The sequence below is a fragment of the Sciurus vulgaris genome, assembly GCF_902686455.1.
Source record: "Sciurus vulgaris genome assembly, chromosome: 11".
NCBI lineage: Eukaryota > Metazoa > Chordata > Mammalia > Rodentia > Sciuridae > Sciurus > Sciurus vulgaris.
Window position 1 is genome coordinate 98,369,393 of NC_136472.1, and position 60,382 is coordinate 98,429,774.

A 60,382-nucleotide genomic window follows, 5' to 3' on the forward strand; every position below is an offset into this window, starting at 1 on the left:
AAAAAAAAAGATGCTAGTGTCCTTTGTAAGGCAGCCCAGGTGGTTGATACCCACAGCCTCTACCGTTCTTCTTAGCTCTTTCCTCCTTGTCAAGTACACCAATCCCACCAGCAACCCTTTATATATGGATATTCTTTGTTTTGTTCCACTGTGTTACTGCAGATTCTTAAATGAGCCCTTGAATCCTCCCAGGGCTATTTTGGTTTGTGGGTAGCTATGCTTGGTATTGCCTCCTCTGTCATTTGTGTGAAGTCACTAGCCAACAATTTCTGTATATTTTGTATATAGTTTTGGCACACAATTTCTTAAAAGGGGTTAGTTGAAACCCAAGAGGACCTCCTCCCCACCTGCAGATGTAATCTGTAACTCAAGACTCATCTGCCAAAAGCAAGACACACAAGGCCAAAGTGAAGTCAAAGCAAGGTGGGGAGGGAAGAATCATGAACAAAAAATACTAAGAGGTTAGGCTTATTTAAATCTTAGAATCAGAAAACTGGGTTTATTAATAAAGAGTATCTGCTATGGCTTGAATGCTTGTTCCCTCCGAAACTTACGTTGAAATTTAATTGCCAGTGTGACAGCATGGGAGGTAAGACCTTGCAGAGGTGTTTTTAGGTCATGAGGGCTCTGTCGGCATTATGGGACTGTTTTAGTCAGCTTTTTTGTCACTATGACCAAAAGACCTGACAAGAACAATTAGAGGAATAAATTTATTTTGGCTCACAGTTTTAGAGGTTTGGTCCATGGTTGGCCGACTCCATAGCTGTGGACCTAAGGTGAGGCAGAACATCATGGTGGAAGGGCATGGCAACTAAGAAGCAGAAAGACCTCCATTCACCAGTAAACCCCAAAGTCACACCGCCAGTATTTACTTCCTCCAGCCACATCCCACCTGACCAGTTACCACAGTTAATTCACATCAGTGGATTAATTCACTAATTAGGTTACAGTTCTCACAACCCAACCACTCTATCCCCAAACATTCCTGCAATGTTTCTCACATGAGCTTTTGGGGGATGCCTCATATCTAAGCCATAACAGGAACTAGCACTGTTATTTGGGAGTGGGTTTCATTCCTTCTTGATGTACACTCTTCACTACGTGATGATACACAAGACCCTTACCAGAAGCTGGCCCCTTAATCTTAAGACTTCCTATCTTTCAGAACCATTAGGCAATAAATTCTTAAATACTTTAAGGATAACCCTATGAAATAAGTACAGGGAAGACAGGAGTAACTTACCCATGGTCATATAACTAGTAGGCAGTAGAGTAAGATTTAACTAAGCAATCTGAGTTCAGAGTTTACCTATAGGAGGGTACTTTTTAAATATAAATAAGAAGATGGCACCTTTTTATTTTTGATCACCCTATAATATTTAAGTCACTCTGTAAAATGTCATACATTAATGTATCTGTAGCCAGTTTATCTTGGGAACAGTATGCTCTTAAAAATTCTACCCAGAATAAAATAGCACATTCATATGCAAATCCTCAAGCAGTGGTTCTCAAACTTTGATGCAGATCACAATCACCTAGTAAACTTATTAGATTACTGGGCTCCATCTACAGTTTCTGGTTCAACAGGACTGGATTGCAGTCTAAGAATTTGCATTTTTTAAAAAAGTTTCAGGTAAGGCTGCTGCTTGCCCAGGCAACCACATTTTCAAATACCATCTCTCTGTAGTATCAGCTTAGCACTTGCAATCTCCTTTGGGCTTTTCTATTAATTTCTCTTGAATTTAACAAAATGACCAACAACTAAAAACTTTAAACGGAGAACAAATTTTATTCTAAAAATAGATCTCAGTAACAATGAAATACCAAAAGCTGGTGATTATAAAAGGAAAAAAGGTAACAGGAATTAAAAAAAAAATTTCCAAGAATACAAATTTTATCACTGTAATATACTGCCAACTTTCTATCTGAATTATTCCTTTTATGGATCATCCAAGGAGGTTTTAGAGATCAAAGCATGGGCAAACAGCTTCTGCCCCACTGCTATTTAAACATTTAAGTAAATACATTTTAAAGGAATGCAAAGAAAGTCAAACATTTGCTTAAGTAAACAGAAGATAAATTTGCTTATTGAAATGTATTCCAAAGTAATATTGTTTTGTATCACTGATTTTTTCAATTTCTGCAGATTAAAAACAAAACAAAACAAAAAAACTTTACTGATACTGAAAGTACTGATATTTGAAGGTAACAAATTATACTGCTTACATACAGAGAAAGAACATAACTACACTTTCCAACCTAAAAAAGCAGAGTAAACTCTCAAGGCAAAGTTTAAACAGTATTTTAAAAGTGGTTTTCTATCCTCAAAGTGCTAAAGAAGTAAGTATTCAAGAAAAACTTCAGAGTGGTACTGAAATATCAAAAATGCAGGAGATAAAACAAGTTCAACTGAAAAGGCCCTCATCACTATAAAGTATTTAACTATAATATGTTGCAAAGATATGAATGCAGTGTTTTGCACAACCAATTAAGGCCTATTAATAACATACAACTTACCCATCAGCCCACAGTTCAAACTAATCTAACCATATGTTTCATAAAATTTCCTCCATATTGCATGTGTTGTATAGATGCAATAATATCCATATTTTGGATCATTTTTATCCATATCATCACATTAGTTGGCCAAAATGCACAGTAAGTAGACATGATTCTTGACATTGTCATTCTCTGCAAACCAAAAGCTCTTGACAAAAGTTACTTTTTATTCCAATTAAATACAGGTGCATGTTTATTAGGATATCTTAGATTTTTAGGCTTTCAGAAATTGATGTGATTTACTTTGGCCCTTTAAGATGGAAATATTATCTTAGTATTTAGTGACTAAATAACTTGTTAAAAGTTCACCCTGAGTTTGAGTGCTGGAATATAAAACTGTAAAACTAAAAACACTCCAAAATATAATGTGTAATTTTTTTTTTTTTTTTTTAAAAACACTGTGCTTTTTTCTCTACATTAACATAGTGCATCTGAAAATAACTCTCCTTAAACAGTGGAGTAAGAGTTGTTGTCTAGGGGAACACCCAAAAAAGGAAGCAGGAAATTTCCTGACTAAAATAAGAATTCACTCCAACAATGTACTTAAGTATAAAAATGTCATTTCCCCAGATCTGAGACACGTCAACAGTGTATGACAATGCAGCACTTTCATCCTGCAGGGTTAGTAGCCTGTGGAGAGCCCCACAATCCCTGGTTTTATACACACAGGATTAATTTACAGTTTTGACAATATAGGGTTCTAAATATTTTTTTGAAAGTAAAATTAAAAATGGGGCTTTATAAATGTTAAATGTTTTCACATTCCATTAAAAATTTCTAGGTATTGAAAGCAGCTCTACATTTCTTCAAAAATAGTTACTAAATATAAAATCGTGACTATGAAAAGCAATTTCCAGTGGTGACAATATTCTCACAGTAGCAAATAATCTAGGAGTTTTCCTATAAAGCTAGTCTTACAACTGAGTTTTTAAAAACATGTTAAACACTGCATTTGCCTAAATTACACAAAGAAAAAAGATTATCTTGAACTAACACTGAAAGCTCAAAAAGAAATTATTAAAAAAATACATGCTCTCCAATGCATCTCCAATAGAGTGTTTCAGGTTTTAGTTGAAGATTCTATTTTTTGGGGAATATGTATTGTTTCTAAATTAACTACTATGAAACAAAATGTTGATGCTTCCTTAAATTATGCTTTAGACCTGGTTTACTCAGTTGCATAATTTCTGCTGTGTGGCATCAGTAATTAGGATATCTCCAGCCCTGAAAAGCACTGAAGTTCTTTGTGTGAGCAACAAAGGCACTCAGGATCTCGAGTGCTGTGACAAGCTCCTTATTTGTACACCCAGATGGCAGCCTGCCCTTTAGTGATGTTGTCTTTCAATTACTGGTCCCATGTGACCAATGCCACAAAAAAATGTGATAGGACTCGTCTTACTATGTATTTGCTAAAAGTGAGAATGATCATTGTATAAATTATCTGTAAATTCCACATACTTAAATATCTAACCAAGTCCTTTTAAATCTATGCATATTTATGTAACATACTGTACATTATATGCATGACCCAATTATACTATTTTCAAGGAATATTGTTTTAAAGTAGTAAAAAAAAAAAAATGACTAGGGCTGCATCGACGTTTCTTCTTTTCTTGGTCCTTGTATTTTCTTAAATGATGGCATCGTGTTCATCACTGAAATATAGCAAAAGTTAAAATTATTTTGTTTTGTATTTGTACCAAAACTACAAATATGAAACCAGCATGGTGCCCATCTGTTATCCCATTGACTTGGGAGGCTGAGACAGGAGGGTCACAAGTTTGAGGCCAGTCTCAGCAATTTGGCAAGGTCCTAAATAACTTGGTGAAACCTTGTTTAAAAAATAAAAAGGTCTGGGGATGTAGCTCAGTGTACAGCACCTGTGCGTTCAATTCCTAATAACCCCCCTGCCCCACCAAAAAAACCCAAACCCTACAAATATGTGCATATTTGTAAAGAACGTAGCACTACAACAATTTTAAGCTTCACAAGCAAAACTGTCACTGCTTAGTATAAAGTTCTTGGTATCCAGTATACCATAGTAGTTAAGGTTTCGAACCAACTGCTCTCAAATCTCTAACCTTAAAGGCTGTATTACTTTTTTGCCAATTAGCTATCATAACCATCTTTAAGTTAAAAAGAGAATAACAACTTATAAGATGTTATGTTACAGGCTTTATATCCATATCTCAATCATCACAGTAACCCTATACAAAAGGCTTTTGTTTATGTACCAGGGATTGAACCCAGGGGCACTTTACCTCTGAGCCACATCCCCAGCCCATTTTTTATTTTGATACAGAGCCTTGCCAAGTTGCTGAGTTTGGCTTTGACCTTGTGATGCTCCTATCTTGGCCTCCTGAGCTGCTGAGATTACAGATAGCATCACCATGCCTGGCCTGTGAAAGGCATTTTATTCATTATCTCATTTTGCAGAGAATCAGGCACAAAGCAGTCATTCGTGTGAATGCTCTTCAGATCCTGAGCTTGTGACACTATGATGCCTTGTTTATATCACCTATAGAAAATCACCTGTCTAGTCAACAGAAAAGTCTGGGGTTAGGGAAGATGTGGAAATGAAGAGTTGCTATTCAATGGATATAAAGTTTGTTATGCAAGATAACTAAGTTGTAAAGATCCACTGTATAATACTGTAAACAATTCAATATTGTACACTTAAGAATATGTTGAGGGTTGATCTCATATTAAATATTCTTACCTCTACTTAAAACAAAACAAAAAAATAGCACACATAACTAAGTTTGTCTTCTTCAAGCCCTGTCTTTTAACCATTTCATTCTATAGTCTCTCCACGCAATTCCCTGCTCCCTGTAGTACTGAGGATCGAGCCTAGGGGTACTCTACCAATGAGCAATACCACCAGCCCTTTTTATTTGAGACAGGCTCTCACTAAGTTGTCCAAGTTGGCCTTAACCTGTGATCCTCCTGCCTTAGCCTTCCCAGTTGCTTGGATCACAGGTGTCATCACCATACTGGCTTCTCCATGCAACTCTTAAGAAACAAAAGGAACTAAAATTTAAAAAAAAATTTTTTTTAGTTGTCAATGGATCTTTATTTATTTATATGTGGTGCTGAGAATCAAACCCAGTGCCTCATGCATGCTAGGCAAGTTCTCTACCACTGAGTCACAACTCCAGCCCAGGAACTAAATTTTTCAATCAGTGTTATTATCCAATAAAGGACAGTTAGAAATGTTCATTAATGCTAGATATGAGTTCTCAGTTTCTTTAATGAGATGAATATTAAAGTCCTTACTTATGGAATGCCATTTTTTTTGTAACTTCAAAGGAACTACTGGCTTTAAAATGGATGTTTTTTTAAAATGTAGCACTACAATGCAACCAATTTAAATTATAACATAGTACTTTCTCATCCAATGGACTTTAAATTGTACCCTAATTTCAGAGATGTTAATATATGGAAATAAAACAAAGGTTGAAGTTACACTTGACTAAACATGTTATTTTCATCATCTGCTGATTTCCGTATGAAAATAAGAATCTTAAGTGAAACCTCTCAGGTCCATGCTTTTGCCTGCACAGTTTCCTTTTAATACAGGGATTTGGGACTCTGGCTTCTTCACCTAGAGCATACAGTATTACCTGGTCATATATAAGTGAGAAAAAATATTCCACAAAGGCTAAAATCATGTACTTTGTACTTAAAATAAAAAGCACAGTTTTGCTACTCAATCAAATAAATGTAAAACTGGTTAATTAACTATAATAAAAATGTGCCTACTGGTTATTTGGCCAAAGTTACCAAGAAAACAGACAACTTTTTAGAAATAGCGATTTTAAAAACTCATTTCAAATTTTAACACTAGTTTCCTTTATGCATTCCTGTATGTGTTGACCAACTTTAAAAAGACTGTTCCTGAATGCCTTCAACCTCAAAAAATATCACCTTGATTCTTTTTAAGTGAGTTTGATATGATGACTACGTAATTTTATTTAAATATTTTAAAACATTTAATATTTTAAGTAAGAGAATTTGCTGGATCCCATTTTCATTTACAATATGATATTCACTTAGAAGCTTATGTCAATGAACTGAAATTTTTAGAGACTTTCCATGTATTCATTTAGTATTTGCAATAGTAGATACTTTTTTTGGTACTGGGGACTGAACCAGGGGTGCTCTACCACTGAGCTCCATCCCTAGCTCTTTTTATTATGAGATAGGGCCTCCCTAAGTTGCCCAGGCTGGTCTCAAACTTGTAATCCTCCTGTCTCATTCTCCCAAGTAGCTGGGATTGCAGGGGTGAGCCACTGTATCGGGCAAAGTAATTCCTCTTTAATGTACCAAGAAGACTGATTTGCTTTTATATGAAACCATATCTGTTGTCAAAAATGAAGGATCACATGAAAATAGAAGGGAGCCTAGTAGAGGAAGGAGGCACGGGAGGAAGAAGACAGGGAGAGGAAGGAGGGGAGTAAAAGGCAAGGTACTGGGAAACAAAACTGACCAAATTCTGTTGTTCTCTTCTGTGCAAGTATGAATATGTAACAATGAACCTCATGATTGTGTGTTATTATAATGTACCAATAAAGACAATAAGGGGAAAAAAGGGAAGATAATTTCAATGACCTATTCCAATATTTCCCATAATGTATTCCACACAACACTAGTTCTAAGAGACATGTATGTCAGCTCCACCTGAACAAAAGATTTGTTCATTCAATAAATATTTCAGTGAAAAGTTGGAGGAGTATTTCATATTGTATTTCACTTTTGAAGTTACTAATGCACATGAGCACAGTAAAAGTTTAGGGGAGTTTTAAGTAAAGTACTTTACTCAGTCCAGCATTTCCCCAAATTTTTTGATGTGCATGCTCTGTGGGGGTGGGAATGCACATGTAAATGACAATTATTAACCTATAGAGAAAATTTTGGAAATGATCATCTATGATATTTATGTACATTATCAAAAGAATGAACTGGTTTCTTGTACCCATGCAATGGATGGATGTGTCTGTCCCAAATTCATATATTAAAACTCTAATCCCAATGTGTTATTTGTTGATGGGAAATTTGGGAGGAGATTAGGTCATGATGGTGGAGCCCTCATGAAAGAGATTAGTGCCCTTATAAGAACAGGTCAGATAGCACATGAGAGGATAAATAAGAAGTCAGCAGTCTGCATCTTAGAAGAGGGCCTCACCAGAACCCAAACTTGAGCTTCCAACCTCCAGAAATATAATAAATGTTGTTTAAGGCACCCAGTTTATGGTACTTTGTTATAGCAGCACAAACTAATTAAGACACTACATAAGACTCAAAAGACTTGGGGGTGTAGTAGATCAGTGGTAGACTATTTGCACCACGCAGGGGAAAAAAATGACCACTGCAGCAACAAAAGCTGGAAGATAATACTTCTAGAATCCTTAAGACCTACAGAAATATATAAAGTAAACATGGTTGTTGATTGGAACTTGTTAAAAGCTCATCTAGAAAGATAGAAGTGTATACTTTATGAAGTAGTATATTTTTTATAATAACCACTTAAATTATGAAGAAAAATGAGGCTGTTAGAGGAATTTCTTTAGTTTCTGTGTTATCACCAGTAAAAAATGTTTACCAAGAATGTTTTTTCAATCAAAAGATATAACACATATTAGGTCTACAAGCTGATGATACCTGATATGGGATTTTTTGGTGATTAGTGGTATCAATAAGTAAAAAGTGTTGGCTAAATTTTGGTTAAACAAAAATACATTTGGACACTAATACAATTATTTTCATAGGTGCATCTGCTTTCATTTACAAGTATAATTGCAGGCTTTATGTGAACAATTTACTTTGGGCAGAGAGGGGTAACGGAAATATAAATCTATCTTTGAGGTGTACATTGGCCTGACTAGCAATTTGTCATGATAATTAGAGATATGTAGAAATGGTCAATCAAAACTTACATGGTTCTATATCGGATGCCTCTTCTTGAATAATAGATTTTGCAACCAATGTAAAGAATAGATAAAACTCCCAGTGTTAATACAATACCACCAACAAAGCTGCCAGTGTCAAATTTTGATATTTTTCCATTTAAATGACTAGGTGCTGTGATAAGAAGAAAAAACAGAACAAGTATTAGTGCATTTTTTAGAACACCATAATTAACAATTAACTAAAACTTTTTGAATTTCTAATACTTAAGTGGGACCAAGGGACAATTTGGGTACAGGAAGTTCTACGTTTTTGCAGAATCAAATGATGGGATATTTAACAACTTATTTGCAGCACAGAAAACAACAGGTCTATTTTAATACATACGTGTTAATGATGTCACTAAACTATTATGAGCTGTGGTCATCGTGGATGTTGACATCTGGGATACGTTTTGTGAAATACTTGTTGCTTTGGGTGTAGACTTTGAAGTGCTGGAAGTTGTATTTGTTGAGGACCCTGGTGTTGCCATTTTAGAAGTTGTTACGGTTTTGAAGGTGACATCTGTCACATTGTTTGAGACCAAGGAAACTGAAGTTGGTGATGGTTTCACAGTGGTGCTGCTGTTAGATTCAGATGTAGAGTTGTAATGCACGTTTTGCATACTCTCTGCAAGAAAGTCAAGAAACATTACAACCGGTGCTATAATTTAGGGAAAAAAATCCCACTATACTGTTACTTTCATGGGTTAACACAGCACGAGATCTAACAAATACAGTAGCATGAAAGATCATTTTTAGTCCACTGATTTTATACTACACTGTTATAAAATATTTCAAACTAAGATACTCAAAAGAAACCAGGCCCAGATTTACATAAAGTTAGGAATTTTTGGTGAAGATTTAACAAGGTAAAACTCTGAAAACTGAGTTTCTTCAGTGCAAGGAGAATAATGACCTCTGTGTATGAACATCTTATCATTCTTCATACTACATTATAGGTTTTTAATGTATTTGCTAACTGGCTGACTACACTCATCAGTATATAAAAGGTTCTTAATGTCCCAAGTTTCTCTAGCACATCCATCCAGGAACATTTGAGGACAATCAGTTGCTGCATGTGTTTTACCCCAGAAGGACGGAGTGTGACTTACTTTTTGTAAGCATTAAAAACAACTTTAGTTAACACCTTACTGGATCATACCTGAAACCTGAGCTTTTATTTTTTTTGTATAAAATATAATTATGTATACAAAAAGGAATAGGTACTGATTATGTCAACAATCCTTAAATAAAATTCCTAACAATAAAAATTTATTTTATTTCTCACTTGGTAAAGTTTTCTTTTTGGGGGGAGGGAATATAAAATATGCCTTATGACCAAAAGCAACCCTTTCTGTGTTAACAAAATACATAAAGTGTCTTCTCTGAATGTCCATAATTTAACTATTTACAATTATAGCTACTTTGGTTATTATAATTTAGTAGATGCTATCTAAGAAGTGAAAACTTAATACAGGGCTGGGGTTGAGGCTCAGTGGTAGAGTGCTTGCCTAGCATGTATGAAGCAGTGGGTTCGATGGTCAGCACCACCTATAAATATATATATATATATATATATGGTCCATCAACAACTAAAAAATTTAAAAACCCATCTTTGTTCCTTTAATATGATGCAATTTACTTCTGTATCTGTTTCCTATTTATCAAAAGTTTGTTTTCAGGTTTATTGGTTTCCTATGTTGCCTATATACATCCATTTTACTCTCTGTAGATGTTCAAAGACGGGTTTGCTGAGGGCGAGGACGAATGATGCCTACCCTACTTAGCCTTACCCAGTGCGCTTACTCAGGCATCGGAGATCGAGCTCCAAAGGCACGGATCTAATTTTATTTAGGGTTGCACAGGACATATACAGACACATTATCCAATCAGGTTAACACACTTGTTAAAGCATAACAGAGTCAGCCTATAGGTGAACTATATGTTGAGGGTCCAGTAGTGTAAACAAACCAAGCATGCCTAAGCAATTCTGCTCAGCAACAGATCTGAGACAAAGGACTGGGGGAATGGCAAGCTCCAGCACACAGCATGAAGCAAGGCAGCACGGGCAAGCTCACATCACAGCTTTCTGTGATGCATGTCAGAAGGAAGCCTCCCCTCAGCTCAAACTCAGCCTCAACAGCTACAAAGACCTTCATTCCATGGCAAGTCTTTACCATTACCTCAGTTTTTCTGTTCAGACTGTTTGGCTTACTTAGACCATGGTGTCAGTGACTGCTGTCAGATAAGCTTGAGAAATGTTCCCTACAACTCTCTATGTCCAAATAGAAAAAGTGGAAAAAAAATTAACCACCCCGCCTGCCTTCTTTCCTTTGATCAGTACCAATGCCCCCAGGTTTCCTGCACCATTGCAGCTGTCATGGACTAAAAGTCATTCATACATTCATTTATTATCATCCTGTCTTCCACAGCTATTTCAGAGTTATTCTTGAAAGATTTCAGTATTCATTTTCAACCTAATAGCACAGACCGGTTTCAATAATGTGGCTTATCTGCATATCAGGCTGTACCACTCATATTCCTACTATATTCTCTCAACTTTGGGTCTCTTCCTTTGAACAGTATCTACTTTTTTAAAAAAAGACCAAGGGATGAATACCTTTTTACCACCTAAGCAAATTAGTTATTAAGTATCTAACCGTACTTGAACTATTTTTATCATTCAATTCTGAATTCTCTAAAAAGATACACTTTAATATTAATCACATTTTAAACTGCTGAATGAGTTCTACTGGGTTGAAATTAAATACAGCAAAGACCAGAATTTATAGCCTATCATTAAACTCAATGATCTTTTGCAAAGTAAAACAAAAAACACAATGCTACTTTTGGATTCAACACATACAGACTACCCTCTCCTTCTGCATAAGACATTTCTAAAAGAGGCTTGTACAAAGTCACATGCACAAAAAATGGGAAGTTGTAATACGTTATCTCTTCATGTAGAAAATCAAAATGAGCTAAAGAAACAATAAGTAGCTGAAATTTTCTACAAATTGAAGAACACTTCAAAAGAAGTTTAGTTAAACTGCATTTCAAGATGTTTACATGTGCTGGGGAGATAGCTCAGTTGGTAGAGTGCTTGCCTTGCAAGCACAAGGCCCTTGGTTCGATCCCCAGCACCCGGAAAAAAAAAAAAAAAAAAAAAAAAAAAGAATTAGAATGCCAGCTCTTCATCCTTCTTTCTCAAGATGTTTACATGTGTAAACTGAAATGGAAGGCTGCTCTCTTCAAGATTAGAACTCAGAGAACCAGGTGTGGTGGTGCATGCCTATAACCCCAGTGACCCAGAAGGCTGAGGGAGGAGGATCACAAGTTCAAAGGTAGTCTCAGCAAGACCCCATCTCAAAATAAAAAGGACTGGGGATGTTGCTCAGTCTTTCCCTGGGTTTGATTGCCAGTCAAAAAAAAAAAAAAAAGATTGGAACTCATACCTGGTGACCCAACTCCCTTGTTTTGAAATATCAAAGATATGTTTTCCTCTGCAAATGATAACCATCTCAAGTCTGGTTTCTTCCCTCTCTTAATAGTTCAAAGGCTAGTACCTCTAGGAAGCAGCAAAGTTAATACTGCACAGAGAAGTCAGCAGAATAGGCCACCTGCACAGAACTTGCTAAGGGGAAGCCCTATCTGACTCTGTCTTAACCACTCCTCTAGCCTCTGATGAGCTGAAGTTGGAAAGGTCCAAGGAAGGTATGATGCTGAAGGATGTCCACTGCCACCTCTGCATGTGGACGAAGAAGAGAAGGATGCTACTTTTCTGGTCACATCAAGCTGGAAAGGCTTCAAACAAATTACCTGAAAAGCCGGGTAAGTACCTCCTGCCATAGACTAGGATCTGACTGAAGTCTAAAGGAGAGATGCTTTGGCTGAGCTGTTATCTACCAACTGACATCAAAGGTTCTCAATCCCCATGAACCAACCAGACCCTTCAAAGATAGCTGGCATATGGCTACCTTAAAAGATGGCTTCCCGAGAGCATAGTCTAGAAGGGTGGAGATAACCAGCAGAGGGCGGGAGCACTAAAAGCAAGCGTCTGATGGGGTTTATCAAGGGCCAGCAGGAGACTGTGCTGCACTGAGGAAGCTGGGGCTCAGCAGGACAATTCCCCAGGAGCCTGCCAAGAACCACGTAACTGTCACCCAGAGGGCACCTTTGTCAGAACATCCCAGCCATAAACCAAATGGCACTTTTCCCTTGTGCCTCTCTAGGCCTGATCCTGTTAAGGTCATGAACAAAAGAAGCTAGGGGAAGAACAAGGAAGGCGCTCAACAATGTCAATTTTCCCAATGGAGGCTAGGCTTCTAAATCTGAAGCAGGCCTGGGTTGACAAAGGAGAGTTCCAATTTCAAATCACTGCAGAGTTCATTATTCGGATATTATTCTGGATGGGAACTGCACCCTAATAAACAGAACTTACTAACAAAATGGATGTGTGATCTATAACACTTCAGCTAATGCAGGTGGAAGATGAACCTACTAGGAAAAGGGTGTATATAAACAAAGCTGTCCACACTCAGTTCTAAAGGTTGAACTGCGTACCCCAATTCAGATACTGAAGTCCTAATCCCTAGTACCTCAGAATAAGACCTTGGGCAGGTGTCTTTTCAGAGATCAAGTTAAATCATTAGGGTAGGCTGTAATCTATTATGGTGTTCTAATAAAAAAGGAAAAATTTGCACAAATGCTCACACATGGAGAACACTATTTGAACATGAAGGCTGAGATCAATCAGCCTTATGCTTCTTTTATAAGCTAAGAAACTCCAAAGACTGCCAGCAAACCAATGGAAACTGGCACACATCACGGAACAGATTCTCTCTCAGCCCTCAGAAGGAAGCAACCCTATTGATACCCTGGATCTCCCATTCTAGCCTCCAGAACGGTGGGACAATACATTTGTTATTTAAGTCACCCAGTTTGTGGAACCACTCAGTCCTAGCAAACTGATATACTCAGCTTCAAAGCTTTTAGTCACAACAAAATTTGTCTCTGTGCAACTACACAACAGGCACCAGTGGTTGAGCTGATACTTTTACAGATCTCTGAAACTAATCACCGAGATGAAGCAGTAAATGCTTGTCAAATCAGTCTCAAAACTCGCTAAATAAAATGTGAGATCTACAAAGACTTAGGCACTAGAACAGAGATCCTGTGCCTAATAGAGAAAAAGTAGGCCCAGCTGAGTGTGGTGGTATACACCTATAATCTCAGTGCCTGGGAGGCTGAGGCAGGAACATTGCGAGTTCAAAGCCAGCCTCAGTAACTTAGTGAAGCACTGAGCAACCCAGCAAGACCCCATCTCTAAAAGAAAATACAAAAAAGGGTTGGGGATGTGGCTCAGTGGTTAAGCACCCCTGGTTTCAATCCTCAGAACCAAAAAAAAAAAAAAAAAAAAAAGGCCCAAATCCTCATCATGTCAGTTTAGGACCAGACTTCCTTAACAAGACTCCTAAAGTGCAAGAAGTGCAAGAAGTAAAATCAAGAATCAATAAATGGGATGGATTCAAACCAAAAAGTTTCTTCTCAGCAAAGGAAGCAATAATGTGAAGAGAGAGCCCACAGAATGGGACAAAATCTTTACCACACACACCTCAGACAGAGCGCTAATCTCCAGGATATACAGAGAACTCAAAAAACTTACACACACACACATACACACTAAGGAACCCAACAGACACTTCACAGACGAAACCCAATCAATCAACAAACATAAGAAAAAAATGTTCACCAGCTCTAGCAATTAGAGAAATGCAAATCAAAACTAAGATTTCATCTCACTCCAGTCAGAATGGCAATGATCAAGAATACAAACAAAAGTATTGGTGAGGATGTGGGAAAAAAGGTCCACTCATACACTGCTGGTGGGAATGCAAATTGGTGCAACTACTCTAAAAAGCAGTATGGAGATTCCTCAGAAAACTTGTAAAGGAACCACCATTTGATCCAGTTATCCCACTCCTTGGTTTATACCAAAAGGACTTAAAATCAGCATTACTGTAGTCAGTGATGCAGCCACATCAATGTTTACAGCAGCTTAATTCACAATAGTGAGACTAAGGAACCAACCTAGATGCCCTTCAACAGATGAATGAATAAAGAAAATGTGATAAATATACATAATGAAATATTACTCAGTCTTAAAGAAGACATTTGCAGTAAATGGATGGAACTAGAGAATATCATGCTAAGTGAAATAAGCCAATCCCAAAAAACCAAAGGCCGTATGTTTTCTCTGATAAGTAGATGCTGATCCATAAGGGGGTGGGGTGGAGAATAAAAGACCTTTGGATTGTGCAGAGGGGAGTGAGGGGACAGGAGGGGTGTGGGGACGGGAATGACGGTGGAATGAGATGGACATTATTACCCTATGTACAAGTATGATTACACTCTTGGTGTCACTCTTTACCACGTACAGTCAGAGGAATGAGAAGTTGCACTCCATTTGTGTATGATGTGTCAAAATGCATTCTATTGTCATATATAACTAATCTGAACAAACTGAAAAATTAAAAATTGTAATAAATAAAATGTGAGATCTACAGATTTCAATCGGAGATATAAGCATTTCCTGATCTTAATTCCTGGTTTCAATGAACATTACAGGAAAAAATGAAGCTTCAGGGTATATAAAGAGCACCCATGCACCTTCCCTCCCAGCATATGAAGAACATAGATATAATGTTTTGGAACTACTGGAAAAAAAAAAAAAATCAGGCAGTCCAATTGGTTCCCTATACCTATTTTGTGATGAAACTACTCCATAAGCTCAGTGTTTCTATGATAAAGGGTCTCCATTTACTGAGCTCTTCTCTTTACCAGGCCTGGGGATGTCTTCCAGGCACAGTGGGTATGAGATTAAGTTCTGAATCAGTTAAGCTATTTACTTGTTGGGGTATCTTAGATAAGTTACTTAACCTCTCTAGATTCACTATTCTTATGAATATATATTATACAGGTACACCAAGGGGCTGGGAGAATTAATGGAAATTAATGTTCATCTATCACTTAATAACATGCCTGCCCTGGAAGTGCTCAGTGATTTTTTTTTTTAAAACCGTTAGTTTCACTAACTATAACCCTTAAAGAGCTTTACTGTAAAGTTTCTGATGGAAAGCTGAAGAGTAGGCACTGTCAGATCTCACATTTCCCATGGTTACCATAATTACCATCTGAATATACTCCAGGTTTTTTTGTTTGCTTTTCTTTATCTTTTTGTTGTGTGAGGGAGGGATGGAACCCAGGGTCTCAGGTCTCTAGCTCCAAACAAGCCCAAGGGCTCTACCAAGGAGGGACTTCCCCAGTCTGTCCTAGGCCTTAGCTATTAACATAACCCAGCCACCTTTTTATTGCAGCAAGTTCAGGACATTATGTAGCAGTTTACTTTTTCCTAGGACCAAATAAAAGTCTTCAAAGTCTGGATAATTTATTTCAACTATCTTGGTATAACTCTTCTGTGTTGAAATAATTTTCCTTATTTCTGTAACTCTGAGTCCAAAAATATCTCAGTGACACTTTTTTTCCTTTAACCTAAATATTACAGAGTTAAGGGTAACAGTTTGTATTTCTGGGCATGAAATACACATTTAAACCAAGCTGAAAATACGCATTTAATTAAAAAAAAATCTGTTTTTTTAAAAATGCGTAGCTCTTCATTTCCTATTACAGTTGTTAAAAAAATAGAGTTATTTCAGACAGGGACCATAAGTTTCTGGTGTCACAGTGTTATTTTGAGGAGTCTGTGAGTCTAAACATGATTTGCAGCTTTAGTTAATTAAGTAACTTCTCAGGGTTCCGGGAATTTTTTTTTAAATCTTTCCCACAGAACATTTTATAAACTTACTCCATTAAATAAATACCAGTATAATCCCAGAAAACAGTCATTATTTAGAAAGCAAAGAGGACTTCTTTACTCAGTGAACAGACTCATTCTAAAAATTCTTCTGAACTCATATTACTTGAGGGTTGAAAATGCGCATAACTGAAAATCTAGACTTAAAGCAATCTACCTTAAAAGAAACCTACAAAAATCTACATTAAAAAGAAAAATTCAAGAGTCTCAGCATCCTAAAGAAGTGTTCGCTTTCTGAAAATACAATATGAATTCCTAAATTCCTAAACTGAAAAACTAAAATTCTAAGCAGGAAAAACAACTACATATATAACACATGTATACATACTCGTATATCATATATATATCACACATATGTATATGATCACAGAAAAAAATTAAGGTATCTTAAATAAGTTATCATACACCTATAGTGTTTTCAGTTCCACATTTTACACTATCATTTGCTGTATTTAAAATTGTATTAACAAGCGGGGTGACTGCTCTGACAGGAACTGAAAGAGGCATTTTCAATACAAAGAATTACTTGTCTTAAAGACAAGAAAAGAATTGAGGATGTCTATTAGAAGTAGAGTACTTGCCTAGCAAGCACAGGGTCCTGGATTTGATACACGGTGCTGCCATAAAACATCATCATCAACAACAAACAACAGCAAGATACAGTCCAGGGCAGTACGGAAAGAAGCTGAGCAGAGGGTAAGAAAGTAGCCTGGCTTCTCAGTGCCCTAGGACTGCCAGAGAAGGCAGTTTTGGTTGGAGTTGTGTAGCTTCTGTCCAGGCATTAGTGTACTTGTTATAGGTCCCGTCATTCTACTCCAGAACCACAGACTTCACCCAAGATTGGTAACCTCAGCTAATGACAGAAGAGTTATGACTCACAGTGACAAAGGCATCAAACAAGACTCTTACTATTTCCCATTTCTGCTCAAAATCCCCCAGTCCTCTCTGGCCAACCTCACTCTCTGCTATCCCAACATACTCCTGTTAAGACTGGTAGCTCAGTTTTCTACCTTTCTAAACATTTGTTTAGTACCTAACTGCATGCCGAGAACTGTGCTAGGAGGCTCTGTGGATGCAGAAAAGATCCTTACCTGCAAAGTTCATGTTCTAGTGAGGAAGACAAAGGCACAACAGTTACTGGCCAGGAGCCAGTTCAATTTTCATCTTTCCTAGGCATCTCCATCTCTCTTCTATTTTTAATTTTTTTGAACTCAACTGTATTTTTACTATTAGTTTAAAAATTAACATATGTGGTATAACATGAGTTAATTTGGTTTTTATCCCTAGTTCCTGGCACAAAGCTCCTAAAATCACTGAAATTTCCTGAGTGCTAAGTCTTTTGTTATTCATAACGCACCCTTGTGATCACACCTGGATTTATGCCAATAAAGTGACTTAGGGTAGGGATGGACCCCAGAGAGCCTCAAGATGGGGCTCCTCCCCCAAAAGGGTAAACAGCTGGGAAATTAAGTTCTATAAAACTCTTCAGTTGACATATTCCTCATATGTCAACTTGTAGGTGTTGGTGAGATAGGAATTTGGGAATAAAAGGAGAGATGCAGAGTCTCAGAGGAAGCACCCTTGACCCAAGTCCTTGTAACATGAGGGTAATGCCAAGTACAGGGAAAACTGGCTGAGATTGTGTAGCTTCACCCTGACTTCACCTCTAATAGTCCAACCCTTAACAATCAGTCCTCTACAAATATTAACAAGTTGCTGTCTCTCCCCCTTGAGATCACCCCCATTCTCCCTTGGATATGTATCTACTTTCCTAAATAAACCTGTTGTCGTCTTTGGTGCAAGGTGATATTCTTTTCCATCAGGTATGCCAGGAACCCTACTGGTCCTAAGTTCCTCCTCCTCTCTGGAACTCCTCCGACCCTTTTTCACGGAACATCTCTTCTCCCATGACACTGGGAAGGTGTATGCATGAAGAGACCACAGAAACTGCAGCTCCTTCAGCCCCATACCTTGCCCTACACATCTCTTCCAACTTGGTTGCTCCTGATTTTCATGCTTTAAAACAAACAAATAAATGTAAGTAAAGTGTTTCCCTTGTTCTGTGAGCGATTCTAGTAAATTAACTAACTAGAAGAGGGGGTTGTGGGGATTCTTAATTTTACAGCTAATCAGTACAATAGCCAGACTTGCAATTGGCATCTGAAGTGCAGGCTGTCTTGTGGGGTTGAATACTAAATTCATGGGACCTGACACTAACTTTAGGTAAGTAGTGTTAGAAGTGACTAACTGTATTGTAGGATACTCAGATTTTGGGGGAGGGCCCTGTCTTCTCGTGTCTTTTCAATGGTATTAGGTGGCTATTGACCTAAGTATTGCAACTTATGTTTTCATTTTATTCTACCAAAGTGCCAAGCGCAGTTTTGGGAAAACTCATCTTTTCTAGTATATGCTCCAAACTGTGCAAGGTACTAGAGATGACACCCAAGAGGTATCTAAACCCTTCCATGACAGACAAGGTTCCAGTCTCTCTGTATGGTCTAATCTTCTGTTACTCCTTTCTGTCCCAGCAGGATGATCTGGTTCTTTTCATGGTTTTGTTGCTTCTTTATGTTACTTCCTCTGCCAGGATAGCTTCCCATCCATTCTCAGCTATACTCATGCTCAAGGCCGAGCCCAGAAATTATATGGACGGTACATTAAAATAAGTGGACTAAATAGTCAACTTAAAAGACAAAAGATTATTAAACTGAACTAAAAAAAATAAAAAACCATTTAATTTTAAATAGAAAAATACAGAAAAGAAGGAAAGCAGTTAAAATATAGAAAATGTACCTTGTAACTACTAACCAGGAAAAATAGTGATGAGGCTCTATCCATATCTCATGCAGTAGTCTTTGAGGCAAAAACCATTAGAATTTTTTAAAAAGAATATTTTGTAATCTGACAAGCTTCATTTTATATATAAAATGAGAACCATATTAAAAAAATTCACAGATCCAATAGGGAAAAACCAGATAATTCTAGAGTTTGAATTCTGTCAATGGCTTAAAAGGAAAATAATAAACAAACCAAAATAAGATAGTAATAATAAGAATTTCAGGAAGAATTTAGAAGTTCTAAACAACATTAACTCACTTGACTTAACTGATAATATAGAATATCGAACCTAACAAGTTCAGAATTTACAAACTTTAGGGGTGTATGGTACATTTACCAGAAATAAACCCGAACTTCATGATAAATTTCAAGTCTCAATAAATTTCAAGGATGGAAAGAAAATGTTATTTTTGACCACAGTGAATTTTAGCTAAAACCAACAGCAAAAATCAACGAATTCCCAAAGGATTATAAAATAAGCAACAGCTTCACAACTATAGGTGCAGTAAAAAAGTACAACATAAAACTATTTTGGAAAGAAATCTATGATATAACTTGCTGGATACAACTCAAGCCATGTTTAAAACAGAAGTTGTAGCTTAAATGCATATACTAGAAAGGGAAAATGAAAAAAAAAAAATGGTGGTAGGAGGCAGTGCCAGAGATTAAAAGTAGGTCCATGTGCTTGTTAGCCAAGTGCTCTCTACTACTGAGCTATATTCCCTGCCCAGAAAATTAATAATTTCTCATGTAAAGATAAACTCAGAAAACATACCTCTTCCTGAAATTCTTACCAGGTCTTTTGATCATAGCAGCAAAAAAGCTAAAATGCCCAAATGTCCTATGAACCTCCTATAAGCTCCCATGCTTCCAAAGGTTCCACCATCTCCCAACAGTGCCATCCCAGGGACCAAGTCTTTCACGCACGAACCTTTGAGGGACATTCAATATTCAGCTTCAAGTAACCAAGAGAAATATTTAGTATCCATCAACTTGGGGTAAAACTTTCATTTGAAAGAACTAGGTCTGTAGGAAATGAGCATGCATTTTTAGATGGGCTCCGGTATAAACCTAAAGAATCTATCATTTAGGCATAGTAGAAGGGTGCCCTTTAAAACAAAACAAAACAAAACAAAACAAAACAAAACAAAGAACCACCACCACTGCAGAAATGAAATGGTTAAGTTAAAAAGAATGAGTCCCTCCATTTGGAGAACTGTGGACTTGGGACATCTTTCCTGAAGATCTAATGGGTTTAAGCTTATACAACTTGGAATCCATAATTTATTAGTTTTCTATTGCTATGCAAGTAATTACCACAAACTTAGTGTCTTAAAACATCACCGATTATTAGCACAGTTGTGTAGGACAGAGATGCAGATGGACTAAGTGGGTTTCTGTTTACAATTTCAAAAGGCTGGAATGAATGTGCCAGCTGTGCTGAGCTCTCATCAGAAAACTGGGAAAAAATCAGCTTCAAAGCTGGTTCAGCTTGCTGGCAGTATCTGGGTTTTGAGTCTGTAGGTCTGGGGTCTCCACTGTCTTGCTTTCAGGTGGGGTTGCTCTATGCTCCTAAAGGGCACTAGCTTTAGTGTCCTTTCCTTCACATTCAAAGCCAGCAAGAGGGGCTGGAGTTGTGGCTCAGTGATAGAGCGCTTGCCTGTCATGTGTGAAGCCCTGGGCCCTCAGTACTACATATAAATAAATTAATTAAATAAAGGTCCATTGATTAAAACAAACAACAAATAAATAAAACAAAAAACCAGCAAGAGCTAACTGAGTTCTCAAATCCTATTTTTCTTTCTGCCACCAGCCAGAGAGAGTTCTTTGCTTTTAAAGAGCTCATATGATTATGTTAGGTCCCTACACATGATCTCTTTACTGAAGGTCAACTGAGCTACAACCCCAGACCAGCATTCTTTAAACTACTTTGTAATTCAGTATATTGAACACCAGCACTTTCTACCCTTGAAGATGTGAATATCAGTGAACTCAATGGGTGTCACCTAAAATAATGAGGAATAGGTTTACTCATCTAAAAGGTATATTCAGATCTGAAGAAATACCTCGTTTTGGAGAGCGATGGCCTAGCATGCGCAAGGACCAGGGTTCGAATCCCTGGCCCCTCAGGCGGGGAAAAATAAAACAAAAGGTATATTCAGTTTATTTATGAACAAAAATTACAGGTGTGGATTAGAAGCATTTATTATTATTTCAATGTTTAAGCCTTGAAATATTAATGTTGGGAATATACCTTAAACCACTGAGAATTTTTATTTTCCATTCTAGTTACATGCTTAAGTCAAATTTCTTTCCGAAGAAACTTAGAAAATATGTTGAAATATAATGGAAAGGATGATTCTTATGTAGAAATACACAAATACATATATATATATGTGTGTGTGTGAGTATATATATATATATATATATATACACAAAAATGTGCACTAGGACATTTTGTCATATAATCTGTTTACCCCTCTAAACTCTTTCCCAACCCTCTCCAGCCTGCATTCTGTCCTAGGAGGTGCAGTTGGGATTGGGTTAGGTTTGGCCAAAAGGAAAGTATCATTGTCAATGCTTTATATTCCTTCCTTATTAGCTTTAATAAGAAAACTGAAAGGGGAGTAAATGTCTTTCATTGTTTAAGTACTGTTCTGACGTAAAAGGTGAATCCTGTGTGCTCTATAGGTATCTGTCTCACCAGTATTTAGTGAAAACTTAGTGCACATTCTGCTAATACAGTTTAAATGTTTTATAAACATTAGCAATTTTCGTAATAGCCCTAGGAAGCAGATGTTATTGTTGCCACCACTCTACAGATGAAACTAAGACAGCAGAAGCTGAATAACTTGTCAAGAATCGCAAATTAGGTAAGGGAAGGAGATAAAATTTGAACTTAGAAGGTTTGGCTCAAAAGTCCCTATACTTAATCACTACTTAGCCGCCAATCACAAAAGTCATAGTGTTGCAAAGTCAAAAACTCTGGATGGGATGGGTGAATGACTGTCATTACTCCAACGATACAAATATTGAATAGATTTTAGGTAGCAAAAAATAATATAACATGATCAGAATTACTCCAAGTATTTCATAAACTTCACTTGGGTATGTACCAAATACTCTTGATGTTCCATATTCTATAAATCTGCATACAAGAAATGTTATCAGTCTGACTCTATCATAATATCCACATAAAGCAGTGACAATTTCTCCTACCTTTACATACCATTCCATAATCACAGCATGAGTCTCACACAGCATGTGAGAAAACATGGATGAAGTATCTTTAAAATAACATTATTAGAGCATTATTTGCAACTTTGAGTTGTGCAGGTGGTGCTGTCACTCAGTTACTGGAGATTTAAGGCCTCAACATGGAGAATAAGCATGTGAAATGTGCAGCTGCCACATAAGAATTTGGTCATTAACAAGCTCAACACACCACAACAAAGAGATATTCAGTCAGCAAAAAAACTGTCTGCTCAAATGTCAGCACAAAAGAAATCCCTAGAGATGACAACTGTACAGTTTAGTATTCACTACTAAATGATTTTAATTTATTGTGTAAAGTCACTAGATAATTTTATTTAATATCAAACTTCTTTCCTGCAAACTTCTTTCAAAGGGAAAAAAATAAACATGCTTAATTTTAGAAATGGTATGAGATTCAAGATGGCAGTAATCTGTGGAAGCAGGAAAATACTGAACATCTGCTATTACTATGTTAGGTGTTTCATAATTTTTTAAAAATTTCACGATTTGTATAACAGTACTGGGAAATGGGTTCGCTCCCCACAATTTACAAAGGAGAAAATTGATCTACAAAGTAATCACTCCCAATTGCTGTTGGATGTGATGGTAAAGACAGCTTAGCAGAGACCTTTGGACTCCTCAAGGCTGGTGCTCTTGATACTAGTTCTGTCATTGTTTACTGATGAAAATCCCTTGAATTCCAGAGTCTACTTTATTTGGTATTAACTGCAGGTATCGATTGATTTTCCATTCACTATCTTCACTGACCCAGAATCACCACCAATAAAGGAAAGTACACAATCACAAATGTTGAAGGCAAAATAAAAACTTTTCAGATTTTTAAAAATTTCAATTAAAAAAAAAAAAAGAGTCTCAGTTTTTTGTTTGTGGTGCTGGGAATCGAATCCTGGGCCTCATGCAGGTTAAATGTTTTCTACCACTGAGCTACACCCTCAGCCCCCTCTTGTAATTTTTATTAAACAGTACTGAAGGCATTCAAAAAGGTACAAATAAACAAACATCTGTTCTCTTATCATCCTAATTAAGGAATAAAACTCTGCCAACTAAGAAATCCCCAAAGATAAGTCACTCCTCTACTGAATTCCTTTTAGAATAACTACTCTCCTAAACTTAGGGTTTATGAATCTCATACATTTCTTCATAGTTTTATTTCACAGTATTTCTAAGCAATATATTAGTTTCATAGTTTAAATTTTATGTTACTAGCATGCAAAATACATTGTTATTTGCTTTTTCAACAGAATTCAAAGTATTTAAACTTTTTTTTTTTTAATTCTAATTGCTATGTTTTGAGATAGTTTCAACAGAAACTAACTCCAATACCCTTCTGAACAATCTACCCAGATCACAGCTGAAAGGCAGAATGTAGGTCTGTACACATTCAGGTGCTTCAGTTTTAAGAGATAACGTATTACCTAGTTCCTCAGAACCCAACAATACTGACCTAATAATCCTACTTTTAGGAATCTTGTTAAATTCTGGTTTAAGTTGTTAAAGGTATATATGTACGTCCACTGTAGCACTATTTAGAAAGGTGAAATAATCACTAATGGGGACACTGTTAAGGAAATCACAGTTTATATCCTATATACCATGTGAAAATCAATGAGGTAGAGCTATACACTCTTTAATGGTTAAGTATGTCCTCAAATTCTTTGATATTCTTTCCTTCAAAAGGTGAAGCCTAATTCTACAACCCTTGTAGGTAGCCCTAATTTAGAGACTGTCTTCTAACAAAGAGAATATGGCAGATGTGATGCTACATGACTTCTAAACTAGGCTGTAAAAAAGAACAGCTTCGACCAGATCTCTCCTAAACCACACATGTTTAGGGAAGCCTGCCACTGAGCTGTGAAAAGACTCAAGCAGTCCTATGAAAATATCTTGTGGAGAAGAACTGAAGCCTCCTGCCAATAGCCAGCCATGTGAGTCACTTGAGAAGCAAATCTGCTAGCCCAGTTGTGCCGTCATGACTGCACCCCAACTCCGCCTAGTTAAGCCACTATCAAACTCTTGTTGCCTGAGGATGATGAGATATTTTAAACCTCTAAGTTTTAGAGTTCTGCTATTTAGCAATAGACAACTAATAATGTTCTAACATAAAATCAAAAAATAAAACAAAACCCAGTAATTCATAGTTCAGTCAAAAACGCAAGGTATAGAACATTAGGAATGGGGATGCAAGGGAATCACAGATGAAGCATCAACTACACCAATATTTGTATATTCACTTCAGTTAACAAGGATTACTTCCAGGAAGATACTGAGAGAAGAAGGGGAAGAAGGAACAGGATACTTGCTTTGTTTTAGATACTTTTGCATTACTGGAAAGATTAAGTTCATCTATTATTCGGTTTGCACGATTTTGTAAAGGCCTATAAAAATGTAAGAAAAAAAAACTGAAAAGTTAAAACAGATTTAAAAATTCTCATCTCTTATGAAAGAAAATTAATTTTAGACACATTGCTAATAAGTTCTATTATGTGGCTTCCTAGTTGACTGCTGATTAAAAGCAGCAAAATGAGAGAGGAGTGGGCTATTAGAGGGAGGCATAATGCCAATACAAAGACACGACAGTTGAGTGTTTCAGAAAAAAAGGAAACAAAAGCTAAAGTAAGCCATCTGAAGTCACTCACGTGTAGAAACAAAAACCCCTTCATATCTAGAAGCCTTGGAGGATGTAACTGCCTACCAAAGCTATGATTATAAAAACAATATTTATAAAGCAATGAAAAGTTTATAAAGTATTTCACATGCAGAATTTTCTCCTACAATAAACCTGAGTTCTATTAGAGAAGTATTTTTACCATCATTTAATAGACTGAAAATAAACTCAGGAAGCAAGAGGAACAAGGGAACAAAAGACCCTGAGTTCCATTCTAAGAGCTCAAAGATTATAGATGTTGTCCTCAAGACACACAGCTAGGAGGAGATTGCCTCCAAACCATCCAGCTCTGCACTGATACCATGCTCACTAAGCAACCTTTTTGACACAGTCTTGGTGAAAAACAAAAATCTGTTTTCATCATGGATTTCTGGAAAACACTAGAGGCAGAAAAATCTTTTAAAATTCAGAAGAGGGAATAAAGAATATCCTAATTTGTAACCATTAATTCTTAACATGGCAGGATACATTGTTATGTCTCATTATCTGTCAATCACTTGAGATTATCAAGCAGCAGTCACCCTACACTAGAAAGAAACAGACTTGTGTCAACCAGTTCTGTGCTTCAATTCTGGTACAATCATTTTCTGTGTAACTTTCCCCTCATCTCTCAAATTAGGAAAATAAGTCATATGGTTATCGTTTGGAAAGTAGAAAACCAGGACGCAATACCTTGCACAATACATGGCAAGGGCATTGTGTTCAAGGAATAATTACCATTGTTATTATCAGCACCATTTTACAACAGGGTACATGAAAATAAAGATGGCCTGGACTTTTGGAGTACAGACTGTCTTCCAATGATATATCTTAATTTTTCTCACTCTACTTCTGAAAGTCATGTCCACTCAGACCTAGTTCAAATGCTATTCTAAGGTTTTTCCAACCTGAAAGTAATCTCTTCCTCTTCTGAGTGTTCACTCACATTATTTTCACCTTTATTACTGTGCGTATAGTGGTCTTTCATTATAGCTATTTTTGTTATTTTCTTGATTTTTTTTTTTTTTTTTTTGTGGTGCAGAGATTGTCGATTAAATTTCAAGGATCCCCAAACAGTGGCATCTTTGCCCAGTTAAGTCTCTATAGCTTCCACAGTACCTGTGACATTGTCCTAGATCATTCTGAACACAGAAGGTACAAAATGAACATTTGCTGAGGGGCTATTACAAATGAATATTAGACGCTTATAAAGCACAATTAACAAACACTGATGAGGTCAGCTGGATTTTTGTAGCTTTGTTTAAGAGACTAAGTAACTACAGTACCCTAATCAGAACTCTTGACTTTTTCACTACTAACCACTGTATTTGGGTCATCCCTAACAATGACAGGTAATATATATAGCAATACAGCACTTATTATGTGCCAGGCATAGTTATAAGTACTTTACTTATGTTAACAAATTTAGTCCTCAGAACCCTATAAAGTAGCATTAGAAGGAAACTGAGGCATGGAATTTAAGATTACACCATAATTCATTTTTTCCCCTTAAATATATATATATAAAAAAAGGAGGGCTGGGGGATGCAGTTTCAGTGGTAGAGCATTTGCTTAAGAGCACGAAACGCTGTGGGTTCAATTCCAACCTCAGGAAAAAAAAGTAAAAAAGAAGGAAAGCTAATAAAAATTAAAATCATTCAAAATAGGAAACAGTTTTTAAAAGCTATAAGAACCAAAGAGAATTGGTTAACCACTGAAACACTCTGTGTAGTTTGCAAAGTATATTCTGACACTTCCATAAATTTTTACAAACTCCCGTGGGTTAGAATCCATTGCATGCTTTATTTTCCATTTTCTCCCTATTCACATTTTAACAGGTATTGTTTAATGAACAAAAGTAAAAGAGGCTTCTACTATGTATCCTTTACAAGCAATTTTAACTAATCTACTGAAACAGTTTTAGTTACTTACCTCTAACTAGTATAAAAGTCAAGCAAAATGAGCTTCCCATTTGTGGGCACTGGATTTTCATAGGAACTTACCCTGCCTGAGGTCAACTGCCTTGAGGTTAACTAGTAGATTTCCAAAGCACATGTAATATGATATTTTTAAAACAAAATAAAAGTTTAACTCAAACTCTTTAGTAGAAAATTAAGATCAATTTCTTTATAATAATTAACCCTTGCTTAAGGTAACTGTATGACTTATTTATTTATTTTTTTGCTATGCTGGGGATTGAACTCAGGGCCTCCTGCATGCTGATCAAGCTCCCTACCATTGGGCTAAACCCCCAAACCTAAGTTTTAGCTTTTTCAAGAAATTTATAAAATTACCTTTGACCTCGAAATGGCAAAACCCAAAAGGTTTCAATCAAATAAGATGTGCAATGACTTTTAGCGTGCCTTTTGTTGTGCCAAAGGAAAATTAATTACAAGGAAATGAAGATAAAGACTGAATGAATATGTAGCACAATGTTTAAAAATGTTTTTCCTGGAAAAATGGAAGCTGAGAAAGCTGCTCTAGTGATCATCTCCCCACAGGAACACCAAGTTGAACAGCTATTCACATACCCATCTACTTTCATAAGAACTAAGGAAATAAGTTGCTATCATTTCAAGATAGTTTGTTATATTTAAAAGATGTTTTTTTACCAGCCTCATACTACCACAAACAGACAAACCAAAAATAATGAGGAATCAAAACACACTACTACAGTAAGTTACTTAACCATAAAGGAAAACTGAGAGGGGAGTGAAAGAAAGGAGCTAAGTCAAAACTAAAAAACAAGTTACAAAATAGCTGTGGTACTTAAATAATTACTTTGAATGTAAATGGATTCATTTCTTCAGTTAAAGAGAGAGTGACTGAATTTAAGTACATTCCTTACAAGAAATTCACTTCATCTATAAGGACATACACAGACTAAAAGTAAAGATTCCATAAAAATGGAATTTACGAAAAAGCAAGAGCAACCATACTTATGTCAGATAAAATAGACTTTCAATCAGAAGCAGTAAAAAGTAACAAGAAAGGTCATTATAGGGCTAAATTCAGTAAGAGGAAATAACGGTTCTAAGTATTTATACACCCATTACTGGAGTACCTGAATATATAGAGCAAATATTAACACACCTAAACAGAAAGACAGACTCCAAAACAATAACAGTTGTGGACTTTAACACCACTTTCAGTAATGAACAGATCTACACAGAAACTCAACTAGAGAGTTAAATTGCACCCTAAACCAAGTAGACCTTTACAGACACCTACAGAATATTCAACCTAACAGCTGCTGAAGGCACATTTTCTTCCTTGCCATGTGGAAAGTCCTCTAGGGTAGACCATGAGAAACTGTAAAATTATTTCAACAAATCTTTAATAACTGAAATCATAACGAGCATCTTTTCTGACCGCAGAACAATTACGACTAGAAATCAATTAAAAAAAAAAAAACAGACCTGCGGAAACTACAAATAAATCGAAACTGAACAACTTACTTTTGAATAATCAAGTGTACCAAGGAAGAAAACAAGAAGGAAATTTTGAAACTTCTTGAAACAAATTAAAATGGTGACACAACATATTGAAACCTATGGAGACAACAAAAGCAGTACTGAGAGGGAAGTTTGTTAATGCTCGTATACAAAAACTAGGAAGATCTCAAATGACAAGCTGTTATTGCATCTTGAGGCACTAGAAAATTATAAACAAGCCAAACCCCAAATTAGTAGGAGGGAGGAAATAATAAAGATTAGAGCAGGAAGAAAAGAAGACTTAAAAAAATACAAAAGATTGGTGAAATAGCTGATTCTTTCAAAACATAAAACAGACAAACCCTTGACTAGACTAAGAAAAGGAGAGAGAACTCAAAATCAGAGATGAAAAGGGAAAATTACAATTGACACCACAACAATACAAAAGATTAACTATATGCAGACGAATAATTTAAAAGAAATGAACAAATTCCTAGTTACATACACCTTCCCAAGTCTGAATAATGCAGTAATCCCAGCTATCCTGGAGGCTTGACACAGGAGGATCACAATTCCAGGACAGTCTGAGCAATTAAGCAAAACCCTGTTTCAAAAAATAAAAAGGACTGGGGATGTAGCTCAGTGGAAATAAAGCACCTCTGGTTTCAATCCCTAGTACTGGGGGTAGGGAGAGTGAATCAGGAAGAGATAGAATACCTGAACAGACCAATAACAAATAATCTGATCAAATCTGTAATAAAAAGCCTCCCATCAAAGAAAGGTCCAGGAGCAGATAGTTTCACTGCTGAGTTGTACCAAACATATGAAGAAGAACTCATACCAATTCTTCTTTAATTATTCCAAAAAACAGAAAAGATTTCATCCCCACACCTTCTCTATGAGGCCAGCTTTATTCTGATACCCAAACCAAATGAGGACACAATAATAACAACAAAACTACAGGTCAGTATCTTTGATGAACACATATGTAAAAATCCTTAAAAAAATTACAGCAAACTTAATCCAATAGCACATTAAAAAGCTTATTTATCATGGTCAAGTAGAATTCATCCGAGGGATGCAAGGATGGTTCAATATATGCAAATTAATAAATGTGATATACATCAACAGAATGAAGGACAAAAACCCTCTGGTCAACTCAATAAATGCAGAAAAGGCATTTGACAAAATTCAACAGTGCTTCTTGATAAAAACCACCAAATAAACCTTGTTTGGAAGGATGTACCTCATCATAACAAAGGTCATTTGTAATAAGCCAACAGCTAACACCATATTGAATGAGAAAAGTTCAAAGTTTTCTAAGATCTAGAATGAGACAAACATACTCATTTTCATCAATTTTATTCAACATGGTGCTGGAATAACTAGCTAGAGCAATCAGGCAAGAGAAAAAGATAAAGGGCAGCCACATTAGAAAAGAACAGTCAAATATCACAGCTTATAGATGACATGGATATGTATCCTATCTCCCCCAAAACCCACTGAAAACGATTAGAACAAATGAATTCAGCAAAGCTTCAGGATACCAATCAGCACACAAAAATCAATAGTATTGCTATAAGAATGATTAGAATAAATGAATTCAGTAAAGCTGAATACCAGTTAACACAAAAATCAGTACTGCTGCTAAAAGTGAATAATGAATTATCAGAAATACAAATCAAGAAAGCAATCTCATTTACAATAGCTATAACACTAACACACACACACAAAAAAAAAAAAAAAAAAAACAAAAAAACAAAAACACACACAAAAAAACAAAACCCACCTGGGAATAAGTTTAACCAAAGAGGTGAAAGATCTCAGCAATGAAATTATAAAGCACTGATGAAAGAAACTCAAGAAGACACAAAAATGTGAAAAGACATCCATGTTCATAGGTTGGAAAAAGCAATTTGTTTATGTTCCGACTACCTCTCACAATTCAAAAATTCAATGCAATCCCCATCAATACACCCATGACATTCTTCAGAACTAGAAAAAATAATCCTAAAACAACAACCAAAAAAACCCCTCTAAATAGCCAGAGACACATTGAGCAAAAAGAACAAAGCAGGAGGTATAACACCATATGACTTTAAAGATTTGATAATCAGAACAACATGGCAGCCATGTGTACTGTTATATAGTACAGCTATTTAAGAAGCTGAGGCAGGAGGATCACAAGTTTAAGGCCAGTCTCAGCAACTTAGCAAAAACCTGTCTCTCTCTCACTCACACACACACACACACACACACACACACACACACAGACAGGGCGGTCTGGGATGTAGTTCAGTTGTAGAACAATTGCCTAACATGCATGAGACCCTGGGTTCTCTCCTCAGGACAACCCATACAAAAAAATCAACATGGTATTGGCATAAAAACAGAAAGATCAATGGAATAGGTGACAAAGCATAGAAATCAACCCACACATCTATAGCCAACTGATTTCCAACAAAGGTGCTAGTAAGAACACACACTGGAGAAAAGACAATCTTTCCAATAAATGATGCAGGGCAAGTTGGATATCAACACGTACAAGAACGTAAATAGATCCCTATCTCCCATCAGTTAAAAGTATCAATCCAAAATAGATTTGCTTAAATGTAAAACATGAAACTATGAAGCTACAGGGGCAGGGGGAACAACACAGGACATTGGAATTAGCAAAGATAGATTGGACAAATAACCCAAAAGCACATGAAACAAAAACAAACAGAAAAATGAAATTACATCAAACTCAAAAGCTTCTGTACAGCAAAGGAAATAATCAACAGAGCAAAGAGACAAACAACAGACTGACAGAAAATATTCAAACATACATCATCTGAGTTGATATCCAGAATATGTAAGAACTGTAAAAACTTTAAAAAAACAAACAAGAAAACAAATACCCTGATTAAAACCTGGGTGGTAGATCTAAATAGCCATTTCTCAAAAGATGGCATACATATGCTAACAGGTTCGGGGAAAAAACGGTCAATATAACTATTCACTAGGGAAAGGCAAATCAAAACCACAAGGAGGGCTGGGGTTGTAGCTCAGTGGTAGAGTGCTTGCCTAGCATGTGTGAGGCACTGGGTTCAATTCTTGGCACCACATAAAAATAAATAAGATAAAGGTCCATTGACAACTACAAAAAAAAAAAAATACTTAAAACACAGATATCACCTTATTCCAGTTAAGACTGGCCACTGCTGATGTGGAGAAAGGGAGTCCTTGCACCTGTTGGTAGGAATGTAAATTAGTATAGCCATTGCGGAAAACAGTATAGAGGTCCTTCCAAAAATTAAAAATAGAGAGGGCCAGGCACAGTGCCACATGCCTGTAATCCCAGTGGCTCAGAGGCTGAAGCAGAAGGATCAGAAATTCAAAGCCAGCCTCAGCAAAAGCAAAGTGCAAAGCAACTCAGACTGTCTCTAAATAAAATAAAAAAACACGGCTGGGGCTATAACTCAGTGGTCCGGGGCCCCTGAGTTCAATACCCAGTACCCTCAAAAAAGAAAAAAAGTTAAAAATAGAATGACCATATGATCCAGCAATCCCATACTAGGCATACCTATCCAAAGTAAAATCAGTATTTTAAGAAATCTGCACTGCCATGTTCATGGCAGCACTATTCACGATAGTCAAAAAATGGAAACCACTTGTTTCCATCAACTGACGAATGGATAAAGAAAATGTGGTATATAAATACAATGAAATACTCTAGCCATAAAAAAAATGAATTCCTGTCATTTGTGATGATATAGATAGAACTATGTATCATTAAGTGAAATAAGCCAGGCACAGAAAGGGAAGCACCACATGATCTTACTCATATATAAAATATAAAATTAATCTCAAAAGCCAGGCACAATGGCACATGCCTGTACTCCTAGCTATTCCTCAGGATAAGGCAAAAGAATCACCTAAATCCATGAGTTCAAGACACAAAGAGACCCCCCATGTTTAAAAAAAAAAAAAAAAAGAAGTTGATCTCACAAGATCACAAGAGAGATCTCACGAGAGGAATGGTGTCTGGGGTGGGAGTATGGGGAAAAGCTGGATCAATAGGTACCACATTACAGTTAAACATTTGTTCTATCGCACAGTAGAGAGACTATAAATAACAATAATTTAGTGTAATTTCAAAAGCAAGAAGGATTTTGGATTTCACTATAAAGAAAAGGTAACTACAAGTTAGGTTTAAACTGTGTAATATATACAAAATATTACATGGTACTCCATTAGAAACATAGAAATTTTTGTAGCAATTAAAAAAATAAAAAACAAACATTTCAAAAGGGAAAAAATAAAATTGTTTATGTTGACCCCTTCCCCCGCAAGATAAAAATCCATGACTGACTGTTCAATAGATTAAAAGGTCTGTGTCTGGGCATATGCTTTAGTTATTTGATTTTCTACAATAATTCAGATGTCACCAAACCAATTTAAAGGATTTCTGAGTAAGAATGTACTGACGCTGACTTGTGGAAGCAAGCTTTGTAATTAAGTTGTAAGGCTTTTGGGGGTTTTCTAGCTTCTTTTCACAAGCTACTCTGTGGCTGGAACATACTCTATTTTTTCCCCTTCATATCTAGTTAATTCACTGCCAAACGCTGTTATTCACAGCTTTTAATTTTTTAAGTGATATGTACCTTTTAATGTCAAAAGGCACCATGCAATCTCACATTTAAATTAACTTGATGACTGCTTTCAGCCTTGACTTGGTACCTGGGGATATTTGTTGATTATGCTGAGTTCCAAGAGAGACACTCCAGGTACCTGCTCAAGTAGCACATACCCAAGAACTACTACGATTAGGGGAAAAGACAGAAGTGGCTGAGAAGAAACAGGAAGGATATATGTAATTACAAAGTAACAATTTAAATATATTTTGCCAGTTCATTTAGGTAGGACATACATGTTCTAGGATATAAATTTATTGAGAGAAAATATGATGCAAATAAGTGACTCAACCAAGCCATGCAGAGTTTAGAGCTAAAACTGAACAGTCCCTTCCTCATCCTTTGCAGGAATGTGGTACTATTATTAAGTTAGTATTAACTAAGGGAAAAAATAGGGAGACAATTTCTAAAGTTTTCCTTGATTCAGGATGTTTTGAGGGATTTTAGAACTTAAACTTTTTTTTCACTAAATACATTATTGTATAATGTAATTGAAACATACATCCCACCCCACCCCATGCTGGGATTAGAAGCCAGGGCTTTATGTACATTAGGCAGTCTCTACCACTAAGCAACACTCCCTGCCGCCATATTTCACAATAAAAAAAGGCCATTCTTCTGAAGTGTTTTCCCCCTAGATTTTTACCCTGTATCAGAAATTATACAGTTCTGAACGACTACTTTACAAAGCTAACTTAAAAAGACATTCAGAAACCACCATTTGACCCAGTCACCCCAACTCCTTGGTTCATATCCAAATGATTTCAAATCAGCATACTACAGTGACAGAGTTACATCAATGTTTATAGTAGTTCAATTCACAATAGCAAAACTATGGAACCAACCTAGATGCCCTTCAACAGATGAATAGATACAAAAAATGTGGTACATACACACAATGGAGTATTACTAAGCCTTAAAGAAGAATGAAATTATGGTATTTGCAGGTGAATGGATGGAACTGGAGAATATTAAGCTAAGTGAAATAAGTCAATCCCTGCAAACCAAAGGCTGAATGTTTTCTCTACTATGTGGATGCTAATTTCAAATTAAGGGGGAGAAAGGTAGGGGAAAAATAGAGGTATTCTGGATTAGACAGAGGGAAGTGAAGGGAGGAGAGGGGGCATGGGGTAGGAATGATAGAATGAATCGGACATTATTATATGTACAAATATGATTATAAGGAACATGACTGGTGTGATTCTACATAATGTACAACCAGATGAATGAGAAGTTATACTACATTTATGTTTGATGTGTCACAATGCATTCTATTGTCATGAATAACTAATTAGAATAAAATAAAAAGACATTCAGAGATCATTAGGAAATGACCCATCTCCAATTTTTCCACAGGACACAAACCTGGCAAAAACAAACCACCAGTCACTTACTCTGAACTAGGCGACATGGGGGTGTCTACAGATGGTTATGAGGCTGGTGTACTGGATATCAGCTGTTTTTCTCTGCTAGCTCCTGTCCCTCAGTTTTGGTAATAGCTCCCAACTGCCCCTCAGGGAACCAAGGCTCTTGCATCCCAGGTTTGGAGGGACTGTTAATGGGTTGGCATGTATTTAAACTAGGTCATTGGAGTCTCTCAGGAATTTGAAACTTGAGCAAAGTATACCAACAGGGAAAAACAGCTGACACAGTCATTTTGATGGCAACGCTCTGGAGAGATTTTGTTCATCCCTGTCCCTGAAGTTCACTAGGTTTGGCTGTCCATTCCTCCTTAGATTTTTTGTGAGTGATTCAATATGGGTCCCACAATTCTTATCTTACCCAAGTTAGCTAGTATTGGTTTCTGCTGCTTACTACTAAATAATCAACAATATGAAATTGACATCTGCAGTGATATCTATTTTCTTCCTGTTTTTTTGTTTTGTTTTGTTCTGTTTTTCTTTCAAACAGAATGTTCTTTTCAGTTCAGGCCAGCAAGAAATTTACATGAAACTATTTACTGAAGGGCAAATGTTAGTGCAAAACTACTACAGAAAATACCTCCTCTGCTTTGTCACTCCTCTACAAACTTTTGACTCTTGCCTCAACATTTTCTTAAAATTAACCTGAAAACATCAATTGCCTGTGTCTGTGCTGCAATGTTCCTACACTGATGCAAAGCCAATCAGACTGTTCTCAGTTCAAAAGTAAAGTGTTACACCTGTAATTCCAACAGCTCAAGAGGTGAAGGCAGGAGGATCAAGAATTCAAGGGCAGCCTCAGCAACTTAGCAAGGACCTAAGCAACTCAGCCCTAAAAAAGGGCTGGGGATGTGGTTCACTGGTTAAACACCCCTAGGTTCAATCCCTGATAAAAAAAAAAAAAAAAGAAAAGTAAATTGTTAAAAATCATAGCATTCTACCAAGCAAATTTACCTCCTGTAAATTTACCTCCTGTAAATTGGTAGTGACAGATTTCAGATACAGTTGGAAGCACTGAATTTACAGGAACTTAGCATCTAAAGCAGTTAGTCAAAAAAGTTCCCGATAGGTCAAAGTAGTTGGATCCCACAATTAGGAGAATCATCCTACACCAAACCTGATATGTAGGTTCATTAACTTCTTTACAACAATAGCAATACTCAAGACATATGAAACAAGTTTCATTAATACAATTACCCTGTAGTAAGCACACATTATCCTTGGTGTATCAGTAACTACAGATTGCAAAATCTCAAGGTTATTTCCTGAAATGAAAATTTTGTGAATAGAGAGCACAAAGTCATGAGAAAACCTGAATTAGACAACAACTCTTAGAAGAAAGTTTAATACCTACAACAGTTAAACTTGATTGCAAAAAAATTTAGAAGGTGAAACTTTTTCTCTGACATTTAAGGGTGCCATGATGAACTGAATAGTACTTCCAAGTTTACATAATAATGTTTGCATAATTCAGCATTACTATGCCCCCATCTGAGAAGGAAGCTCAAGCAGGTTATATTTAAAAAAAAAAAAAAAAAATCATCGAATTAGGAGAAAGATAAGATTTCCTGTTGACATTGTTTTTCTAAATCTTGTGGTCTCTACATAATAAAATCCAGAGCAGGTCCTTGGATTTAATCTTTATAACATCTGAAGTCATAAGCTATCTAATTTAAGGTTACACAATCTATTTAGAGGTAGTAGGGGTAGGATAGTTGGTTTCTGGAAGTGGGAAGAGGCAAAGATTCCAGAGTGATTTTCATTTTTACCACCATGAGTGTTCTCCATTTGGAGGTTCTGTTCTGGTAAACTGCTGTGGGTCTGGCAAAATTAGTAATTTATTTTTGATTTCTCACTGGATTTTGGGAACCTGTTGTCACATGGTATCGCACGCCCTTGTTTATGTGTAGCTCATGACCACAAACAACAGTGTTACCTACAGAAGGACAGGGATTCCAACTTCCAGGGCAGGGATTCCATCTTTTTCACAGTTGTATCTAAGTTAGTAATGTTCTAGTAACTTAAAAGCCATCTATTGTTTATTAAATGTAGAGAAAGAGCTTTTAATATATTAAAAAAAGGTTCAATGAGCTGGGAGCAGTGGTGCACACTTATAATCCCAGCAGCTTGGGAGGCTGAGGCAGGAGGATGGAGAGTTCAAAGTCAGTCTCAGGAAAAGCAAGGCACTAAGCAACTCAGTGAGACCTGTCTCTAAATAAAATACAAAATACGGTTGGGGATGTGGCTTAGTGGTCAAGTGCCCCTGAGTTCAATACCTGGTACCCAAAAGTTAAAATTAAAAAAATAAAAAGTGGGTCACTGACAAGGGTCAATGACATCCACATTTTGAAACTTTTAAAACTGACCCTTAAAAATAAATTGACCCTTCCCTGTACTAAAAAGTTGTATGATGTTTCTTCTTTAAAAATGTCTGAAGCAGAATAGGTTGATGAGAAATAATTTAAATAGCAGTGAGAGGCTATCTACTTAAGAAATGACTTGATTTTTAAGTGTAATAATGTTCCCCCCCACCTCCCACCCCTTGGATGGCACTGTTTTTCAAGTCCCCATGTGTAAATGTGAAATATACAAAATCAATATGCGTATGTTTATGATAAAAGTTACAGATGTACCCCTTAAGACAAAGACAATTTACTCTGGAAAAAGACAAAAATGATTCCTATTCCATTATAGGTAAAGTTGCTTCTATTTGCGTTTTACATTGTGATGTAAAGAGTGAACAGGGGTAAGACAGTTCAGGATGAAGCTCAGCTTTAATGTCTCAGAAAAATTTCACAAATACAAGAACAAATGTTAAGAACACATATATTAAGTTGACAAGTCTAATGAAGGTCTTATGAATGGACTTCTCAACCATTTTCTGTAGTAGCTTTTCATGTAGGTCTTTTGGTTCTGAAGCTTCTCAAGGAAACTACACTTTCGGAGAGTTAATCCTCATTCTCCTTAACAGCTAAAGGACTTCTTAGAAAATTTAAACAATATTAACCATAAAAATAAGAATATACTACTAATACAACTACTATTATTCTGTTGCCATCCCTCTGCATGGGGAGGGGGGACAGTTCTCTGGATTACTGCAATGTTTTGGCATGAAGTGGCTAATACTGTGTTTTCAAAAGTCATTGAGAAATAACAAGTCACTAATTTGCCAGATCCACCTAAGTTCACCAGAACAACCCGCAGATACAGGCAACTGTATTTCCTATGTATCCCTATTTTAAAGTTCTATGCCCCACCTGCCCCCAGCAGCCATGTATTCCACACACCCATGCAGAAGGCTATTAGGAAAAGGCAGTCTGGTAGCCACACTCCAAAGCCACTTCAACTTTAGCTACATACTGGAATTTTTAAAAGCTACATTGAGAATGTTTATGTACTATTCCATCCCCTGTTAAGATTTAACTGGTTTTAACGGGAGTCCAGATCAATATTTTTAATATTTCAGGTAATTCTACTGTGCTGGAAAATTTGATTAAAATGAAATGTCCAGTTGTAAATTTTATAATGTTAACAATCAACATGTGATAAATAATGTAACTACTAGACGGTACCTTTCAAGATTCAAGGAACCATTTATCCTACATGAAACCTCTTTAATAACTGGGTCAGGCAGGGAAGTTATTTCCTATTTTAGTGCTATCATCATCCCACCCTACATTCATCTTTCTTAAAGATAAGGAAGCAAATAGAGTTGGATTCTCTTGACTCTCTAACCTTCTATTCTTTCTGCCTATTCTCTCTAATCCCAAAGCTTAACCACTTCATTTTCTTTTCCTTTTTTTTTTTTTTGGTTGGGGGTGCTACAGGGGATTGATCCCAGGGGTACTTTACTACTGAGCTACAACCTCAGTCCTTTTTATTTTGAGACAGGTTCTAGCTAAGTTACCCAGGCTAGCTTCCAACTTGTGATCCTCTTGCCTCAGTCCTTCCAGTTGCTAGGATCACAGGCATGTGCCACCAGGCCCAGCAACTTTCCTATTTCAAATACAGCCCTCCCCACAGGGTCCCTCTGGTCTGTCATATATCAGCTGTTCTTTTTAAAAATTTTCCTCTCTGAAATGATCCCCCAGATATATGGCAAACACGTGTCTGATTCTGACTTGGTCAATGACACATTTGAGCTCGAACTCAAAATACCAGCCAGTCAACCCTTGCTCTCAGTTGCTACACCCAATCCATCATCAAAATCTCTCCATCTCCACAACCATTCTGGTTCATCAGCCACTTGGACTCACTTAACAGGTTCCTAATTCCAATCTTTGCTTTTTGAAATATCCAACAAATCATGTGATTCCCTATCTTAAAATGTCTTGAAGTGGTTTCTCCATGCATTGCAATCAACTCCAAACTCCCTCTGAGACTTCAGCAACTGTGTGTGTGTCTGATCAGTAAAGCTCACACCCACTTCTTCCCTATCACCTTTACTGCCACCTACAGGTGGGCACAGAGCATTGCCCCTGCCTTGCCAAAGGTCACACAACCTGACAATCCCAGCGTGCTTCTCAGGAGGAAGGCTAACCACAGCATAGCCCTGGAATGCTCTGTCCACCCTGTTTTGCCACACCCCTCCCACCATCGGGGCTTTAATGGAAGGAGAAAAAAGAAAACCAAGTTGCTTAGACATCCAAAATCCAATGATGGCAATTCCCCATTAACACAAGCAGTCCTATTTTCCCTAACTGTAAAGTGAAAGGTCCAAGTGCAGATGATCCATTCTGATCAGGGCACTCCTGACCAATCTAGCAAATAAGTCTGGGGCAGCAAGCACAACTGTTTTCCTCCTCCCAAAGCAGTCACCCATCCTTTACTGTTCGAACAGAAATGTGTGCCAGCTCCTGTGAGTGATGCTGGGGATGTGGTGGAGAGTGAAATCAGCACCACCCTGAAGGAGCCAGTCTTCCAGTCAGGAAGGCATTTTGAGAAAGCATAATTCAAACAGATGTAACCAGTAAACAGGTTCCTCTGCAGCCTGTAACTCCCAAGGACTCTCCCCCAAGGAAATGGAGTTTAAGTAAAGGTTAAAAGGTCAAATGAGTGTTAGGGAAAGACAAAGATGGGGGTGGGGAGTGTCTTCAGGTATCAAAAACAGTATATGAAAAAGCCCTGTAGCAGAGAGGACTGAGCCAAAGGAGAGAGGAGGGGGGAAAAATCGGGGGGGAAAAATTCCTGTAGTTGGAGAGCAAAAAGGAACACATTCAGTTCTTTGTACAGGTGCTGTTTTAAAGCCGGGGCTTTACATACTAACTTATTTATTCCATGAGATAGCTGTATTACCATGAGCTTCATTTTACAGAGGAAAGTGAGGCTCAGATTAAATAACTTGCCAACATTGAATTAACAGCAAGACAATTACTCTCTTTGCACTTCCCCTGAAATACAACATAATACACACACCAAGCATGAGGGCACTAAATATAATGAATCAAATTCATCATGGGGTGAAAAATGTAGACAAACCAATTCTGACTGAACTGACAGGTAACAGACTAAAAGTATCACTTTTCAACTAGTTGTTTCTACATCATAAAGATGCAACCACAATGAACTATTTTGTAGAAGGCGATTCCTGTTTTTAGAGACTATGTGGTTAAGTTTCATTTGGGAAAAAAAAAAAAAAAAACCTAAGATAAAACTAAAAATAATTAGTGGGAGTACTTTCTCCTTTCTTAAAAAACAAACCCTGTACATAGTTATGGTGTACAACATGATGTTTCATGATGTTTTTATGTGTATACATTGTGAAATGGCTAAATCAAACTAACATACACACTTTCTCACATAGATTTTGTGGCAAGAAATTAAAATGTACTCTTAGCAATTTTCAAATACACTGAAATTTGTTCCCAACTATATTTGACATGCAAAAATCTCTGGTGGGAGCCCTCAGCTATAGTTTACACAACTTCTGCGAATCATATATTATTTTTACAATCAGAAAAAAAAGTAATAAAGACCCAGAGAAGCTAAGGAAAAGGCAACCCAATTAAAAAATGGGCAAAGTCTGGGTACAGCTGCATACACACGCACTCTCAACTACTCAGGAGACTGAGGCAGAAGGATCTCAAGTCCAAGGCCAATCTGAGCAACTCAGAGAGACCCTGTCTCAAAATAAAAATAAAAAGGGCAGGGGAATATAGTTCAGCAATAGTACACTCCTAGGTTCAATCCCCACACACACATACACAAAATTCTATAACCTCTATAAGACCCAAAAAACAAAACAAAACAAAACAAAAGGTGGGGCCAGAGGGCTTGAACAGACATTCTGCAAGAAGATATACAAATTACCAATAAACATATGAAAAAATGTTCAATATCATTAATTATTAAAGAACTACAAATCAAAATCACCATTAGGAGGACCAGGAAGTTTTGAAGTGGAAAAGTCAGAACTGCTGATGGGAACGTAAGATGGTATAGCTGCTTTGGAGGACAGTCTGGAAGTTCATTAAATAGACATACCATATTACACAGTAATTCCACTTTTAGGTATATACTGAAGAAAAATTAAATATATGTCCACATAGGAATCTATAAATGTTTATAGCAGCATTATGCCTAATACCAAAAGGTGGAAACCAGATGTCCACCAAGAGATGAACGAATAAACAAAATGTAGTTTATCCATTCAATGGAATATTATTTGGCCTCAAAAGGTAATCAATGATAAATGCTACAACTGAGATGAACATTGTAAACATTATGTGAAAAAGCCAGTCACAAAGCTTACTACGTAACTCCACTCAAATTTCAGAAGAGGGATTATAGAAAGACGAAGTAGACTAGTTGCTGCTTAGGGAAGTAGGGGTGATAACTAAAGGGAATAGGGGTTTTTTTTTTGGTCCAGAATTGAGTATGGTGATAGATACATATATCTGTGAATATACTAAAGGACAATGAATTATCTGAAATGGTTACGTGGTCTATTAGTTCAATTTCCATTGCCATTTCAGAATATTTGACTCTGGGTACTTTTTAAGGAAAATAAGTTTGGCTTACAGTTCAGGAGGTCCAAAAATATGATGCCAACATCTGTCTGACTCTGGTGAGGTCCCCCTGACTAAGCCACCACGTGGTGAATGGAAAGGATCTGCAGCAAGCAGAAGGGTCCATGCTCACAAGGCGGTGTCACTTTATAACAAATCGATCTCATAAGATGGGCATAATCCCTTCAAGAGGCGGTGGACTCCCACCTTCCCAGCCTGACTTTTGCAGTTTTCACTTCTCAACACCGCTGAGCTGGAGATCAGGCTTCCAATACATGAATCTTTGGGGGAAACACTTAAACCATAGCGAAGTACAGAATATGGTATGTAAATTACATCTCAAAAAAACTGTTTCTAAAAAAAAGAGGACAGGACCAGGCACTGTGGCACATACCTCCCAGAGGCTGAGGCAGCTGGATCACAAGAACAGCCTCAGCAACTTGGTAAGACTCTACTCAAAGTAAAAAGGATTAGGTTTGTAGTTCAGTGGTAAAACACTGGGTTTAATCCCTAGTACGGGAAAAAAAAAAAAAAAAAAAAAAAAAAAAGAAGAAGAAGAAGAAAATCCCCTTAACAACAACTCCCAAAAGCCAATATGAAAATATTCAAAAACAGGAAAACCAGCTAGGCATGGTGGCACATGCCTGTAATTCCAGTGACTCAGAAGACTGAGGAAGGAGGATCCCAAGCTCAAAGTCTATGCCAATCTCCACAATTTAGTGAGGTCCTAAGCAATTAGTGAGACCCTGTTCAAAATAAATAAAAAGGGCTGGGGATGTATCTCAGTGATAAAATGGGAGTTGAGAACACCCCCCCCCCCCATAGATATTCAGTTGTTCTAGCACCAGCTGCAAAAAGCTTCTCCCCTTTTGAACTGGCTTGATTAAAAATTAACTGACCTTACACATGGGTCTTCTCTGTTCACCTCTTTGCCTATTCTTCCATCAAAACTAAACTGACTTGATTACTGTTGATTTATGGAAAGATTTGAGATTAATAATTTAAATCTTCCAACTCTGTTATTCTTCAATATTGTTTTGGTTAATCTAGCTAACTTGCATTTCCACATATACTTCAGAATGATTTTTCAGTTTCTTCAAAAACTCCCTGAAAGAGACAGACATTACCCTATGTACACTTTTGATTACACAAATGGTATGAATCTACATTGTGCACAACCATAGAAACAAAAAGTTGTACCTCATTTGTGTACAATGAATCAAAATGTACTATGTTTAAAAAAAAAAAAAACTCCCCTTGGAATTTGGGATTATGATGCATGGGTCAATTTAAGAACTGACAACTTAACAACATCAAATTGTGTAATCCATGAATATATCTATTTATTTAGTCTTTCAGATTTCTTTCAGCAGTACTTCAGGTTTTTAGTACAGTGGTTTTGCATCTTGTTAATTAGATTAATTATAGGTGACATTAATTTTATTGTAAATGGTAATTTAAAAGATTTCATTTTCTAGTGATTCTGCTAATATGTAGAATAGATTTTTGTATAATGACATTGTATCCTGCAAGATTGATAAGTTCAATTTTTCCAGTATATTTTTGGAGATTTTATGGAGTACTGTGTACACACCGCATCATTTGTGAACAATGGCAACTTTACTTCATGACTTCTAATTTTATGAGTTTTGTTTTCCTATTATTGTCTAAAGCTTCTAATACAATGTTCAAGTTAACTATCAATGAAAGTTATTATTAATTTTATAAGAAAAGAAAAAAAAGCAGTATTTAATTTCAGTTGAGTCCATTTTCCTTTTCAAACTACAATTCAGATTCTACCACTGAGTTCTAGACCCCTCACAGGCATTATTGAAAGACAACAGGAAACAAGAATTTGGTAGTTGACTTCTATGCCCTAGTCTACTTTTTTTGTCCTGTTTTATCTTACATATCATCTGCTTCTCCAGATTTTGTGAAAGGGAGAAAACATTAAAATGCCCCAAACTTTAAATTCTTCTCTTAGTTCTGTTGCTATTTTTCACTGACTTTCTGGGACTTCTGCATGCTTTCTCAGTGTGTGTGTGTGTGTGTTCCTTTTCTCTCTTCTAATTCCCATTTATCATGCTCTCTCCCTGTTCCTACTATTTCAAGTCCACATTCATGATTTTCTGGGTTTTATTAGAATTCATACAAAAGGCTAATCACTTAGTACCATCTCTCTAATCCTTAAAATAACTACATAAAGTGTTAAAAGTTTCCTTTTATAGTTAATACCACAGTACAAAAGCAATTCTTTTTTTTAAAAAAAGTATTAGTTGTAGATGGACTCAACACCTTTATTTTATTTACTTACTTTTATGTGGTGCTGAGGATTGAACCCAGTAACTCACACATGCTAGGCAAATGCTCTACCACTGAGCTACACTCACAACCCCCCAAAAGTGGAAGCAAGTTTCATATTACAACTTAAGGACAGAGGAATGCTTCTGGAAAGAAAACACCAGGACAGTTACAATTTATTATTTTATCTCCTGTCTTGAAGGTACAGAATGTAAGAGTGCATTGTAGTTTAGAAGCATTAGAGATTTTTAATGCATGAAAAGCTAATGCCCACATGAGGAAGAAAAACAACAACAACAAAAAAAAACAGAAAAATGTTGCTAGAATTCACATTTCTGGCCTTCTACATTTTCAGTACCTAAAATTTAATTTTTTTCTTAAATATTATATTTTTAAATATAATATTTATATAATATTCCAGTTTCCTATAAGTAATAACATAACTGCAACTGCCATGTAGATTCACCTCCACGTGCTGGCTATAGTACCCTGATTGTGTTCCTTATATAAAAGAAGCTCACTCCTGCTTCAGATTGTCTGCACCAGGGCATCTATAACAGTTATTCCTTTTACCTAGAATGTTCTTCCCTCCAGTATGTGCAGGACAGACTCTCTTTTGCCTGTCAGGTCTCATCTTAAATGACCCCACCTTAGAGAAGTCTTTTCTGACCAACCCAGGTGACATGGACCTTCTCCGGTCATTCTCTACCTACTTGTGTATGTATTCTATGTATGTATGTATTTAAATCCGTTTTTTCAACAAGATCCAAAATCATCTTTAGTTGTTTACCTCCTTATAGTCTCTCTCCACCTTGACATGTAATAAGTCAGAGAACAGATACTTATTTACCACTAAATGTCTGTGCCTAAAATAGTGACTAGCAGAGTGGGCAGTCCAAACACATACCTATTCACTAAGTAAGTGAATATAATATTGTATGATTATCCCATTTTATATTCCTTAAGAAAAAAAAAATCTGATGAGGTTAAAAATTACCAATTTTTGAACATGATCTCAAAAACATGAATTAAACACCACTGACAGTCTCTAAGGAACTGAAGTGATTCTTTATGAACATGTTCTTCTTAGTAGTTAGGGATTTCTTTCTTATATCAAATAGTTAAAAACCAACATCGATAATAAATATAAATATCTCTACATATCTAATAGATATAAATAGCAACAATAGGTAAACATCTGCATCTATCTAGCTATCTGACACTGTCTCCATTTAAAGCAACCTTTCAGAACAACTGGTTCCCATCTTAAAAGGAGCTTACAACCTCACCAAAAATTTTCATCTAATACTTCATACTGAAAATATTTTATTGAAAATAAAAAGATAGAAATATGGAACATTAGCTTATGTACCTGATAAATTCTTTCCACTTAAGACTTCCAGTGTTCACTTTGTATACAGAATCATCTGAGTAAGCTATGCCCCAGTATCTACTACCTTCTTCTGCAGAACTCAAGGCCTAAGCCAGGTACATCTGCCCAAAATGTCTATGGTTCGTCCCTGATATGTCTGGATAAAATTGACCTAACTAGAGTAGCCTAAGCGACAGGACCAAGGATGAAAAACTGAGCCAAAGGCAATCATATATAGTTGGAACATGCTTGATTAGGAAATCAATTGCTTTGGAACTGACTTGGTGCAAATTAGAATGACTTCTTTCATTAGCAAGACCTGCAGATTTACATATTCATATTTCATATCCACACGCAGAATATAAAATATTCACATCTAAAAATGTGCTTCAAAATTCACAGTATGTAATTCCAACAAGCTTGTTTTAGAATTTATTCACACTTTCACTAGGCTGTGAAAGACTATTAATCCAGCAAATTATCACTTATTAATGCATATAGTGAACAGCCCTTCAGGTAGGCTATGTGGATTCATGGATGAATAACATGGTTAAGACAGGTCAGTGTACCAGTTCACATGTACTTCTCTGTCTGTTATTACTTTTGCATCATAGAAGAAAATCCATTTCTTGAATATTTTAAAACTCACCTGCTGGGGAGTTAGCACTGGAGTTTTGCAGAAGCATAGGATTCCTTACATCAAGAGATTCTACAAAAATAAAAAGATAGCCTGTTATAAAAGAACATTTAATATTTAACTTACAACACTGGCAATATGTTCCTTTCTGCCCCTGGGATGGTGGTGGTGGTGGTGGTGTGGGAGAGGGTAGATTATTCCACAGGAAGTTCTACTTTTGCCACTGTTGCTATGAAACACACCTTGAAGCTGTCAGTAAATCAAAGATTGTATTATTGGATCTTTCAAGACAGAAAACATCTAGCTTATGAAAAACATAGTATTTACTATGGACAGTCAAATAGTTTTGCCACAGTTCATTCATCCATATGAAGGCAGAAAGGTGATGACAAATGAACCAATTTCTGCTACTGATAACTCTGCTCTTCTGAGTGGAATGGACCATCTGACAAGGGCCCCTTTCTATTCATGGATGCCTCTAGGTCTTCCATTACCCACATCCTAACTTCACATAATGGAGATGAAGTGAGTAGCATTTCTCGGTTTTTTTTTTTTTTTTTTGGTGGGGGGAGTGGTACCAGGGACTGAATTCAGGGGCACTCAACCACTGAGCCACATCTCCAGCCCTATTTCGTATTATATTTAGAGACAGGGTCTCTCTGAGCTGGCTTTGAACTCTTGCCTCCCAAGCTGCTGGGATTACAGGTATGTGCCACTATGCCCGGCTGCTTTTCATTTTTTATTCCAAGTCTCAGTATAATTCTTCCAATTTTTTAGCTAGTACCTTAAACTTCGAAAAAAATTAAGAATTCTATGCCCTAGTTAAATAACTTTTCAGATTGGCTTATTTACCTTGAGTCTTTGTATAACGGAAGATTATACACATACCACAGGGGAAGAAAGCAAGTGCACTACTGTGTAGTTTTCACAAAGATTAACACTCCCACTAAAACATAACAAAAAACCTTCAACATACAAATTAAGCAACAACAACTCTGAAGTCTTTACAACTTGTGCAAATATCTTTCTCATGCAAATGTTTTTCTCTTGATGGGACTATAATCCATTTATCACAAAAGGACACAGTGTAATATTAAACTCAAAAAAGGTCAAGATAAGTAGAGTATACCCGTGGATTTAACAGTAAGGTCAACATTACAAAGAACTTACACACCAGACCTTGTATGAAGCATGCTACCTGCATTAGCTCACTAACCCTCCCCAAAATTCTGAGATAGGAATACTGTTTGGCAGTGACAGATACTGAGGCCCAGAGAAAGTCACCCAGCTAGATAAGGGGCAGAGTCTGGATCTGAACCAGGCTGATTTGATTCCCAAGCCAGAACATGAGTGCCAAATGGAACTGCTGATTTTCTACTGTAAACCTGCTCCTCCCCTCATCTTTCCAGTTGTTGCATTACCAACTGCTCAACCCCTAAATCAAGGTCATCCTTGATTCCTTCCTCTTCTTTGCCCCACTGTCTAATCCACAAGTGATCAGCCCCACTCCCAACCCCAAATACCTATTTTCATTACCACTATTATCTCTTGCCTGGATGAGGCATATGCCTTGTGTTTCTCTTCTGTCACTCTTGCAATATGATTTCTTGCAATGATTTCTGTTGTCGCTCTTGCAAGCCACCTCAATCCTTGGACTTTTCAGTTTTAAGTCCTGTTTTTACCCTAATGTTGTTAAAGATGGGTTTCTGCTACTTGTCACCAAGAAAATAACTAAGAACCTCTGGCCCATTCTGCTAATGCCCTTCAGTGGATTAGCACAATCTATCCATCCTGTTTGCGGATGTGCTAACTTGTTGTTCTCTCCTCCATCCAACTCAGGATATTTATAAAACCATGCAGCGGACTAAATATTTTAAAAGTAGAATTTAATGTTTTTATCTTTTCCCACAGTATTCTAGACAGTGGCGGTATTGTGGAATAAAGAATTACCTACTTTAACAGTCAAAATCACCTAATGTGACTTAATGGTGAAATGGTTGAAAGTTTGTATTCTGATCTGAAATAAAAAAATGCATTAGTTGTTGGCTTTAAGTTGTCTCACTTCTAAACCTCAGATTACTCATCTGCAAGATGGGGATAATATTGTAATACTGTGAAGATCCAATGGGATGATTTATGGCCCTCAATTAGCATATGTGTATGTTACATAGAAAATGTGTCCAGCAAATATTGGCTATGTACATTTTAGTATTATTGTTAAAAATCACTATACTTTGTAATGCCACTTTATACTGATTTACACACTGTATATGAAGACAAGAAGTGTTTTTTAAGAACTCCACTGAATCTTCAGTCTAGTTTCAAGGTAACATTCTAGTTTGCATAAATGAATTCCAGGTCATGGTGGTAATAACTAGTTAAGGAAGTCAGGGTTCTACGACAGTAGAGCATTCCAAATTTTCCAAATAGCACTAACCTCTGGTAACACATTAATAAAATAAACAGTGTTAAAATAGGCAACCCCCCCCCAAAAAAAAAAAAAAAAACTGTTATGAGGGCAAGAGAAAGAAAAAACAAGGGCACTCCTAAATTCTCTACTCAATAGTTCATTAGATAATGTCTACTTCCACACACACAAACCAACAAACTGTAAATAATGAAGACCATCTTCTATATTGGTATAAAATTAGCACCAAGATAAACCACAGACATGATTTTACTAATTTTTTTCTTAAAAGACTTAAAAATTAGATCTGAAAAGCCAATTTGTCACCGGTACAACTAAGCAAACAAATTCAGCAAAACAAATAATTCACCCAGACTATTCCTGCAAAACCAGGTGTTGTGGCGAACCAGCTGGTTATGCAAAATGACTTCCTTATCTCTTGCTTGATAAAACTAATCTAAGGTTAAATATACAGCAGATGAATAGAATTTAAGACCATGAAATTCGGTTATTTAAAGCAATTTATCCCAGTTTATTTGATCAATACCCAGTGATTCAACTTGTATTACAGCGGACAAAAGAAAACAGAATTTACACAGCAAATCCCAGCTTCCTGGCCTCATCCAAAAAGTTCTTTTCAAAGACTCCAAAGGGTCAACGTTCTTAAAGAAAACAAAATCCCTTCCACAGACGAGAAATGTCAACATCATTTTGTTATGTCCTTACTGACGACGTCGTGGGCTCCTTAAGACCCTGCAGCGGTGATCTTAACGCTGAGCCGCTGACGCGCGTGTTTATGGCACACACTACAAGCCTCACCTGCGTCGGGGGAGCGGGACACGCTTTCCAAAAGCTCCCAACTAGCCACATTAGCCCTGAAGTCTAGCTTGAAGTGTCTGGAGGACCTTAAGACTGCAAACCATTTGGATGTATTACACAAGAAGAGGATGAAACTCCCGGGAAGACATTGGAAAGGTTCCCCAAGTAACTGGTAGACATGTTTCTGCAGGAATCGGTAGACATATTTTTCAATCCACCTAATCTTGTTTACAAACAGAAACCGAACCCACATTAACTTTGGGGAAAGGTTATAAAAACAAACTCGAGCCCTCCACTTAAGGCCCGTCCTGGGGGAAACTCAACAGGTTATGTGCACCCCTCCCGGCCTGCGACTGCCGCTTCCAAACAAACAGGAGAAAGGCCGGACAAAGTTTTGAGCAGGGCGACCCGAAGGCAAGCGGACGACCTGCCCAAACCTCAGTTTCCCGAACCCCGTCCGGTCTCCTCCGGGTCGGCCCGTGCGTTCGACCCGAGACACGTGGAACTTTCCACGCGCGAGCCCAACTTGGGGAAACCCACGCGCGGCAGGGCGCTTCCTTCCGGGACTGGGGACTTACCCCCCGGACCTGCGCTGTCCGCGTCGGCCCCCGGCAGAGCCAGCACCTGCAGCGCCCCCAGGAGCAGCGCGGCCAAAGCACCTCGAGCGCCGAGTCCCATTGTTCCGGGGCGGGATGCGGCGGCTTCGTGGGTCCCAAATGCGCCGGGAGTGACGGCAGCGACGAAAGTGTCCCTTCTGCGCACCCGAGCCCACCCCGCGTCCTCTTCCGCCACGCACGACTCCCCAGCCGTCTCCAGCACCCCGAATGACCAAATAGGGCGCCGGAGCGGGCCTGAGGGGGCGTCGCGCGCTGCGCGGGGCGGAGCCGGCCGGCGGGGCGGGGCTCTGGGCGTGGCGACTCTCCTCCCGGCTCCAGGGCCAACGCAGGAGCTGCCGCTTTGCTTTTTCACAGGGGCAGAGTGGTTCTGGGCCCCGCTTCTTCCCTGGACACTGCGCGCTCCGGGCTGCGCTGGGCCTGGAAGGAAGGTTTTGAAGAGTAGTTTTCTGGTGGGGACTCAAGGTGACGAAGAAGTTGCAGGCGGGGTGACAAAAAGTGGGGCTAAGGAGAGAAACCTGAGTGGATGGGATTCCCTCAGAGGAGTCCTGGGTGCCAGAGCCTCCCTCTTGGGTGACCCAGCCTAACGGGGGGAAAGCAGATCGACCAATTCGTCGCTTAAGTTCAAACATAAAACATCTAAGATCGATATACCCCAGTTGAATCCCATCTTCTCCACCAAAGACACATTCGTGCAGCGAGAGATTAGTGGAGTGACCTGGGGCCCGCGGAGGAGTTGGTACTGTTGACAGTGAAGTTGCTGCCACCTAGGTCTGGGGTATGTGAGCCTAACCTGGCCCCCTTTCCGTGTGGCGTCTGCTGTCCGGTTCTGATGAAATAGCCTGTTGACAATTCTTTATCTAAATCCTTTAAGCCCTTGGAGCTATTCACTAGTCTTGACTCACAGTGCTCCTGAAGTCTGCATTTTGATTCTGCTCAGAATTCTGAAGTGACCTGTGGTTGATGTAGGAGAAGGACAAAGACTGAGTCCTGGTTTGGGTGGGAACCCTCAAGTGAGGTGGAAGACAAAAGGATCCAGGGCATTTAAAAGCCCTCAGCGTTCAAAGTGTTGCAAATCTTTGGCACCTGACCCAGATTGTGTGACATAAAGACTATATTGCAGTTAAGTTCCCACAATTTCATTATGGGAGATAGTTCTTTTTGATCTCAGGAAAATCAATATAGATGTGACTGATCATAAAGATCAACCAAGGCAATTTGTTCTAAATTTACAAAGACTTCATCTGTAGATTCAATCACCTAACCTGCAAATACTTCCCAGTATCATGGCAGAAAACAATCACTGCACATTTAGGATTTGGTTGCTTTATTTCATTGAGAAATTTGGGGGGCACAGTGTATATACAACCTGGGAATCTGGGGTAGAATAAGAGGTGCTTCCAAATGTGAACTGAAAAGTATGGTTTTATTATTCCTGGAGGCTTAGCCTCAGTTCTGTATCCCTATACTTCCAGCAGTCCTGAGAGTTACCTGTTTCATTAGAAAGAATGAACAATTTTCTTTCTCATAGCCAAGGATGCTGACTATATATGATTGTGAGTCTTTTACCTCTAGCAGGCTACAATCTCCATGAGATGATTTACCCAATAATTTCTGGGCGTTTGTTGGGCTGTCCTCAGAGTTTATAGTCTGGTGGCAAAATAAATACATAGACAATTGTAGAAGAGTGTGATAAGTGTTATGGTATAATAATAGGAAAGCTCACACTATCTTCCATGGGAACCTAATGCATTTCCCATCAAATAGAAGGCATTCAACTTGTGTAATTAATTTTGGGTGGAGATAAAAAGCGGGAAAACTCTGATACCCTTCCACTTCAATGGTGTTCTTTTTTGTCCATCTTGTATTTCCTGTATGTCTGTGTCTTTGACTTAGAGTCACCTGAAGATGGTTCCAAAGGTTGGAACCATTATTTATTCAGTCAACAATTAAAATTTTATTGAACACATGACATATACCAGGCACTATGCTAGATGCTGCAAAACAACAATAAAGAGCACAGCTTTACCTGACTCATGAAAATAAGATGGACCCCAATGAGTGATTTAAAAGGGAGTGAGTCTCTATTCATAGAGACTGAAGGTAAAATGGCAAATGCCAAGGGGCTGGGGGAGGGAAGAATGGAAATTAATGTGTACAGAGTTTTAATTTTGCAAGATGAAAGGAATTTTGGAGATGGATGATGGTGATGGTTATACAACAATTTAAATATACTTAACACTACTCAACTGTATACACTCAAAAATGGCTAAGATGGGAAATTGTGGAGGTCCTCTCTGCAACATCCTGCATGGAGGAGGAAAGGGTTAACTGCTGGAGGAGGATGTTGGCGGTTTTTCTATTACTCAAAAAACTTATCTACTCAATAAACGCACAAGAGCCAATACCTTTTCAAAGGAGAAGAGATGTGATGGGTCTGGCCATACCAGCTCTGGCCTCTTACAACAACATGGAGTCACCCAGCTCCTTTATTTGTAATATACAGGTAAAGGGGCAAGAACAGGAGGAGCTTCTGTGATGGACAGGATAGGGTGGAGTCAGGGAAGCCATTCTCTTAGGGGAAAAATTCAGGAGACAGGGAAACACTCCCACACAGTGCCACATGCTTCTCCACAGTTCTTAGAAGCCAGGCCTCTGTGTCCCACGGCTCAACCTAGTCGGATTCTACTAAATACGGACGGCTTCCCACAGGAAATGTTATAACTGTTTACCATAATTTAAAAACATCTTCCAAGTAAGTTTTGAAATATTGATAAGGGACAAAGGTGAGTTGGTTTCCACACCGGAGTGATAGAAGCTGCTTTTATACAAAAGATAGTATAAAAGATTATCCAGAAGATAGAGACTTCAGGTTTTCCCAGTGAAACTTGTTTAAAACCCACAGTCAATTTTTATTCATTGAAAAAGAAACAGGTGATAGATGAAGGTTCATCTGGCTTGCTGTCCACGGACCTATGTATAAATTAGACTTTTTGATAAATCAATATTTGCATGAGGAAAGAATCAGAATCTGCCTGGCTTTGAGGCTGAGATAGCTGCAGATTAGGCACTGCTGTGGAAAGATTTAACAAAAGACTGTAAATTGGCCTGTGTCCATTTCCCTGTTTCTGCCAATTTCCTGTCAACTTCCATTTTAGCAGATTGACAACACATTATAAACTATGATTAAGTCTTCACAATGAAAGCTGATCTGTTGGGTTTCTCCCCCTTCCAGTACCTTGCTTCCTTTCCTCTGCATTCTAGAGCCCCTATATTTCTTGTTTTTTTTTTTTTTTTTTTTTTTTTTTTTTTTTTATTTCTTCTCTCTCCTTTTAGTTTTCCCTTCTTGCTTCTTCCTTCAAATTGCAGCCAGTGTGTATCTAGTTAATTAATCAAAAAGAATTCTGTATAAGATTTTACATTGACACAAGAGCAAAAGTAGAAATAAAATCAGCAAAAGGCAAGTAAAGGTAAAAATAAGACAAACAATAAGCAGAAAACAATGAACTCCTACACAGTTGGATTTTCCTTTTGAAACAAGGAGATCAGAAAAGAGAGTTCTGGGTGGACTGAAGTTTTAAAGGGCCAATTTCTGGAAAAGAAAGTAGGGAGCTGAGTTAGAATCCAAAGAATTTACCTGGTTGGGAGGTGGTGATGGTTCTAGGCAGGATTATGCCCGAGCTATAATGACAATAGAAAGATAGGAGATCTGAGTTCACAGGTTTCAACTTGGGTGAGCATAGGGAAGTCCCATGGTCCTTTCCCTTGTTAAGACCCAGGTTCTTTATCTACTCTTCCTTTGATTCCTTTTGTTTCTTCTCTACTGGAAGCAAAAGGGATTCAGCCTATTTTTCTTTCCTATTTAAAGTCACTGCCACCTATCCCATCCTTTGGTGTTCTTATTTCTTCAACCTACATATGGAGTTAAGTGCAAGTCCTGAACCTTTCTTCCGTGCTGCCCCTGCACATAAACACTTTTCGTAACAAGGATTTCATTGCTCCTCATGACAGAGAAGTTGGCAAAAGATAAAATAACTATTGTAGGGAAGTCTAAATTAAAAAAAAAGGAAATAAAGTTGACAGAGTCTTAGTTCCTGCTCAATATTTCCTGTCTCATCTAGGAAGTGGAGCAATAGGACTTACCAGTCACTCACTCCAAAAAATCAGTGAGCAACTGATTTATATATTTTTTTTCTTTTTTTTTCCCTCCTACCCCCCCTTATATGTACTCATCCGCTTATCAGCGAGATCATTCGTCCTTTAGTTTTTTGAGATTGGCTTATCTCACTTAGCATGATATCCTCCAATTTCATCCATTTGCCTGCACATGCCATAATTTTATCATTCTTCATGGCAGAGTAATATTCCATTGTATATATATATACCACAGTTTCTTTATCCATTCATCAACTGAACGGCATCTAGGTTGGTTCCATAATCTGGCTATAGTGAATTGAGCAGCTATGAACATTGATGTGCCTGTATCTCTGTAGTATACTGATTTTAAGTCCTTTGGTTATAGGCCAAGGAGTGGGATAGCTGGGTCAAATGGTGGTTCCATGCCAAGCTTTCTGAGGAATCTCCATACTGCTTTCCAGAGTAGCTGCACTAATTTGCAACCCCACCAGCAATGTATGAGCGTACCTTTTTCCCCACATCCTCGCCAGCACCTACTGTTGCTTGTGTTCTTGATAATCGCCATTCTAATTAGGGGGAGATGAAATCTTAGGGTAGTTTTGATTTGCATTTCTCTTATTACTAGAGATGTTGAACATTTTTTCATATATCTGTTGATTGCTTGTACATCTTCTTCTGTGAAGTGTCTGTTCATTTCCTTGGCCCATTTGTTGATTGGATTATTTGTATTCTTGGTGTAGAGTTTTTGAGTTCTTTATAGATTCTGGAAATTAGCGCTCTAGCTGAAATATGAGTGGCAAAGATATTCTCCCACTCTGTAGGCTCTCTCTTCACATTACTGATAGTTTCCTTTGCTGAGAGAAAGCTTTTTAGTTTGAATCTATCCCAGTGGTTGATTCTAGCTTTTATTTCTTGTGCTATGGGAGTCCTCTTAAGGAAGTCTGATCCTAAGCCAACAAGTTGAAGGTTTGGACCTACTTTTTCTTCTATAAGATGCAGGGTCTCTGGTCTGATTCCAAGGTCCTTGATCATTTTGAGTTGAGTTTTGTGCAGGGTGAGAGATAGGGATTTAGTTTCATTCTGTTGCATATGGATTTCCAGTTTTCCCAGCACCAGTTGTTGAAGAGGCTATCTTTTCTCCATTGCATATTTTTGGCCCCTTTGTCTAGTATGAGAAAATTGTATTTATTTGGGTTTGTGTCCATGTCCTCTATTCTGTACCATTGATCTACCTGTCTATTTTGGTACCAATACCATGCCGTTTTTGTTACTATTGCTTTGTAATAGAGTTGAAGATCTGGTATTGCGATACCCCCTGCTTCGCTCTTTCTACTGAGAATTGCTTTAGCTATTCTGGGTTTCTTATTCTTCCAGATGAATTTCATAATTGCTTGCTCTATTTCTGTAAGGTACACCATTGGGATTTTAATTGGAGTTGCATTGAATCTGTATAGCACTTTTGGTAATATGGCCATTTTGACAATATTAATTCTGCCTATCCAAGAACATGGGAGATCTTTCCATCTTCTAAGGTTTTCTTTAATTTCTTTCTTTAGTGTTCTGTAGTTCTCATTGTAGAGGTCTTTCACCTCTTTTGTGAGATTGATTCCCAAGTATTTTATTTTTTTCGATGCTATTGTGAATGGGGTAGTTTTCATAATTTCTCTTTCTGAAGATTCATCACTTATGTATAAAAATGCATTGGACTTATGAGCAATTGATCTTGTAACCTGCTACTTTACTGAATTCACTTATGAGTTCTAAGAGTTTTCTGGTGGAATTTCCAGGTTCCTCTAAATATATCATCATGTCATCAGCAAACAGGGATAGTTTGAGTTCCTCTTTTTCAATTTGTATCCCTTTAATTTCTTTGGTTTGTCTAATTGCTTTGGCTAGAGTCTCAAGAACGATATTGAATAGAAGTGGTGAAAGAGGGCGTCCCTGTCTGTTCCAGTTTTTAGGGGGAATGCCTTCAGTTTTTCACCATTTAGAAAGATATTGGCCATGGGCTTAGTGTAGATGGCCTTTACAATGTTAAGGAATGTTCCTACTACCCCAATTTTCTCTAGTGTTTTGAGCATGAAGTGATGCTGTATTTTATCAAATGCTTTTTCTGCATCTATTGAAATAATCATGTGATTCTTAACTTTTAGTCTGTTGATATGGTGAATGACATTTATTGGTTTCCAGATGTTGAACCAACCTTGCATCCCTGGGATAAAACCCACTTGATTGTAGTGCACTATCTTTTTAATATATTTTTGTATGCGATTTGCTAAAATTTTGTTGAGAATTTTTGCATCGATGTTCATTAAGGATATTGGTCTGAAATTTTCTTTCCTTGATGTGTCTCTGTCTGGTTTAGGTATCAGGGTGATATCGGCTTCATAGAATGAGTTTTGGGAGGGTTCTCTCCTCTTCTATTTTATGGAATACTTTGAGAAGTATTGGAATGAGCTCTTCTTTAAAGGTTTTGTAGAACTCGGCTGAGAACCCATCTGGTCCCAGACTTTTCTTTGTTGGTAGGCTTTTGATGACCTCTTCTATTTCATTGCTTGAAACTGATTTATTTAAGTTGTGTATGTCCTCCTGGTTCAGTTTAGGTAATTCATATGTCTCTAGAAACTTGTTGATGTCTTCGAGGTTTTCTGTTTTGTTGGAGTATAGATTTTCAAAATAGCTTCTAATTATGTTTTGTATTTCTCTCGTGTCTGTTGTGATATTTCCTTGTTCATTCCGAATTTTAGTAATTTGAGTTTTCTCCCTCTTTCTCTTTGTTAGTGTGTCTAAGGGTTTATCAATTTTGTTTATTTTTTCAAAGAACCAACTATTTATTTTGTTAATTTTTCCGATTGTTTCTTTCGTTTCAATTTCGTTGATTTTGGCTCTGATTTTAACTATTTCCTGTCTTCTACTACTTTTGGTGTTGGTCTGCTCTTATTTTTCTAGGGCTTTGAGCTGTAGTGTTAAGTCGTTTATTTGTTGATTTCTACTTCTTTTGTTGAATGCGCCCCATGAAATAAATCTTCCTCTAAGTATTGCTTTCTTAGTCTCCCAGAGATTTTGATGTGTCTTTGTTCTCGTTTACTTCTAAGAAATTTTTTATTTCCCTCCTGATGTCTTCTGTTTATCCATTCATCATATAATAGTGTATTATTTAATCTCCAGGTATTGGAGTAGTTTCTGTTTTTTATTCTGTCATTTATTTCTAATTTCAATCCATTATGATCTGATAGAGTACAAGGTAGTATCTCTATCTTCTTGTATTTGCTAACAGTCGCTTTGTGGCATTGATTTATATTTTTTAAAAAGATGGTAACAGTTGCTATAGAAAGGACCAAAAGTAGAAACAGGGAGAGCAGGGAGGAGGTTATTGTTTGAAGGCTTGAACTAAGGTAGAAGTAGTGAAAACAGAAGAAATGAATGTATTTGGGGTGTGTATTGAGTGTAAAGTCAATTGGATACGGTGGTTGAGGGAAAGAGAAATTAAGGCTGACTCCTTGTGGCTTGAGCTGCTGGGTGTTAGCTCGACATCCCATATCCTGAAATAGTCACACTTTAAATTTTCTCCTATGTTCTTCCTGTCATTTCTGAGAACTTGTCTGGAAGTTTTGGTAAGGGAGTGCAGCTACCAGTATACCCTTGATTGAAGATTGGTCCTCTTCTGAAGGGGAAGGTGATGTTCTCTGACAGAGTGCACTGTAGGGAGGGATGCGCATGGAGTAGTGAGGGAGGAAGGGAATACCTGCCTAGCCAGACCAGCTAAATCAACCCTGGTGATCAGTGGGGTGACAGATGTCACAGACAGACCACTCTCACATCCCTCCTGTCATTTCTGTTTCTTATAGCAGCCTCCATCAAAAATGCATACAGAGATAGGCAACATCAAATAGTTTCAGTGATCACATGTTGGTATGTACATGGATCAAGGTGGAACTAAACAGTAGTGGATGTTACCTAAGTCTACTGTCATCCAGTAGTGCACTTTGAGTACGACTTGATCTAAGGGAAGAAACAAGACAAGAGTTAAATAGATGAAACTGGTTTTTGGAGAGTCATATAGTGCTGGGGTAACCAGCACCCTGGTAGAGCAGATTCTTGCTAGGAGGTGCGAGTCACCTGGAAAAATAAAAAGTCTGAAATAATTAGTAAGAAATAAAGACAAAGCCAGAAATTAGATTTTAAAGTGGGCACCTGATAGGTCTTTTAGCCTTGATAGGAACTGGAACTCAACAACTGAAAAAGGCCCCAATCCTTTATTTAAGGGGGAGTACATCTGTGGTAGGGGTCTTGCAGTAAATAGGTTGTATGGTGCTTGGCAGGTTACACCAATCTCCAGACGGTTGTGTTTGATCCCAAGGCTGTGAGCTAAAGCAGGGCGCCAATGTGATCAGCGTTTTCTCCAGGAGAAATTTCACCTAGGAGTTCCCAGAAAAGCAACTTCCCTGACTTAATGGCTCAAACAAACCCATAATTTATACATGACTCTCAACAACATAGTGTTATGGAAATAAATCAATACTTCCAGCAAAAGGACCCTCTGTACCAATGAATAAGATCAGATAGGTAATAGGTGCCAGGGAAGGGTTTTTCACAGGTAAAGGCCTCTCCATGAAAATAATCAGCAACATTCCAAACATTCTCGACAAGCCTTTGTTTGAGCTTTGGGCAAGTGGAAATGGGGGCTGATCTGAATGGAGGTTGCAGGAGAGTTCAAAGGGTTAAAAAGATACAACCAATTAGAAGGTCACAGCCTGAACCAATAGGGTTGGTACTTTTCCAGTACCCGTTTAGCACAGATACTGATGAAGTTCTAACTTTTGGACTTCCTAAGGCCTGATTAGCATGAATATTGATCAATGCCCCTATCCAGTAGCTATATAAACCTCTAGACTACTACACTGAGGTGGCAGCCCCTATTGGGTTCCCTCTTGCCCTGTGGAAGTTCTGTCTCTTTTCTTCTCACTTAAATAAATCTTACTCCTTTCATTCTTGCCTTCTTTCTTTGTCTGTGGATTTCCTTCTTGGAATTTGCAAGACAAGAACCTGGAAAGAAATTGGTAGTGAGCTGCTAGGGACTGCCATTAAATGCTGCAACATGCTGCGAGGTAGTAGCAGAGAAGGATAGGCTTTGCTGGTTGCAACCCTTGACCCTCAGAGCTGATGCCAGCAGGTATCCCTTGCTGTGATTAGCTGCTAACACCAAAAACAGTTTTTCTTGGCTGCAGAGGTCTGCAACATACACAGACCCCATCTGCGAGCAGAAGCAGAGAATCAAGTTTCATCTCAAACTTGGGTTTCACCAATACAGAAGAGAGAGAACATAATTTAAGGTGGCTAAGCATTATTAGAGGTAACATGCATGTATGATAACACAAATATTATGACCAAGTGTGAATTTTTCACACAAATTTATATAGAAAAGTTGAAGAGAACAATAAAAAACTTAATAATGATAAGAGCATGTATTTTGTGATTATTTCACTACACCTATAAGAGATTTCTGAGCAAATTACAGAGGAAAGTGTTTGTAAAGGGTCAGATAGCCCATGACCTTGTACTGTAAAATGAAAAGGTCAGGCCAATTTTGTTAGGTCTACTATGTTCTCAAAGTGACACCTTAAAGAGGATTGAGTGGGCAGGCAATGACCTCCCTCTTGAAAGAAAAAAAATCATCATTTTACCCTTACAGGGACATGTTTTTCCAAAGACTTTTGATGTAACCAACTCCAATAAATAATATATGTGAATTCTATCATTAAGTGTAATGAGAATAAAAGGAATGATACTACATCAGAAATATCTATGGTCTCCTCCCAGCTCCTCCCCTCAGCCCCAACTCTTGTGTCTCCTTCCAAGAGAAGGGCTAGGTGTGCTGTCCCCCTTCCTGGGTGTTTGTGGTGCAGATCAGAGATGAAAGAGAAAAGGGCTGAATAGAACAAGAACAAATGCCAAAATGATGCAAAGGGCTCTGATTAAGAAGGTGTAGAAGGTGAAGGAGAGAGAAAGAAAAGCAAAACCAAGATTCACAAGGAATCAATCTGAGAATTGTGGGTGGAGATGTCAGGACTGGGGCTTTAAAGCCACTGTGGACTTGAGACATGCTGAAGCAAGAGAAATGGGGTGGGGGAGAAGAATGGGGAGGAGGTTTTGAGAAGTATTACTACAAGTTAAAAGTTGATTCCTCTTAAAATGCTTCAAACATGGAAATAAAACACTTTAAAATTTTTTATTTTTTAAAACTATGGTGCCAGGGATTGAACCCAGGGTCGTACAAATATTAGGCAAGTACTCTACTGCTGAGCTACACCCTCCACCCCTAAGTGCTTCTGTTGACTGGACCCAGTATCTTGGAAGGTGAAGCCCTGCCAAGATGGGGTCCCACGTGGAGACTCTGAGATGTGTTAACCTTTAAACTG

The 60,382-nt window shown here is 37.5% G+C and overlaps 1 protein-coding gene across 1 annotated transcript; it reads right to left on the bottom strand.

Moving 5' to 3' along the window:
• Window positions 1-1,766: 1,766 nt before the first annotated feature.
• On the bottom strand, window positions 1,767-50,071 carry TMEM123 (transmembrane protein 123). The gene is made up of 5 exons (XM_079102020.1): window positions 49,791-50,071; window positions 45,999-46,058; window positions 8,854-9,135; window positions 8,496-8,640; window positions 1,767-4,214 (listed from the first exon to the last, which is right to left on the bottom strand). The coding sequence occupies exons 1-5, from the start codon at window positions 49,888-49,890 to the stop codon at window positions 4,190-4,192; spliced, it is 612 nt and encodes a 203-aa protein (XP_078958146.1). The 5' UTR covers window positions 49,891-50,071; the 3' UTR covers window positions 1,767-4,189.
• Window positions 50,072-60,382: the final 10,311 nt, after the last annotated feature.

Coding starts and splice junctions, on each gene's coding strand:
- TMEM123 (XM_079102020.1), bottom strand. CDS start 49,890: ATGGGACTCGGCGCTCGAGGTGCTTTGGCCGCGCTGCTCCTGGGGGCG. Junction 8,641..8,853: donor TTTAGTGACATCATTAACAC/GTATGTATTAAA, acceptor TTCTTATCACAG/CACCTAGTCATTTAAATGGA. Junction 4,215..8,495: donor GGCATCCGATATAGAACCAT/GTAAGTTTTGAT, acceptor GCTATATTTCAG/TGATGAACACGATGCCATCA.